Source organism: Somniosus microcephalus, unplaced genomic scaffold (assembly GCF_052327205.1).
Source record: "Somniosus microcephalus isolate GS21.2 unplaced genomic scaffold, FLI_Smic_1.0 unresolved_chr1, whole genome shotgun sequence".
Taxonomy (NCBI): domain Eukaryota; kingdom Metazoa; phylum Chordata; class Chondrichthyes; order Squaliformes; family Somniosidae; genus Somniosus; species Somniosus microcephalus.
The window spans coordinates 55523211-55595299 of NW_028225179.1; the positions used below are offsets into that span (position 1 = coordinate 55523211).

General features: G+C 45.0%; 5 non-coding genes and 1 pseudogene across 5 annotated transcripts; 3 read left to right on the top strand and 3 right to left on the bottom strand.

The window, feature by feature from the left end:
- Positions 1 to 23219: 23219 nt before the first annotated feature.
- On the bottom strand, positions 23220 to 23301 carry trnas-uga (transfer RNA serine (anticodon UGA)). The gene has a single exon. It is a non-coding gene; the product is annotated as a tRNA-Ser (tRNA).
- Positions 23302 to 25248: 1947 nt separating this feature from the next.
- On the top strand, positions 25249 to 25322 carry trnat-agu (transfer RNA threonine (anticodon AGU)). Its single transcript has one exon. It is a non-coding gene; the product is annotated as a tRNA-Thr (tRNA).
- Positions 25323 to 26527: 1205 nt separating this feature from the next.
- Positions 26528 to 26608, bottom strand: trnaa-ugc (transfer RNA alanine (anticodon UGC)). Its single transcript has one exon. It is a non-coding gene; the product is annotated as a tRNA-Ala (tRNA).
- A 1110-nt stretch (positions 26609 to 27718) lies between these two features.
- Positions 27719 to 27792, top strand: trnat-ggu (transfer RNA threonine (anticodon GGU)). Its single transcript has one exon. It is a non-coding gene; the product is annotated as a tRNA-Thr (tRNA).
- Positions 27793 to 36889: 9097 nt separating this feature from the next.
- Positions 36890 to 36962, bottom strand: trnat-cgu (transfer RNA threonine (anticodon CGU)). Its single transcript has one exon. It is a non-coding gene; the product is annotated as a tRNA-Thr (tRNA).
- Positions 36963 to 63368: 26406 nt separating this feature from the next.
- LOC147095262 (uncharacterized) lies at positions 63369 to 64319 on the top strand (annotated as a pseudogene).
- Positions 64320 to 72089: the final 7770 nt, after the last annotated feature.

The window sequence follows — 72089 nt, forward strand, 5'->3', positions numbered from 1 at the left end:
TCACTTCACCAGGTTCTGTTTGAAAGTTCGAATTTCACTTTACTTAATTACTTACTGACGTCTCAGTCACTATTTCTTTCTTAACCGTTTCCTGCTGGTGTGGCAGGTTAGATCAGCCTTGGCAGTTCAAGGAAGCCTGAGACGTCTATCTGTGGAAAACACAGAGAGGCAAGATAGAGAGACGGAAACATTGAGAGATGGTGTCTACCGGTATGATTCTCGCACAGAAAAATCCACTGACTTAAATGCGAGAGACGAGGACCCAAATCGCGGATGAGCCCCGTTCTTTAGACGAAAATCCCCAAATCCCTCAGTTTGGCGACATTGCAGAAGATTTAAAATAATAACTGGCAAAAATGCTGCACCGAGCTTGTGTCCAGTACACGCAAGAAACCCGCGATTTTGTTATTAAAAGCAGGAATTCAGTCTCAGGTGTACAGAAACTGTATAATGTTAACCCGCTTGTTTACAGAAGCCTGCTCCACATTTTCCACACTGTCAATCTGGGAGCGCGAGCAGGACATATCTACAAGTCTGCCGCTCACCCACAAAGCAGCACAAACTCATGGATTCAGAAACAACTCATAGATGGAGAATGAAAGATAAACACAACCAGAGAAAACTGCAATACCTTTAGCTCAGGAAAAATACTTTGGCACAAAAGCAAAAGACTGCGGATGCTGGAAATCTGAAATAAAAACAGGAAATGCTGGAAATACTCAGCAGGTCAGGCAGCATCTGTGGAGAGAGAAAGGGAGTTAACGTTTCAGGTCAATGACCCTTCGTCGACCTGAAAAGTTACCTCTCTTAAAATTCCGTGGCTCAGTTGGTTAAAGTGCCTGTTCAGTAAACACGTGTTTCTGGCTTGGACTCCCAGCTTTGTTTTATAATTAGTGAAATTAAGCAACAAAATAACTCTGTATCTGAAAACCACACAGACCAGAGCGTGGAAATATCAATTTTAATAAAATGACCTGCAATTTTTTCAATGATTGGTGCGAAACATTAGATCGGAGGAGAGCTCATCGACCTGAAACGTTAACCCTGTGTTTCCATCTTCACAGATGATCCCGGACCTGCGGAGTGTTTACAGCATTTTCTGAATAATTTCATTTCCAGACTCTGCAATATTTTGCTTTGTGTTTTATTCTTTCATTAAAAGAATCAGGAGCGTAACAACAGAATTGAATACTAGGCTCTGTTGGTCCAGAGGTAGAATTCTCGCCTGCCATGCGGGTTCCATTTCCGGCCAATGCAAAGTTTAAATTCTGACTGAAGTATGTCGGTAATCCTTTTAAATTAAAGAAGATTAATGAAACGCACTACAAAGTATACAATTTTAAAAATATGTGTCAAACTTTCCGTCATTCTTCAGTTAAAGAAGGTAAATCCATCCTCTCACATCCGTGGGACAAATCTCAGGCAAAGAGCTCCGAGCTTCCTTAAGAATTTCTTCACTCAGAGGGTTGTGAATGTTTGGAATTCTCTGCCCCAGAGGGCTGTGAATGCTGAGTCTTTGAGTATATTCAAGACTGAGATAGATAGGTTTTTGGACACTAGGGGAATCAATGGATATGGAGATCACGCAGGAAAGTGGAGTATAGGTCGATGATCAGCCATGATCTTATTGAATGGCGGAGCTGGCTCGAGGGGCCGAGTGGCCCTCTCCTGCTCCTAATTAGTATGTTCGTACAGATAACCCGTGAGTTTACACATCTTCTCGATTGTGCCAAATTCTTAGTCACTGCGTTGAAATCAAATCTATTTCCTGCACATTATACTTTGCCTGATAGTTGCTGCTTTAAGAGTTAAAACTGGCCCCACTTTCGTCCTGTCAATAAGTAACACTGAAGGGCTCCTTTAAAACTCGCATCCGTTATTGCAACACGGTGGGCCTGAGGAAACTAAGTGCCTACGTGAAACAGCTAATAAGGAGAAAGCTTCCGCAAACACCAATTGTACCATCAGCTCCGGTAGAAATATCACACCGCAAAAGCATTGGCTGCTGCAAGTGAGGCTCGAAATCACAACGCCGGCATTTCCAGAACCTCTACTCTCATAGAAATATGGCACGCTAAACGATTGCACCACTAGAGACGTGCACTGTGGGTTGGAGTTATCCATGCTCATTTACTTAACTTTTCAGATTGCTTAATAGTGCGGGGGGCTGCGGCACTGGTTACTGTTGTTTAATTGAGGAGCATTGGCTGGGGTTATATGACAGAGTGCAGCAGGAGTTACTCTGATGTGTTCGCGAGCTGATGAATTTACCAAAGGCTGCACCAGATTCCTGGCGTCATAAACATAGAACATTTTTACTCAACTCCTAAAAGTGCAGTCTATAAAATGAGAACGGATGTAAATTTATCACATGCATAACACAACATTTATTTTAAAGTTTTGCCTATGACTCGTTAACCATGTGTGTATTTCGATCAGTCCGAAACAGAAAGTTATCGGTTGATTACTGGCGATTACCAGAAACGTTTTGCACAGTTTAATGAGTTTTGCTTAATTAATAAATTAGCAGTTTTCGAAAAGTTAATGGAACCCATGTCGCACGAATAAGAGCATTTATAGATGACAGTTCTCTTCTGAGTTGTGCCTACAATTATTTAGAGAGCAGCGGTTTCCAAATTGCAGCGATTGCAGCCTCAGAGAGCGTAAACTGCCCATCGCTGCGAAACAAGCTATCACTGAAGCGGGCGCTTGGAGGGAACCGGACGGACAGGCGGCCTGAACGTTGCTGCTGTCGCGGCCTCACTCACTCCAGGAGCTGGGGAACAGTAAACCAACACAATGGGTTTGTTGCCGGGCCTCAAATGCGGCTCCGAACTGTTGCTATTGACCGAGGCAGCGGTGCAGGATCCTGTAATGATCTCCCACACTGTCGGTGTCTCTGTAGAGTTTGAGTGTGTACAGAACTGTATAGAGAAAAGGAGAATACTGCGCGGCTGTTCATATATTTTATTGCTCTCTGCCTACAAGTGACGATTGAACCGGGGACCTGTTGTACTTGAGACGAAAGTTACACTTCAGAAACCGCTGCACTCTAAATAATGAGAGGAACAGCCCAGAACAGCAACTGTTCATCTATAAATCTCTTATCCATGCGACGATGGTTCCATTCCACGTCGAAGAATTAACTTTCAGAGAACTGTTTATTTTATTAATTACACAAAACTCAATAAACTGTGTGAAAAGTTTGTTTTAATCGCCATTAATCAACCGCTAACTTTCTGTTTCCGACTCAGCGAAATACTCACATGGTTAACGAGTCACAGGCAAAACTTTAAAAAGATATTGTGTTCTGCACGTGATGTATTTTCATCCGTTCTCATTTTACAGACTATATATTAGGAGTTGGGTAAAAATGTTCAGTGCTTAGGACACCAGGAATCTGGTGCAGCCTTTGGTAAATTCACCAGCTCGTGAATACATGAGAGTAACTCCTGTTGCATTCTAGCATATAACCCCAGCCAATGCTCCTCAATTAAACAACATGGTGGTGCAATAAAGCATGAGAGTTTTAAAGGAGCCCTTCAGTATTGCTTATTGACAGGAGGGAAGGTGGGGTCAGTTTTAACTGTTAAACCAGCAACTATCAGACAAAGAAAAATATACAGGAATTAGATTCGATTTCAACGCAGTGAGTAAGCCATTGACACAAAGGAGAAGATGTGTAAACTCACGGGTTATCTGTACATGTTTCCTACATCATTTTGAACACAAACAACGATTCACCTGAACACGTTGTTCAGGATTATAACGACGCAAGTTGCGTACAGAGAATCGCCCAAACCCCATATCCACAATTATAGATTCATTTAACTGCCGAACTTCAACATTGATGGAGCGAGATCGTCCATACAGGATGTTCAATTACCATTGCCCTGATGGACAGTATCACACACATAATTGGCGTCAAACATCCGACAAAATCTGAGCTCAATTTCAGAGTAGGACCGAGGGGTTTCGTTATCTGGAGAGTACATCGGGCTCTCGGTGGCGCTCAACAACAATAAAAACAACAACTTGTATTTACATAGCGCCTTTAAAGTAGGAAAACGTCCCAAGGCGTTGCACAGGAGTGTTTTAAGTCAAAACATTTGAAACCGATCCACACAAGGATAAATTAGGGCAGTTGGTCAAAGAGATATGTTTCAAGAACCGTCTTAAAGGAGGAAGGTGGGATAGCGAGGCGGAAAGGTTTAGGCAGGGAATTCCAGAGCTTAGGGCGGCAACAGAAGGCTCAGCCAGCAAAGATGGAGCGATTATAATCAGGGATCCTCAAGAGGGCAGAATTAGAGGAGCGCAGATATCTCGGGTGTTGTGGGGCTGGAGGAGATTACAGAGATAGGGAGGGGCGAGGCCTTGGAGAGATTTGAAAAGAAAGATGAGAATTATGAAATCGAGGCACTGCTTAACCGGGAGCCAATGTAGGTCAGCGAGCACAGGACTGATGGGCGAACGGGACTTGGAGCGAGTTTGGACACGGGCAGCCGAGTTTTGGATGATCTCAAGTTTATGTAGGGTGGAATCTTGGAGGCCAGCCAGGAGTGCGTTGGTATACTCAAGTCTAGAGGTAACAAAGACATGGATGAGGGTTTCAGCAGGGCATGAGCAAAACAAGGGGTGTATACAGGCGATGTTACAGAGGTGGAAGTAGGTGGCCATCGTTATACCGCGGATATGTGGTCAGAAGCTCATTTCAATGTCAATTATGAAAGCAAGGTTGCGAACAGTGATGTTCAGCCTCAAAAAATTATTTGGGAGAGGGATGGAGTCAATGGCTAGGGAACAGAGTTCGTGATGGTGACCGAAAACAATGGCTTCATTCTTCGCTCCTGGAGGTTCTTCTGGAGCAAGTTCCAAATAATGTTTCCACCCGGGATCGAACCAGGGACATTTCGCGTGTAGAGGTGAACGTGATAATCACAACACGATGGAAACCTCTGCTCCGTTTATTATCGGCAAGTCAGATGACGTGTTCAGGGACAGGGTGAATCGCTGAATTAGAGGGCGGGGATCCTGCGCTGTTGTTGAGGCGGTCTGGCTGTTGCTGCTTCCACCTCTCGCACTCGGAGAGCCTGAGCCACAGTCCGTACTGATCTCACTCCTATAGATCCCAACTTTACTCCGTTCACTGTGGTGCAATGGTATCGCAGTCTGAAGCCAGTTCATGAAAGCTGCGTGTTCAAAATCATGCGCAGTTACAGAAACCGCTCCTAAATTGATAAAAAGGAACAGTTTGCAAGCTGGGAAACTCAGTGTTTTTCAGAATTGTGCTCTTTTTCTGTTACTTCCCAGTTACACATTCAGTTTTTATTTGCCAATTTTTATTTTATATCGGAACAATGTTTAGGGGATGTGATGTATTCATTGTTGGTACAGTAACTCTGTCACCCAGTGTGAGAAGTGAAACACAGACCGCCCAGCCTGGGGCTCGCACCCATTCGAGGTGAGTCTTTCTGTCCGTCAGCTCAGTTGGTTAGAGGCGGTGTTAATAACGCCTTTACAAAAAAATACAGAATGTCAGGGGAATTTATTTTCAATAACATCCATTGCACCTTTGCACTGGGGTGGAGTAACGCATCTTTTTGTTTATTTGTGTTTCTTCGGTTTGCTGAAAAACGTTTAACTGGCGGCCTGTTCCCGTTAATGGTCACAAGCATTAACAGACAGACAGAGCGTGTCGGACCGCCCGAGATGTGCAAAAGGCATCAGTTTAGGACAAATGCATCAAATCAAATGTTCACCCGGTACCGAGAGAGAAAAAACCAGAGAAAATGGCAGAAGTAGATCGAGAAATAAAAACTAAATACAGAGGATATAAATATGTCCCACTCTAGATGTCACTCAACCATCATAACAAAAACAGATGATCTGGTCATTGCCCCATTGCTGTTTGTGGGAGCTTGCTGTGCGCAATTGGCTGTCGCGTTTCCGACATTACAACAGTGACTCCACTTCTGTAAAGTGCTTTGATTGGTCCGGTGGTCATGAAGTGCAAAATAGAAATGCAAGTCTTTTTTTCTTTATTGATTCCAACCCAGCCCTTCAGTTCCGGATAAAGAATTTCAGAGTAAATCATTCAGTTCGAGATTCAGACCAAAGAAAGTGACAGGAAATACCATAAAACTGCCAAAACCAGAGAATGAATCAGGAACCTTTAGATCTTTTTCAGTCTAACGCTCTCCCAACTGAGCTATTTCGGCCTCACAGCAAATTGCGCTTAGTGTCATTCATTGGAAAAAAATATCTCCCCGGATGGAATTGCCCCGAACCTGCAACACCAGCAGAAAAGAGTAAAGAAAGAAATAATGACTGAGACGGCAAGGAAAGTGATTCAGAAAAGTAAAATTCGCACTTTCCAACCGAACCTGGTGAATTGAGACTAATATTGTTGACTTGGAATATTTAGTGAACCGCTTGATATTGTTGAACATTGTGTAAGAAAGCGGATTGGATGAAACGATGGCTGATCAGCAGTGGGTGGTAGCGAAATCTTACGGCTTCGTTTCCAGCGGCTCGTTGGACTTGGGGTTTGATTCACGCTCGGGGGGTTTCAGTGATTGATATGGGAGAGATTCCCAGGCTCAAATGATGTCTTTGTACCGTTCCAGAAGGTCGGATTGTCTTTTCTCCAGAGAATGTTTGAGCTCCAGAGGACAGAATGCACAGGGTTTGTCCACACAACACACGTGGAGTAAAGAAAATATTGCCAGGAGGTGCGCAGGTTGAAGCTGACATGTTAATTAATCACAATTCAAGCGGCCTCATTGGCGATTCCCAGTTCTTGAAACATAGAAATATAGAAGATAGGAGCAGGAGTAGGCCATTCGGCCCCTCGAGCCTGTTCCGCCATTTAATGAGATCGTGGCAGATCATCCAAATTCAGTACCCTGTCCTTGCTTTCTCCGCATATCCCTTAATCCCTTTGGCCTTAAGAAATATATCTAACTCTTTGAAAATATTTAATGAATTGTCCTCAACTGCCTTCTGTGGTACAGAATTCTACAGGTTCACCACTCTCTGGGTGAAGAAATTCCTCCTCATCTCAGTCCTAAATGGCTTACCCTTTATCCTTAGACTATGACCCCTGTTTCTGGACCCCCGCCATCGGGAACATCATTCCTGCATCTAGTCCTGCTAGAATTTAACACGTTTCAATGAGATCCCCTCTCATTCTTCTAACTTCTAGCGAATATAAGCCTAGTCGACCCAATCTCTCTTCGTACGTCATTCCTGCCTTCCCAGGTATCAGTCTGGTGAATTTTCGCTGCATTCGCTCCATGGCTAGAAGATCCTTCCTCAGATAAAGTGACCAAAACTGCACACAATACTCAAGGTGTGGCCTCATCAAGGCCCTGTACAATTGCAGCAAGACATCCTTGCTCCTGTACTCGAAACCTTTCGCTCTCAAGGCCAACATACCATTTGCCTTCTTAACTGCCAGCTGCACCTGCATGCTTACCTTCAGCGACTGTTGCACAAAGCACCCAGATATCGCTGCACTTCCCCTTGTCCCAATCTATTGCCTTTCAGATTATAACCTGTCTTTCTGTTTTTTCCACCAGAGTGGATGACCTCGCATTTATCCACATTATACTGCAGCTGCCATGCATCTGCCCAATCACCCAACCTGTCCAAATCATACTGGAGTTTCTCTGCATCCTCCTCAGAACACACATGCCCACCTTGCTTTGTGTCGTCTGCAAACTTGGAGATATTACATCTAGTTCACTCATTCTAGATCATTAATATATATTGTGAATAGCTGGGGTCCTAGCACCGATCCCTGCAGTACCCAACTAGTCATTGCCTGCCACTCGGAAAAAGACCCGGTTTTTCCAAATCACAGAAACCTCACAGTGCAGATAGAGGCCATTTCGGCCCATCGAGCCTGCACCGGCACATATCCCACCCGATCCCCGTAACCTCTACAGATATCCCACCCTATCCCCGTAACCCCATGTATTTAATCCCCCTAACACTAAGGGTCAATTTTATCATAGCCAGTCAACCTAACCTGCATATCTTTGGACTGTGGGAGGAAACCGGAGCACCCGGAGGAAACCCACGCAAACACAGGGAGAATGTGCAAACTCCACACAGACAGTCACCCGAGGCTGGATTCGAACCCGGGTCCCTGGCGCTGTGAGGCAGCAGTGCTAACCACTATGCAAATCTTTGCTTACTGTCTGCCAACCAGTTCTCTATCCAAGTCAGTACATTACCCCAATCCCATGTACTTTAACTTTGCACGCTAATCTCTTGAAGGACATCAGTGAACGAGTTGTGGTGTTGCTGCAAAATGTCGTCACCAAAAACCTGAGTAAACAACGACTCTGATGGGACTTGAACCCACCACTTTTGAATGTTTTTTCCAATAATTAACTGGACATCCAAGGCGCTATCCAATGCGCCGTGGAGCCTACTGTATATTACAGTTCTGAATCCGTGAGTTTGTGCTTCTCTGTGGGTTACGCGAGCCTTGAAGGTAAGTTTAAATGATTTCCCTGTAAATTATTTCCAACTCCGTCTTTTCCCGAACATTGTACAAACGCATAAATGAGAGGATCACACACATCGCTCCGAGAATCTCGTCCGCTAAGCTGTGAAAGGTGAGAGTGTTTATTGTGAGGGGATTCCATTTATTGAGACACACATGTGATGTAAAAGTAGCAACAGGAGGCCTTATGATCTGGAGTGAGACTGGTTCCTGAAAGCCAGTTGTGTCTTAAACATTTAGATTTTATTCAATATATGGTCATATTCTGAAGCACCGCTTCACACATTCTGACTTTGTGACACATGAAGATTTTCAACCCCCCACCAGCTCCTGTCGCTTCTGCCGCCTGCTGCCAGTGATCTACAACAAATCAAATTGCAGGGGCAGGGCGCAAAGAATTATCAGGGAAAGAGGCATGGGCTCAAAATCCAAATTAGAGGGACAGGGTCAGAAGGACAGTTAATGTTCTGGAGTGTGGACTTCGGTCAGAACTGCAAACAAATAGGTGCAAGAGAGAGAGAACCTATTTCCTCTGGTAGGAGGGTCCAGCACAATGGGGCAAAGCAGTAAAGTTAGAGCTCCCCCGTTCAGGGATAATGTAAGGAATCTCTTCTTCACACAGAGGGCAGTGGAAATCTGGAATTCTATTCCCAAAACAACTGGTCAGGCTGGGGTCAATTGACAATTTCAAAATGAGATCGATAAATTTATGTTCGGCGAGGATGTGAAGGATTATGGAATCATCGCAGGTAGATGGAGTTAAGATACAGATCTGCCACGATCTAATTGAATAGCGGAGCAGGCTCGAGGTCCTAAATGGCCTCCTCCTATTTCTCTGCTCCTATGACAGTAACAGGACAGAAACCTCAACCGCTGCAAACATACGGCACATTTTATTCATATTTAACAGCAAAAATATCCGTGCCGTGTGCAACTATGCTGTGGTCAGAAAAAATACGCGAAGCTGACGTGTGGTGCTGTGATCATATCATGGTTAGTGCCCTGCATTGTGGCCGCAGTAACCTCGGTTCAAATTTAAATCACATCACAGCTCGCTTTATATCTGCTGTCCTCTGCGGCACCTGCTAATGGAACAGACTGATAAATCAAATCTTACCACATGAAAAATATGTTTTTTTGGAGGTGAAAACCTATTTACTCATTTAAAACCCCGCACTCTCACATGCCTGAGCCTGATACTCCATAATTCAAACCCGCCTCTTCTCCCAGCTTTTTCTTCTTCCACAATCAGTAGCAATTCTTTACTTCACTCCTTACATTTCATTGTCACTTGCCTGCCGTATTACCTTAATCTAACATTCACTTCATGTGCTTACGTGGTTAAGTTCTCTCTGCTACCACCGCTGTTCATTGGGGCACATGCTCCATTTGCACCAGTGTACAACCAGTCGATACATTTAGATCTGTTTGACCGCTTGACAGATAAGCGCTGCAAAAGCATGACTGGACTTTAGAAGAACAGCGGCCGAATTGTTCACGAAATTTCATTGGAGAATCTTGTGATATCTTGTTAACTGAAGAACTGGGTTTTGTTTTGATGCTGGTTGGCACTTTTCCGAAAACTCTTGCAGAGCGTGAGCGACGGGCAGCGCTACCAAGCTGCCAATGGGGGTTTAACTGTGAACTATTGGCCCGCTGTTATGGTGCAGTTAGATCGGAAGTGTTCCGTCTTAATCTTAAGAGTTCTGTTGAAATGTGTGATTGAAACAAATATAGGATACATGGAAAGAGTTGAAATGTCTTTGAATGCCCGTGGCGCAAGGCCCTGTGTTCTTTATGAAGAGCGGCAGCAGGAATAAAATTTTACAGAAATAAAATGTACAGACTTGGTGCGAATGAGTAAACTGCGCTGGTCTAAGATAGATAAAAGTTTGAAATTAAATTCATTTCCAAAGGATAAAGTTAACCCTTTCTGCCAGCTCCCTCGTCATTTGCTTTTTCAGTTAATATTTCAAACGGTGTAAGAACATAAGAACATAAGAAATTGGAGCAGGAGTAGGCCATTCGGCCCTTCGAGCCTGCTCACCCATTCAATGAGATCAGGGCTGATGTTCTGCCTCAACTCCATTCACCGGCCCTATCGCCATATCCCTTGATGCCCTTACTCGTCAGAAATCTATCGACTTCTATTTTGAATATACCCAATGACTGAGCCTCCACAGCCCTCTGGGGTAGAGAATTCCAAATATTCACCACCCTCTGTGTGAAGAAATGTCTTCTCATCTCAGTCCTGAATGGCCTATCCTTTATCCTGAGACGGTGGCCATTGGTTCTAGACTCCCCAGCCTAGGGAATCATCCACCCAGCATCCACTTTATCAAGCTCTGAAATAATTATGTATGCTTCAATGAGATCCCCTCTCATTCTTCTGAATTCAAGAGAATAGAGGTCTAGTTTACTCAATCTCTTCTCATAGGACAGTCCCGCTATCCCAGTAATCAATCTCGTGAACCTTCGTTGCACCCCCTCTATGGCAAGTATATCCTTCCTTCGGAAACGAGACCAAAATTGTACACAGTACTCCATGTGTGGCCTCACCAATGCCCTATATACTTGGAGTAAGACTTCTTTACTCCTATACACAAATCCTCTTGTAATGAAGGCCAGCATACCATTTGCCAACCGAATGGCTTGCTGCACCTACGCATTCACTTTCAGTGACTCATATACAAGGACACCCATGTCCCTTTGAGCATCTGCATTCCCCAATTTTTCACCATTCAGGAAATACTCTGCCTTCCTGTTTTTTCTACCAAAGTGGATAACTTCACATTTATCCACATCATATTCCATCTGCCATGTTCTCGCCCAGTCACTGAGCCTGTCCAGATTCCCTTGAAGCCTCTTCACATCCTCTTCACAACTGACACTGCCACCTAGCATTGTATCTTGAGCAAATTTGGAAATGTTACATTTAGTCCCCTCATCTAAATCATTGATATAGATTGTGAATAGCTGGGGCCCAAGCACGATCATTGAGTGACCACACTAGTTACAGCCTGCCATCCTGAAAAAGACCCGTTCATCCCTACTCTTTGTTGTCTGTCTCTTAACCAGTGTAAAGCCCGTGTAGATTGGAGTTCGCTCTCAGTTTTCCCATCGATGTGAAAATGAAACACGAGGTGGCGAGGATTGCCCCGAACAGCAGAGCTGGGCACTGACTCGATTTCTATTGCTGCAGAAGTTGTTCTGTTCCTGTAAATATTTCCCTCAACATTAAAACGCCTGTTTTAACTCACAGCGTTTAAATGGGCGATTTTATTATATGTTAGAGAGTTTCCATCAAATAGATTTTAATAAATCTGCAGAAAGATGAGGTTAGGACTGGAACTGGTATGATGACGATACACAGAGTTAACATCAAATTCAGGCTCATTTTGCAATGGGGCAGGAAACCGCAAACAGTTGCTGATATGTGGCACCGTGATCGTATAGTTGTTCGTACTCTGCGTTGTGGCCGCAGCAACTTCGCTTCGAATCCGAGTCATAATACAGGTTTTTCTTCCTTCCACAATCAATAGCCCTCCTTTACTTTCCTCCTTCAATTTCGTTGTAACTTTCCTGTGGTATTACCTTAATCTAACATTCACTTTCACCTACTCGTACCGCTAAGTGTGCTCTGCTCCCACCGCTATTCCTGGGGCACATGTCCCATTCGCCCCAAACTCAAGTCGATACCTTTAGACCTGAGGGACCGCTCGACAGACAAGCTGTAGGAATGCAGGTTCGGCCTTTGGAACCAAAGCAGCCCGATTTTACAAGTAAACTCCTTGGGGAATGAAGTGAACTGGGGAGATTAACTGAAGAACTGTTTTTTTTTTAGCTGGTAGTTGGCGCTTTTCCCTGGACAGTTGAGGAGCGTGAGCGATGGGAAGCAGTACATGGCTGCGGATGAAGCATGAAATGTGAAATATGCAATTTTTGCAAACTGGTTATCAAAATGCATAATGCACGCTCAGTAGGGAACAAAGAGAGGAAGGGACGCTCCGGATGTAACAGACAGGGTAAGGGACGCTACGGATGTAACAGACAGGGTAAGGGACGCTCCAAATGTGCCAGACAGTTTAAGGGACTCTCCAGATTTACCAGACTGTGTAAGGGACGCTCCGGATGTACCAAACAGGGTAAAGGACTCTGCGAATGTATCACACAGAGTAAGGACGCTCCGGATAGATCAGACAGTGTAAGGCATGCTCCTGATGTAACAGACAGCGTAAGGGACGCTCCGGATGTATCAGATAGGGTAAGGGACGTTCCGGATGTACCAGCCAGGGTAAAGGACGCTCCGGATGTATCATACAGATTAAGGGACGCTCCCGATGTACCAGAGAGGGCAAGGGACGCTCTTGATGTACCAGACAGGGCAAGGGACGCTCCGGATGTACCAGACATTCTAAAGGACACTGCGGAATTACCAGACAGGGTAAGAGATGCTCAGGGGGTTCTAGAGCGGTTAGGGTGCACTCAGGACCTATCAGACAGAATAAGGGACGGTAAAGAGGTATCAGAGAGGCTGATGGATGCAGAGTTATTACTTTCTAAACCTCACATTTTCTAATTATCAATAAAAGCAAAAGTTGAATCCGAATGTAACAGGTGGTCTGCCGTCTCCCACGTGGGGGCAATAAGACCGTAGAAAGGGGCCGGCCTGGACAATTGTAGCGCTGTGAAATAGATTTATAACTTACACTGATTCCCCCACCCAATACATTAATAAATAATACAGATATGTCTAAATATATTTGTAATGAACAGAGGTGCAAAAGCATTTACATCTAACACAATAGCAACTCACAAATACATTTGTATCTAACATGAACATACACAAATATACTTACATCCATCACAGGTGATTGATTGCTAAAAGTACTGTAATTGTTTGTCTTTATGTGTCCCAGAAATTCGGGTCGGGGGCTTCCCGTGGGTGCAAGCCCCCGACCTACACTTACCTTGCGCGCCGGCAGTTGAGCTTTAGGGCTCCGTGGATTTCCTCTCTGTGGCCCGGTCCAGCTCCTGGCGCGCTGTGCTTGCGTGTTCCAGCGGCATAGTTAGTGCGATGCGTCCCCTTGCCATGGGCAGCCAATCCGAGGAGGGAAAAGCCCATTCATAAGATTGACAGAAAGACCTGTCAAACTTATGAATACTCCGGTCCCCAAAACAGTAGTTAACCTTCAAATAAATTTTAACAAATCATCACACTTTTTAAATAAACTTTAAATTACATTAAATAACTATTTTAAAAATAATTTAAATTTTTGAAAAAAATAATTTTATAAAAAAACGGGGCTAAAAATAACCTTACCTTACTTTAAAGTATTTAAAAATAATAAACCTCTGGAAAAAATGTTTTCATTTCAATTAATTGACCACTTACGTTTAAAAAGCAGGCCTTACGCCTGCTTTTCAAATGTGTGAATCCTACAGGCTTACCCTTGCGTGAAAACCTGTAAAAAAAAACTATGTTCAAAGCGCACGCGCCGCCTCCCCTGCGCGCGCGTTCCACCTCTGAACCACTTCGTTCAGAGGATCGGAAGTGCCGGTTTCCCGCGCATGCGCGGTGCATGCAAGATATCGGCCCTTCCATCGGATCTACGCGTGAGTACCCCGTGCATACTCACGCGTTCGGACCCGAATCTCTGGGCCTACTATGGGCCAGAAATTCGGGTCGGAGGCTTCCCGTGCGTGGAAGCCCCCGACCTGCAGTTACCTAGCGCGCCTGCCGTTGTGCTGTGGGCCCGCGTGGGATTCTGATCCTGGGCCTGCTCCAGCTGCTGGCGCGCAGTGCTTGCATGTCCCAGTGGCGCCATTAGTTCGAAGAGTCCCCTGGGATCACGTGGGCAATGGAGAGCCAATCGTAGCACGGAATCTTTATTATCAGATTTGACAGGAAGACCTGTCAAATCAATGAATAGAGATCTGCCCGAAAACCTAACTAAAACTTCAACATTTTTTTAGAAAACATCACAATTTTAAAATAACTATAAATTACATAAAATAACTATTTAAAAGAAAATTTAAATTTTGAAAAAAATAATTACTGTTTTTAACGCGGCTTAAAATAAACTTACCTTTCATTTAAGTATTTAAAAATAATAAACCTGTGGAAAAAAGTTTTAATTTTATTTAATTCACCACTTACCATGTTAAAAGCAGGCCTGGCACTGATTGTTTAATCTCGGCAATGAGAATTTCACATACATAAAGCAGATATTTTAGATCAGATACAGCGTTAAATCTCATTGCTCTAATGCATCAGTGTGTGAATATGACATTAAATGTGTTTCAATACATAAGAAATAGGAGCAGGAGTAGGCCATACGGCCCCTCGGGCCTGCTCTGCCATTCAATAGGGTCATGGCTGATCTGAATGTAGACTCACGTCCACTTCCCTGCCCTCTCCCCATAACCCCTAATTCCCTTATCTGCTAGGAAAATGTCTATCTCCATTTTAAATTTATTTAATGTTGCAGCTTCCACAGCTCTCTGGGATAGCAAATTCCATAGATTTACTACCCTCTGAGTGAAGAAGTTTCTCCTCATCTCAGTTTTGAAAGGGCAGCAACTTATTCTAAGATTATGCCCCCTAGTTCTAGTCGCACCCATCAGTGGAAACATCCTCACCGCATCCACCCGATCAAGTCCCCTCAGAATCTTATATGTTTCGATAAGATCGCCTCTCATTCTTCTGAACTCCAATGAGTAGAGTCCCAACCTACTCAACCTTTCCTCATACATCAACCTCCTCATCTCTGGAATCAACCAAGTGAATCTTCTCTGAACCGCCTCGAGAGCAAGTATATCTTTTCTTAAATATGGAAACCAAAACTGCACGCAGTATTCCAGGTGTGGCCTCACCAATACCCTGTGTAACTGCAGCAAGACTTCCCTGTTTTTATACTCCATCCCCCTTGCAATAAAAGCCAAGATTTCATTGGCCTTCCTGATCACCTGCTGCACCTGCATACTAACTTTTTATGTTTCATGCACCAGGACCCCCAGATCCCTTGGTACTGTAGCACTTTGCAGTTTCTCTCCATTTAGATAATAACTTGCTCTTTGATTTTTTCGGCCAAAGTGCATAACAGTTTCCAACATTATGTTGCATCTGCCAAATCTCTGCCAACTCACTTAGCCTGTCTACGTCCTTTTGCAGGTTTTTTATGCCCTCCTCACTCAATGCTTTCTATCCCATCTTTGTATCGTCGGCAAACTTGGATATGTTGCACTCGGTCCCTTCCTCCAAATCGTTAATATAGATTGTAAAGAGCTGGGGTCCCAGCACTGACCCCTGCGGAACACCACTAGTTACTGATTGCGAGCCCGAGAACGAACCATTTATACCAACTCTTTGTTTTCTGTTAGATAGCAAATCTTCCACCCATGCCAGTATATTACCCCCAACCCCGTGATTTTTTTATCTTGATCAGTAATCTTTTGTGTGGAACCTTGTCAAGTGCCTTTTGGAAGTCCAAATACACTACATCCACTGGTTCCCCTTTATCCACCCTGTATGTTACATCCTCAAAGAATTCGAGCAAATTGCTCAAACATGACTTCCGCTTCGTAAAACCATGCTGACTCTGTCCTATTAAATTATGTTTATGCAAATGCTCTGTTACTGTTTCCTTAATAACGGACTCCAACATTTTGCCAACCACAGATGTTAGGCTAACTGGTCTATAGTTTCCAGCTTTTTGTCTACTTCCCTTCTTAAATAAGGGTGTTACATTAGCAGTTTTCTAATCTGCTGGGACCTTTCCTGAGTCCAGGGAGATCTGGAAAATAATCACCGATACATCCACAATCCCTACCGCCACTTCTCTCAAGACCCTAGGATGTAGGCCATCAGGTCTGGGGGATTTATCCGCCTTAAGTCCCATTATTTTACTGAGTACCATCTCCTTAGTGATTTTAATCGTGTTTAGCTCCTCCCCCCCCCCCATTGCCCCCTGTTTGTCCAGTGTTGGGATATTTTTAGTGTCCTCTACTGTAAAGACTGATACAAAATACAGTAGGGGGATTTAAAGCAGATTCGGAGCCAATGGTTTCTAAGGTGATCTTACCTGTGGCTCGTTAGTTCAGTATTTCTGTTTCCAAATGGTAGAAACAACCTTTAATAAAGTCCCCTTTACCGCATGTCCTGCCGAGCTCCCAGATTGACAATGTGGAAAATATGGAGCAGGCTTCTGGAAACAAACGGACTTACACATTGACCTCACAGTTTCAGCACTTCTGGGACGGAATTCCTGCTTTAAAGAATAAAATTGCCGTTTTATTGCGATGTACTGAACACAAGCTGTTTTTCTGGCAGTTATTATTTGAAGATTTGTGGAATGTCTCCAGGCCGAGGAAAGTGGTTCTATTAAAATGTTGGGGCGCGTCCAGAATTTGGACCCGGTACCTCTTGCATTTTAATTGATGTGAATTCCCAAAATGACAACCGCACCCCTAGGCCAAAGAACCACTAACCTTGCACTGATTGTTTAATCTCGGCAATGAGAATTTCACATACATAAAGCAGATATTTTAGATCAGAGACAGCGTTAAACCTCAATGCATCAATGTGTGAATATGACATTAAATGTGTTTCAATACAGTAGGGGGATTTAAAGCAGATTCTGAGCCAATGGTTTCTAAGGTGATCTTACCTGTGGCTCGTTATTTCACTCTCCCCTTCCTCCCACACGCTGACGGTTTTTAAACCTTGTTTTATTTCTGCTTCTCTGGGCCAGAGCATTCCACAGTCCCACAAGCCTTTTTACAAATACCCTTTCACTGCTTGACTTCTCTGTTTATTAGTTATGAAGCACCTTGAGGTGCAATGGTGGCGTTTCTGACGTCAAATTAAAAGGCGGCGATTTGGAAACACGTTGGGGTCACAGTTTCTTTTGCACAGAATTGAACCGGAATCTTTCAAGATGGACTATTGTATTTGTTGCATCACAATAAAACATATCTTGTTATAAAGGCTGGCTCATTAGCTCCCCAGTGTCAGAGGAAGGATGGTCTGATCTCCTCATTTATTTCATGTAAGACACAAACACAGGGTAATCATTCAGAATCACCTCACAGATTGACACAGATATAAACAAAGCGGTAGATACAGATAGCAATGAGACACATGGCGAAATGGACAAGAGTTCTGTACACAATTAAACTCTACAGAGATACCGACAGTGTGAGAGATCATTACAGGATCCTGCAACGATGCCTCTGTCAATAGCAACAGTTAGGAGCTGCATTTCAGATGCGGTAACAAACCCATGAGTTTGTTTGCTGTTCCCCAGCTCCCAGAGTGAGTGTGGCCGCGACAGCAGCAACATTCAGGCCGCCTGTCCGGCCCCGCTCTCTCCAAGCGCCCTCTGCTGGTGGAAAGCAGCAATTGCAACCTCAGAGAGCGTAAACTGCCCATCGCTGCGTAACAAGATATCATTGAAGCAGAGGAGCGCAGAGGTTTACATCTGTAGCCTGTAGGTAATATGACCGACTCATTGTTTTGGAACAGCTGAACCTGAATCGTTCTCTGGCAGATGTTGCAGATTTACGTATGAAAAGTGCCCTCGAGGTACAATCGACAAATTTGGAGATGACGTGCAGTGGGACAAGTTAAAGGATCAGCACAGTTAATGCCGAGAACAAATTAAACAGTAGCTCAAGCTGATGAATCTTACACTGGTGAAAATCATCAGCGGAAACTTAGAGGAAGCGACATTGAGAAGGGCTGTACTGCGATTCTAACACTTCTCCAAGCACATTCCGGGCAAATCATTGACAGTAAAAAGACGGTTTGGAATGGAAATGGAACTGCGGGCACGCGTGACAGAGCATTGGTATTGGGAATGCAAAACTGCTGTCTCCAATACTCTGCTTACCTGAATCAGTCAAAATGCAATGGACAATACATGACAAACCTATTTGAATATACATTTGATAATCAGTTGATTCGGTCTGTATTCCAGACAGAGTGACACTTCAGTGAATGGGTATGAATCTCGCTTGAGGGATTGTAGATTGAAATTTGCGAAAGGTCCCTCGTGAGCCCCTTTTTAACGTTGGCGTCGCACTTCTGCTCCCACATGACACAGATCAGCCACAGCCTCTGCTCCCTGCCCGCCGGCTGCAGAAACATTGTCTCCAGATTACAAACTGATTCTAGGTCGGAGATCAATATTCAGGGTAGAGCCTAAACGCAGCGGGTGGGATCAAATAATAAAGCATTTATTTTAGACCAGAGGCAGCGATAAATGTCCTATATTGCTCACATGCATCAATGTGTGAATCTGACATTAAATGGGTTTAAATACAGTGGGGGTATTTACAGTAGATTCGAGGCCAATAGTTTCCAAGTTGATCTTTCCTGTGTCTCGCTTGCCTCTCTGCCGCCTTCCTCCCACAGGCTGCCGGTTTTTAAATCTTGTTTTAAATCTGCTGCTTGCTCGGCCAATGCATTCCACAGTCTCACAACCCTTTCTACAAATACCCTTTCAGTGCTTGACTTCTCTGTTTATAAGTTATGAATCACCTTGAGGTGCAATGGTGGCATTTGTGACGTCAGATTAAAAGGCAGCCGATTGGAAACACGTTGGAGTCACAGTTTCTTTTGCACAGAATTGAAACTGAAACTTTTCAGATGGAATATTGTATTTGCTGCAGCACAATAAACAAAATCGTGTTATAACTGTTGGCTTATTTGTTCCCCAGTGTCAGAGGAAGAGTTGTCTGATCCCCCCATTTATTTCATATAAGACACAAACATTCAGAATCACCTCACAGATTGACACTGAGATAAATTAAGCGGGAGATACAGACAGCAATGGGACACATGGCGAAATGGAAAAGAGAGCTGGAGAAATAAGAAACGGCCTGAGAGTCCGGAAGACAGTGACCGGAAACTGATCGACATCAGTGAGTGGTGGCGAGAAGTTGTGTCAGCAGTCTACCCCGTGTCTTAGCTGGTCAAAGCGTCTGTCTAATTGAAGAGGAGATCCTGGGTTCGATTCCCAGCGCGGCCTTTCTTTAATGAATCTCCAGGGGTGAGTTTCTTCTCGTGTGAAAAGGCTACAATTCTTTTAAATGTAACTGTGTCTGCACCAGTTCCCGTTCTGGATGAAGGCTCCAGTCGCTGCGAGGCCTGGGTCGAATTTCACCGCTTCAGTATTTCTGGCGGAGCTGATTTTGGACTCTTCACCAAAAATCCATGTTTCCCAAGCAGTGCCATGCGATACTTTGTAGAGCTCCAGTTGTTGATGTGTGGTGCCGTGCTCGTATAGTGATTAATGCTCTGCATTCTGGCCGCAGCAACTTCGGCTCCAAACCGAAACATAACGCAGACTTTTCTTCCTTCCACAATTAATAGCCCTGCTTTAATTACCCCCTTCAACTTGATTGTAATTTTCCTGCGGTATTTCCTAAATCTAACATTCACTTTCAGCCACTTAAACTGCTAAGTGTGCTCTGCTGCCACCGCTCTTCCTGGGCCACATGTCCCATACGCCCCAATCTGAGTAGGTGTTTTGATACCAGTCGATACATTTAGAGCTGCGGGACCTCTCGACAGTCAAGCTCTGCGAAAGCAGGGCCGGCCTTCGGAACCAATGCAGCCCGATGATACAAGAAAATTCCTCGGGAAATGAAGCTTCAAACTTTTCAAACAAATCGTTTTATTGACATAATAATACAAGTTTTACAGAGAGAAACTTGTACAACCTCAGTTGTGCAACTCAAAACTAAGAATGTTCAATTCTTCTGATTCAGGAGAGGGAGAGATGAGTTATGTGTAAGTGTCCTCCTTGTTGTTTTTCTGGTCAGTCTTCCAGATCTCCACTCCGTTTGTCTGTCTCCTGGCCTGTCTCCTGGAATGTGTTCTGCTTTTCACTTTAGAATGGCTGCTCTTGTACCATTGCTGCTGACAGAAACAAGCCTTCCAGTGACTTTCCATTCTCTCTCTCCCATGGTTACACAGACTGATGCTACCGGACAGCAGCGAGTGTATGGGAAGGTACCTCAGAGACTGTCGAGGCCTCCTTATCTGGAGCTTCCAGACAATCTGCAGAAAACTTTTGGAATTCGGTCAGCAAACCTTCTTGAAGTAAGTGATCCAGTTGTCTCGGCAATCCTTTAGTTTCCTTAAAACCGGCATTGAAAATTCCAAAATCCTCCCAGAGGGAGCAGATTGAAGAAAATAATTTATTCGAAGTAATTAATTATCATAATGAGAAAACCCGCTGCGAGCAGGGCTCGAACCTGCGCGTGGAAACTCCATTGGATTCCAAATCCAACCGGCCATCGCAGCCGCTTCAACGTCGGTTCCAAGATAGTAAATTCTCAAATCGCTGACCCTGTTTATTGTTGGCGATGACGGTTTCGTGATATTTAATTTGCTGCAAATTCAGCAAGTCCAGAAGAATCGCAGCGATCATTACAATAAAAGAAAACTTCCGATATTTAACGGTATGTAAGATGTTGAGAACAGTATGGAATATTCTGCAGGGTAATGAAAATAAACAGCAGAAACATTGTGTTCTGCTCCCACATGACACAGATCAGCCACAGCCTGTGCTTCCTGCCCGCCGGCTGCAGAAACCTTGCCTCCAGATTACAAACTGATTCGAGGTCGGAGATAAATATTCAGGGCAGGGCCTAAACACACCGGGTGGGATCAAATAATAAAGCAGTTATTTTAGGCCAGAGACAGCGATAAATATCCTATATTGCTCACATGCATCAATTTGTGAATCTGACATTAAATGGGTTGAAATACAGTGGGGGGATTTAAAGTAGATTCGGGGCCAATAGTTTCCAAGTTGATCTTTCCTGTGTCTCTCTTGCCTCTCTGCCCCCTTCCTCCCACAGGCTGCCGGTTTTTAAACCTTGTTTTAAATCTGCTGCTTGCTGGGCCAGTGCATTCCACAGTCTCACAGCCCTTTCTACAAATACCCTTTCAGTGTTTGACTTCTCTGTTTATTAGTTATGAATCACCTTGAGGTGCAATGGTGGCGTTTGTGACGTCAGATTAAAAGGCAGGCTGTTGGAAACACGTTGGAGTCACAGTTTCTTTTGCACAGAATTGAAACTGAAACTTTTGAGATGGAATATTGTATTTGCTGCATCACAGTAAACAATATCGTGTTATAACTGTTGGCTTATTTGTTCCCCAGTGTCAGAGGAAGAGTTGTCTGATCCCCCCATTTATTTCATATAAGACACAAACATAGGGTCATCATTCAGAATCACCTCACAGATTGACACTGAGATAAATTAAGCGGGAGATACAGAGAGCAATGGGACATATGGCGGAATGGACAAGAGAGCTGGAGAAATAAGAAACGGCCTGAGAGTCCAGAAGACAGTGACCGGAAGCTGATAGACATCAGTGAGTGGGGGCGAGAAATTGCGCCAGCATACGGTACCGTGGCTTAGCTGGTTAAAGCGTCTGCTCAGTAAACAGGAGATCCTGAGTTCGATTCCCAGCGGGGCCAATTTTTATAGAATCTCCAGGGGTGAGTTTCTTCTCGTGTGAAAAGGCTACAATTCTTTTAAATGTGACTGTGCCTGCACCAGTTCCCATTCTGGATGAAGGCTCCAGTGGCTGCGAGGCCTGCGTTGAATTTCACCGCTTCTGTATTTCTGGCGGTGCTGATTTTGGACTCTTCACCAAAAATCCATGTTTCCTAAGCAGTGCCATGCGATACTTTGCAGAGCTCCAGTTGTTGATGTGTGGTGCCGTGCTCGTATAGTGATTAATAATCTGCATTCTGGCCGCAGCAACTTCGGATCCAAACCGAAACATAACGCAGACTTTTCTTCCTTCCACAATCAATAGCTCTCCTTTACTTTCCCCCTTCAATTTCATTATAATTTTCCTGCGGTATTTCCTTAATCTAACATTCACTTTCAGCCACTTAAACTGCTAAGTGTGCTCTGCTACCACCACTCTTCCTGGGCCACATGTCCCATACGCCCCAATCTGAGTTGGTGCTTTGAAACCAGTCGATACATTTCGACCTGCGGGACCTCCCGACAGTCAAGCTCTGCGAAAGCAGAGCCGGCCTTCGGAACCAATGCAGCCCGATTCAGAAAATTCCTTGGGAAATGAAGCTTCAAACTTTTCAAACAAATCGTTTTATTGACATAATAACACAAGTTTTACAGAGAGAGACTTGTACAACCTCAGTGGTGCAACTCAGAACTCAGAATGTTCAATTCTTCTGCTTCGGGAGAGGGAGAGATGAATTATGAGTTGGTGTCCTCCTTGTTTTTTTTCTGGTCAGTGTTCCAGATCTCCACTCCGTTTGTCTGTCTCCTGGCCTGTCTCCTCGAATGTGTTCTGCTTTTCACTTTAGAATGGCTGCTCTTGTAACATTGCTGCTGACAGAAACATGCCTTCCAGTGACTTTCCATTCTCTCTCTCCCATGGTTACACAGGCTGATGCTACCGGACAGCAGCGAGTGTATGGGAAGGTACCTCAGAGACTGTCGAGGCCTCCTTATCTGGAGCTTCCAGACAATCTGCAGATAACTTTTGGAATTCGGTCAGCAAACCTTCTTGAAGTAAGTGATCCAGTTGTCTCGGCAATCCTTTGTTTCCTTAAAACTGGCATTGAAAATTCCAAAATCCTCCAAGAGGGAGCAGATTGAAGAAAATAAATTATTTGAAGTAGTTAATTATCATAATGAGAGAGCCCGCTGCGAGCAGAGCTCGAACTTGCGCTGGGAAACCCCATTGGATTTCAAGTCCAACGCCTTAACCACTCGGCCATCGCAGCCGCGAAAATGTCGGCTCCAAGATACTAAATTCTCAAATCGCTGACCCTGTTTATTGTTGGCGATGACGGTTTCGTGATATTTAATTTGCTGCAAATTCAGCAAGTCCAGAAGAATCGCAGCGATCATTACAATAAAAGAAAACTTCCGATATTTAACGGTATGTAAGATGTTGAGAACAGTATGGAAAATTCTGCAGGGTAATGAAAATAAACAGCAGAAACATTGTGTGCTGCTCCCACATGACACAGATCAGCCACAGCCTCTGCTCCCTGCCCGCCGGCTGCAGAAACCTTGTCTCCAGATTACAAACTGATTCTAGGTCGGAGATAAATATTCAGGGTAGACCCTAAACGCAGCGGGTGGGATCAAATAATAAAGCAGTTATTTTAGACCAGAGACAGCGATAAATGTCCTATATTGCTCACATGCATCAATTTGTGAATCTGACATTAAATGGGTTGAAATACAGTGGGGGGTTTAAAGTAGATTCGGGGTCAATAGTTTCCAAGTAGATCTTTCCTGTGTCTCTCTTGCGTCTCTGCCCCCTTCCTCCCACAGGCTGCCGGTTTTTAAACCTTGTTTTAAATCTGCTGCTTGCTGGGCCAGTGCATTCCACAGTCTCACAACCCTTTCTACAAATACCCTTTCAGTGCTTGACTTCTCTGCTTATTAGTTATGAATCACCTTGAGGTGCAATGGTGGCGATTGTGACGTCAGATTAAAAGGCAGGCTATTGGAAACACGTTGGAGTCACAGTTTCTTTTGCACAGAATTGAAACTGAAACTCTTAAGCTGGAATATTGTATTTGCTGCATCACAGTAAACAATATCGTGGTGTAACTGTTGGCTTATTTGTTCCCTAGTGTCAGAGGAAGAGTTGTCTGATCCCCCCATTTATTTCATACTAGCTGGGGAGCCCGGCGTTGCCGGGGCTGTTTTGGGGCAGACGGTTTAAATCGAGTGCCAGGCTTTGGGGCCCTGTCTGTGTCCCTTTGTGAATCTGGTGCTGGGCAACATTTTAAATCGAGTGGCAGGCTTTAGGGCCCTGTGTTTGTCCCTGTCTGTCTACCTTTTAAAAGCTTGCAAAATGAAAGTGAAACTACTTATGGCTTTGGGGCCCTGTCTGTGTCCCTTTGTGAATCTGGTGCTGGGCAACATTTTAAATCGAGTGGCAGGCTTAGGGCCCTGTCTGTGTCCCTGTATGTCTAGCTTTTAAAAGGTTGAAAAATGAAAGTGAAAGTACTTATAAAACGTTTTTGGTAAATCTTATGTTATTTTTAAAAGAGATACTAAGTTTGAAAGTCGTTATAGCTGGAAGCTGAAGTCATTTGAGCTGGAAGCTTAGTGAAAGAATGGTTGCCACATCCCCGAGATGAAAACGAATAGTCCCGCACACACACACACCGATTGGCCAACCATCAGGGGACCGTACTGTAGGATTGGTCAATCGTGACGGAAAAGGATTGGTGGAACCTTGATGTCAGTCAATCAATGCTAGCAGATAATGAGTTTAATTTTGAAGGTTTTTTGCTGAAGGTTTTTTGCATAAGGCGCGAACACTTTTCGTCCGACTGAAAAGTAAATACGCTTAAAACCATCTCTGAAGCGTAAACTTTCTTTGGAGGTAACGCGTGCGTAGGTACGCCCTGTAACTTTCGTGCGCATAGCCTGACAGACGCACAGGCGATGACAGAATGACAGACAGAATGACAGACAGAAGCACCGATTTATATATATAGATAAGACACAAACATAGGGTAATCATTCAGAATCACCTCACAGATTGACACTGCGATAAATTAAGAGGGAGATACAGAGAGCAATGGGACATATGGCGGAATGGACAAGAGTGCTGGAGAAATAAGAAACGGCCTGAGAGTCCAGAAGACAGTGACCGCAAGCTGATAGACATCAGTGAGTGCGGGCGAGAAATTGCGCCAGCATTCGGTCCCGTGGCTTAGCTGGTCAAAGCGTCTGTCTAGTAAACAGGAGATTCTGGGTTCGATTCCCAGCGGGGCCTATTTTTGTAGAATCTCCAGGGGTGAGTTTCTTCTCGTGTGAAAAGGCTACAATTCTTTTAAATGTAACTGTGCCTGCACCAGTTCCCATTCTGGATGAAGGCTCCAGTGGCTGCGAGGCCTGCGTTGAATTTCACCGCTTCTGTATTTCTGGCGGTGCTGATTTTGGAATCTTCACCAAAAATCCATGTTTCCTAAGGAGAGCCATGCGATACTTTGCAGAGCTCCAGTTGTTGATGTGTGGTGCCGTGCTCGTATAGTGATTAATAATCTGCATACTGGCCGCAGCAACTTCGACTCCAAACCGAACCATAACGCAGAGTTTTCTTCCTTCCACAATCAATAGCTCTCCTTTACTTTCCCCCTTCAATTTCATTATAATTTTCCTGCGGTATTTCCTTAATCTAACATTCACTTTCAGCCACTTAAACTGCTAAGTGTGCTCTGCTACCACCACTCTTCCTGGGCCACATGTCCCATACGCCCCAATCTGAGTTGGTGCTTTGAAACCAGTCGATACATTTCGACCTGCGGGACCTCCCGACAGTCAAGCTCTGCGAAAGCAGAGCCGGCCTTCGGAACCAATGCAGCCCGATTCAGAAAATTCCTTGGGAAATGAAGCTTCAAACTTTTCAAACAAATCGTTTTTTGACATAATAATACAAGTTTTACAGAGAGAGACTTGTACAACCTCAGTGGTGCAACACAAAACTCAGAATGTTCAATTCTTCTGCTTCGGGAGAGGGAGAGATGAATTTTGATTTGGTGTCTTCCTTGTTTTTATTCTGGTCAGTCTTCCAGATCTCCACTCCGTTTGTCTGTCTCCTGGACTGTCTCCTGGAATGTGTTCTGCTTTTCACTTTAGAATGGCTGCTCTTGTAACATTGCTGCTGACAGAAACAAGCCTTCCAGTGACTTTCGGTTCTCTCTCTCCCACGGTTACACAGACTGATGCTACCGGACAGCACCGAGTGTATGTGAAGGTACCTCAGAGACTGTCGAGGCCTCCTTATCTGGAGCTTCCAGACAATCTGCAGAAAACTTTTGGAATTCGGTCAGCAAACCTTCTTGAAGTAAGTGATCCAGTTGTCTCGGCAATCCTTTAGTTTCCTTAAAACCGGCATTGAAAAATCCAAAATCCTCCCAGAGGGAGCAGATTGAAGAAAATAATTTATTTGAAGTAGTTAATTGTCATAATGAGAAAACCCGCTGCGAGCAAGGCTCGAATTGCGCGGGAAAACCTCATTGGATTGCAAGTCCAACGCCTTAACCACTCGGCCATCGCAGCCGCGAAAATATTGGCTCCAAGATACTAAATTCTCAAATCGCTGACCCTGTTTATTGTTGGCGATGATGGTTTCGTGATATTTAATTTGCTGCAAATTCAGCAAGTCCAGAAGAATCGCAGCGATCATTACAATAAAAGAAATCTTCCGATATTTAACGGTATGTAAGATGTTGAGAACAGTATGGAATATTCTGCAGGGTAATGAAAATAAACAGCAGAAACATTGTGTTCTGCTCCCACATGACTCAGATCAGTCACAGCCTCTGCTCCCTGCCCGCCGCCTGCAGAAACCTTGTCTCCAGATTACAAACTGATTCTAGGTCGGAGATAAATATTCAGGGTAGAGCCTAAACACAGCGAGTGGGAGCAAATAATAAAGCAGTTATTTTAGACCAGAGACAGCGATAAATGTCCTATATTGCTCACATGCATCAATTTGTGAATCTGACATTAAATGGGTTGAAATGCAGTGGGGGGATTTAAAGTAGATTCGGGGTCAATAGTTTCCAAGTTGATCTTTCCTGTGTCTCTCTTGCCTCTCTGCCCCCTTCCTCCCACAGGCTGCCGGTTTATAAACCTTGTTTTAAATCTGCTGCTTGCTGGGCCAGTGCATTCCACAGACTCACAACCCTTTCTTCAAATACCCTTTCAGTGCTTGACTTCTCTGTTTATTAGTTATGAATCACCTTGAGGTGCAATGGTGGCGTTTGTGACGTCAGATTAAAAGGCAGGCTATTGGAAACACGTTGGAGTCAGTTTCTTTTGCCCAGAATTGAAACTGAAACTTTTAAGATGGAATATTGTATTTGCTGCATCACAGTAAACAATATCGTGTTATAACTGTTGGCTTATTTGTTCCCCAGTGTCAGAGGAAGAGTTGTCTGATCCCCCCATTTATTTCATATAAGACACAAACATAAGGTAATCATTCAGAATCACCTCACAGATTGACACTGAGATAAATTAAGCGGGAGTTACAGAGAGCAATGGGACATATGGCGGAATAGACACGAGAGCTGGAGAAATAAGAAACGGCCTGAGAGTCCAGAAGACTGCGACCGGAAGCTGATAGACATCAGTGAGTGGGGGCGAGCAATTGCGCCAGCATTGGGTCCCGTGGCTTAGCTGGTCAAAGCGTCTGTTTGGTAAACAGGAGATTCTGGGTTCGATTCCCAGCGCGGCCTATTTTTATAGAATCTCCAGGGGTGAGTTTCTTCTCGTGTGAAAAGGCTCCAATTCTTTTAAAAGTAACTGTGCCTGCACCAGTTCCCATTCTGGATGAAGGCTCCAGTGGCTGCGAGGCCTGCGTTGAATTTCACCACCACCTTCTCAAGGCCAATGAGGGATGGGCAATAATTGCTTGCCTTGTCAGCGATGCTCACATTCCAGGAGGGAATAAAAAGAATAGCATTGCCACGCACGATACCGCTTAATAAAGGGATTGTTGATGAAGAGTATGACTCACTAGATGCTGCTTGACCCAATCAATGCTTCCTATATCATATATTTTTATTTTGAACTTTGCAGCGAGCATTTCTTTGGTAAAACCCGAAAATAAATAAAATTGTGGCAGCGGTGGGATTTGAATCCACTCCCCTGAAAAGACTGAAAATTAAATCCAGCGCTTCTGAACGCTCAGCCAGGCTTGCACGTCATTGCTATCTCACTTCTGATGCTGGGAACTGGCAACTGAAAGCTGACTTTCCTGTTGCTTTTGCTTTGGGTCCAGGGATTTGCATTCAGAAAGAAGGAAAGAAAAGATCTCTCTGTGCTGTGTTTACGGGGCGCGGTGGTTGAGAGGTTAAGGAGGTGGACCGTTAATCGACTCCGCTCTACACGCAGGGTTTCGAATTCTAGCGTTGTTGCATTTCAGACTAGATTTTTTTTCATTACTTCAACACATCCAAGGCATCTGAGTGCCGTCTTTGCCCAATCCGCAGTGGGGAGTTTTGTTTTGCTGCCTCGCTCTATTTTCTCAAATCAGCAAGGACCTCATTTCGGCCCAAACTGTTCCTTGCACGGAGGTGTTGAAATTGTAAGTTATGACCCACGTGAAGTATCAGTCACAGTGGGCAGTGATGCCCTGGTAAAATGAATATTTCTTCACAGATGCTGCCTGAGCTGCTGAATATTTCCAGCTTTTTCTGTTTTTAATTTTGTGCTTTCACTGTAGCAGTTTACCTGACAACACAAAACTTGCCTCAAGGGCGGAGCTCCAAGCAAAACGTTTCGGTGGTCTTCTCACACACAAAGTCCACTTAACCTTCCTACACACACTGTGAAGTCAGCCGGTTCCGCCCATATTGGCCTGAGCCACGGCATTCAAAACACTCTTTGCACCTGGTATCAGGGAGTCTAAAAGTTTCTCAGAGGGGATTGCGAGAGCAAAGGTCAGCTCAGAGGATGTGAGGGAATTGAAGAGTTCCTGAGATAGTATCAAGGGGGTATGAGGGCTTTGAGTGGATACCAGAGAGAGTAGTGGACTCTGTGGCGGTATCAGGGAGGTTAGAGACTCTCAGGATGTATCAGAGCGCGTAAGGGACGCTTCGGATGTTTCAAAGAGTGTAAGAGACACTGAGGATCTATCAGCGAGGGTGAGCAATGCTATGGAGATATCAGAGTGGGTAATGAACACTCAGGTTGTATCAGAAAGATTGAGGGACACTTGGGAGGTAGCAGAGAGATTATGTGACGCGGAAGTGGTGTCAGAGAGGCTGGTGGAACAAGAGTTGTTTTTTTTATAATTATCACATTTCTAAATGTCAACATAGTTACTAAAAACAAATGTTGAATCCGAATGGAACAGATAGTCTACCGTACGCCACGTGGGGCAATGAGAAGGTAGAATCGCGCCGGACTGGACATTTTCAGACCTCAGAAATACATTTATAACTGACACAGATCACCCACCAATACATTAATAACTAGCTGAAGTGCCCGGCGGTGCCGAGGCGTTTTCGAGGGAATGTTGTTGTTGGAAGAGAGAGAGAGAGCGACTGGGGGGAAGAGAGAGAGTGACTGGGGGGAAGAGAGAGAGCGACTGCGGGAAGAGAGAGAGCGACTGGGGGGAAGAGGGAGAGCGACTGGGGGGAAGAGAGAGCGACTGGGGGGAAAAGGGGGGAAAAGAGAGGGGGGAAGGGGAGGGGGAAAGGGGAGGGGGGAAGGGGAAGGGGGAAGGGGAGGGGGAAGGGGAGGGGGGAAGGGGAGGGGGGAAGGGGAGGGGAAGGGGGGAGGGGGGAAGGTGGGGAAGTGGAGGGGGGGAAGGGGAGGGGGAAGGGGGGGAGGGGGGAAGGGGAGGGGGGAAGGGAAGGGGGAAGGGGAAGGACGGGAAGGGGAAGGGGGAAGGGGAGGGGGAAGGGGAGGGGGAAGGGGGAAGGGGAGGTGGAAGGGGAGGGGGGGAAGGGGAAGGGGAGGGGGGAGGGGGAAGGGGGAGGGAGGGAGGGGAGGGAGGGAGAGGGAGGGGAGAGGGAGGGGGGAGAGGGAGGGGAAGGGGAGGATAAGGGGGAGAATCCCCGTGTCCCCTGATCCCCGAGGCTCGCCCCCCGCGAACTCCCGAGCCCCCTGATCCCCGAGGCTCGCCCCCCCCCGAACTCCCGAGCCCCCTGATCCCTGCCCCCCCGAGGCTCACCCTGGCACCCCCCACCAACCCCACCACCGATCTCCGGATACCCGATCTTCCGAACACCGGTCCCCCGCCCTCCGGAGCCCCGCCCTCCCGAGCTGGCTTCAAGACCGCCGATTGCGGCTGTGAGAGACTGCCGGCGGACCCGGTTGCCGGGGTAACCGTTCCCGCTCACCAAGCCCCGGCCGAGATCCGCACTCCCGTGAGCCCCGCCGACCCCCCCGCCCGAGCCGAGCGGGGAACAGAGAGACGCCATGTCTCAGCTGCTCCTGCTGTGCGCGCACCCTGACCCTCGTGGCTGACGCCGTTGCCCCGGGTAACGTGACACCGGGGGGGGGGGGGCGCGGGGCGGGGGTGGCTGGTGAGGAGCTTTGCAGAAACCGTGGGACAATTACCTAGCTCGGGCCTGGCTGGGCAAGAAAGGCCCAGGCTTTCAGGCCTAACAAAAACGGGGAAAGGTAGGAAAAAGAATCTTCAGGTTAGAGAAAATACTTACAAATGAGTCTAGTTTTTTTAAATCAATTTAATAAAAACAGTTTTATTTTGCTGGAAATGTATATTTGAAAAGAAAGAAGCAGAAAGCAGGAAAAAGAATGGAAGCAAGATGGCGGCTACTCACCTCAGTTCAGAACGATAAGGCCCGCCCACACACGCACTGATTGGTCGACCGTCAGGTCACCAAACCTCGAGGTCACTCTGTCGCTAATGAGCGGATAATGAGATGCTAATGAGCGGAATGTTGAAGGTTTTTCGGATACCGCGGGCGCGATTTTTGCCCTGCTGAAACATAAATACGCTTAAGACCGTTTTGGAAGAGGTAAGCTTTCTTTTGACGTAACGCACGCGTAGGTACGCTCTATAACTTTCGAGCGCATACCAGGCAGACGCACACGTGAGGACAGACAGAAGGACAGACAGACAGAATGACAGACAGACAGAAGGACAGACAGATCGACCGCTTTATATATATATAGATAATACAGACACATCTAAGTATATCAGCAAACTACAGAGACGCAAAATGACTTACATTCAGCACAACAGCAACTCACAAATACATCTTTATCTAACATGGACACATCCGATTATATTTACAAGGACCACAGGTAATTGATTGCTAAGAAAGACATTAATTGATGTCTTTAAAGGCTTGATATCAATATCGTGGTTTGCAGTGACCTTCTTCCAGAACCGCTGGAGATTGTTGTGGACTGATTTCGGTCCTGTCCGATAACTTCTTGCGTGGATTACTGCAAATTTGAGCATAATGGATTGATTCCACGGGCCCTGTTCTGTTTACTCCCAACACAATACACACTTACAACCAATAAAACAAATCTGCCGTGGATGGAAGTCGGCTTCGTTTTCTGGAAGCAATAATCAAAAGGGCCGAAAAATGACCTCTTGCAAAATCGTACTATATAAACAAAGGATTAAACGTCAGAAGTGGGATGCGAGCCCACACCTCCAGGAGCAACCCCGACCTAAACACCTGAGACCGACTGGTCATCCTGACTTACTGTTCCAATCCTACTCACGTCCCCTCCCTCACCTCTTTTTCTGGAACATTGATGACTGTATCGGTGCTGTTTCCTGCTCTCGCCCTGAACGAGAAAATTTCCTTCACTTTGTTTCCAATTTCCACCCGTCCATCACCTTCACATGATCCATCTCTGACTCTTCCCTTCCCTTCCTCGACTTCTAAGTCAACATCTCTGTGGATAGGTTATTGACAAACATTCACTATAAGCCCACTTCCTCCCACAGCTACCTGGACTACACTCCCTCACACCCTGCTTCCTGTAAGGACTCTCTTCCATTCTCCCAGTTTCTCCATCTGCGCCACATCTACTCTGACGATTCCCCCTTCCACACTAGTTCCTCTGACATGTCTTCATTTTTCCTCAACTGAGGATTCCCCTCTACTGTGGTTGACATGGCCCTTAGCCATGCCCGTTCTATCTCCCGAACTTCTGCCCTCACCTCTGCCCCTCCCTCCTGCAACCACCATAGGGTTCCCCTACGCTTTCACCCCAACAGCCTCCACATTCAACGGATCATCCTCCACCATTTCTGCCACCTCCAGCGTGATCTCACCACCAAACAAATCTTCCCCTCACCTCCCCTTTCACCATTCTGAAGGGACCGCTCCCTCCGCGATAACCTGGTCCACTCCCCTATCACCCCAATCACCTCTTCCCCTTCACCCGTCACCTTCCCGTGCAAGCGCAGGAGATGCAATGCATGCCCTTATACCACCTGCTTCCCACTGTCAGGGGCCCCAAACATCACTTCCAGGTGAAACAGCGATTTACTTGTACTTCTTGCAATTTACTATAGTGTACTCGGTGCTCACGATGGGGTCTTCTGTACACTGGGGAGACCAAACGCAGATTGGGTGGCCTTTTGCAGAACACCTCCATTCAGTCCGTAAGGGTGACCCGGAGCTTCGGTCGCCTGTCACTGTCATTCTCCGCTGCACTCCCGCTCAGACCTCACCGTCCTAGGCCTCTTACATTGTTCCACTGAAATTCAAAGTAAGCTCGAAGAACAGCACTTCGTCTTTTGATTAGGCACTTTAGAGACTTCTGGACTCAACATAGAGTTCAACAATTTCACACCAAAACATCGGCACCTAGCATGTATATTTTTTTCCACACTTCTTTTTTGTTTATTTGTGTTTTATTTTCTTCGCTCCCACATGGCAGCTGCCTTTCCTTCTGTCAGGGCAATTTACACTTCATCTAGAGCCATCTTTTGTTTCTTAAGCTGCCCCATTACCAGCTCCTTTTGCCTTGAATATCGGTTAATGTCTCTTACCCTCTACTGCCTCCTATCCTATCACAGACCATCCTTGTTGTTCTTTCATTCCCTCCCCCTTTCCCAGCACCTACACTTGCTTTAAAATCTGTTCTTTCTCCTGCTTTTTTCCAGTTCTGACGAAACGTTAACTCTGATTCTCTCTTCACAGATGCTGGCTGACCTGCTGAGTATTTCCAGCATTTTCTGTTTTTTTCCTGTAACATTATCCAGTGATTTCCTCACTGAGGCAAGTAAAACGTTTCATTTCATTTGGTCCTCGCCAACTGTTGCTGGAAGGCCGATTGACCTGGATTCAATCTCCACGGATTTTATGTCGCTGTGCTCGGTGTATGAGGAGGCTTCGCCAGGCCATATTGTATCTTGCTTCCCAAGGATGGACAGCAATGCGCTGCCTTCGCTGCAGTAGGGTCCCCCAGGGGTGGGTATTAGCACCATCACTTTTCCTGTTATATATAAATGACCTGGACTTGGGTATCGGGAGCAAATTTCAAAGTTTGCTGATGGGTTGGCAACATTTTAAATATTCAGCAGGACAGCATTCGGCATTCGGGATCCTTGATATTATAAGCAGGGAAATAGAGAACAAAAGCAAGGAATCTATGCTCAAACTTCATAAAACATCATTTAGGCATAAGGTTGAGTAGTGTGGCAAATTCTGGGCACCACAGTGAGGAAGGATGTAAAGGCCTCAGAGAGTCTGCAGTAGAGATTTACTAGAATGGCACAAGGGATGAAAGACTTCTGTTATGTTTAGAGATGAGGAAACATTAATACGCAGCGATATTTAAGATCTGTAATGCACTGCCTGAAAGGGTAGTGGAAGCAGATTCAATCGTAACTTTGAAAATGTAATATGATAACTACTTGAAAAAAAATACTGGGCTATGGTGAAATTGCAGGGGAGTGGGATTAATTGTTTCGCTCTTTCAAAGAGCCGGCACAGGCACGATGGGCCGAATGCCCACTTCTGTGCTGTAATATTCTACCATTCTATAATATCGACCTCCACAACGTCACCTATAGGCGAGAGATGCAAAGTTGTGCACAACTCTGCTTCAGTGGTATCGTGTTCACCAGAGATGGGCTGTAATGCGCTGACTGAGGCCACATTCGCGGCTTCTTGCCAGCAGCGGGTGATTGAAGAGAGCTGCTTTTCGCGGCCTCACTCATTCGGGGTTCTGGAAAACGGCAACAAAACGATGGATTTGATGGCATGTCTGAAATGCAGCTTCGGACAGTTGTTATTAACCGAGGCAGCCCTGCAGGATCTTATAATGATCTCTCAAATATCAACTGAAACCAGTCAGGATGTAAGTATCATTTTGCTTTTCCAAAATAAACGGTGTGACTTTCATTGTGGAAACCTGGATAGAGTCTGGTCTGGCTCACTGCGGAAATATGCATGTCACAGCTAACCAGCTCTCCTGCAACCAGTACAGCCTCCCATTGGCCTTTCGGAGACTTGTCTGCTAAGATGAAATCTGATTTCCGTGAAGCCAATCTCAGGCTTTTATATATTTTTGATGTGCCTGCTTCCGATCGCAGGGTTAATGGTGGGAATGTCAGCTCTGCCCAGCTGGCAATGTTTGTAGCACATTTCCTTTCAGTCAAAACACACGTTGAAATCTGAAACTGTGAGCCAATAATGTAAAGATTACCCGATCGTTCGTAGAACCATTAATTTTTGAGCTCACGGCCGACCGTGTTAACTGATTGTCCCACAGAGGCAAAACCCTTTCCATATTGAAACAATGATTCACCGAGCTACAGCATCAGGTTACAGCAACCAATAAGGATCGAACATATATTACGAATTACGTTCGGTCTGCTGCAGATAAGCGGAGCATTGGGGACTGTATTTTGTACATTCCGAATACCAACGCCCTTTCACGCCAGCCCAAAGTTCGATTCCCATTCTGAGCCCTCTTTCACAGTTCGATGACTTCCATCGTATGTCCAAGTTTGCTGACGGCACCAGGTTAGGCAGCACAGTAAGTAGTGTAGATGGAAGCAGAAATTTGCAAGGGAACATTTATACTTTAAGTGAATGGGCAAAACTGTGGCTGACTGGGTTCAATGTGGGGAACTGTGAGATCATCCACTTTCGAAATAAGAAAGGTGGATTAGAGTAATTTCAGAATGGCAAATAGTTAGGAACTGTGGAGGAGCAGAGAGATTTAATAGTTCACGTAGAGTAATTACTTCAAACTACCGGACACGTACAAAAAAATGCTAGGTTCATGGAATATTAGCCTTAATCTCAAGATGGCGGGAATACAAAGGGGCGGAGGTGCTGCTGGAGGACTACAGGAAAGACAGGGAAATGGTGCAGGGGGAGGAGTAGCCTTAGTGATTCAGGATGAAATCAATTCAATGTTAAGGAGGATATAACGAGAGGTAAACAGACAGTGGAGAATTTATGGATAGAATTAAGAAATAGGAAAGATTTAAGACTGAGCGATTAAGACAGTGGGATTTGTGTATAGGCTCCCTGGTCGCTGGTCTGAAGTGCTAGATTGTATAAATGCAGCAATTAGACAAGCGCGTCATAAAGGCAGTGTTGTATTAATGGGGGATATTAACTTTCACAGAGATTGGGGTAAGCAGACTAGCACTTATCAGAAAGGTTTTTTAAGTGTGTCCGGGATAGTTTTCTACAACGATATGTCCTAGAACCAAGAAGGGGGCATGCCATATTAGATTTAGTAATGAGTAACAAGCCAGATTTATTCATCAGATTTAGCGTACGTGAAACTGTATTTAATAGTGATCATAACATGTTCGAGTTCACCGCAATGTTTGAGAGGGAGAAATGCAAAGCAGCTACAAAGATTCTACGTTTTGGCAAGGCCGTCTTCAACAAGACAGAGCCTGTCCACAATAAACTGGGCAAATCTGTTCACAAGTAAAACGACAGAAGTGGGAGGTGTTCTGAAATAATTTAAGATGAAATTGAATCAGTTTAAACATCTGAGGGGCAAGAACTTTACTGGCCAAAAAATAGGCATGGGCGGCTAGAGGTAAGAGACCGCATTAAAATAAAAGGAGAAGCAAACACAAATGCAAAACATTGCAGCGATCCTGGTGAATGGGAAAGTTACAAAGAACAGCAAAGGGTCACAAAGCAGATAGTAAGAGCTACAAAGGGGGAGTATGAAGAGAAAGAGACTGGTGAAATGGGCAGACACATGGCAGATAAAGTTAACGTAGAGAAGTGCAAAGTGATATATTTTGGTCGGAAGAATGAGGAGAGGCAATGTCAACTAAATGGTAGAACTTTAATGGGGCCGATTATTTCGTTTAATCGGCCCCCTCTGCAGACTACTGGCCCCGAAACCACTCAGAATGCTCTCCCCTGCAATTAATTAACCAGCTCTAAATGGTACAATTTGAAAGAGGGTGCACGAACTGGAACACATGGGGTGTGCGCACACAAATCATTGAAGGTGGCAGGATAAGTTGAGAAAGCTGTGTAAACGGATTTGAGATCCTGTCTTTTATTAATAGCTGAATAGAGTATAAAAGCAAGGAAATTATGCTTAACATTTATAAAGCACTGGTGAGGCCTCACCTGGAGTATTGCGTTCAATTCTGGGCACCACACTTTACGAAAGAAGGCAAGGCCTTGGAGGGAGTGCAGAATCGATTTATTGGAATGGTACCAGGGATGCGGGACCTCATTTATGCAAAGAGACTGGAGAAGCAGGGATTTTTCTCTTTAGAGCAAAGAATGTCAAGAGGAGAGTTGAAAGAAATGTTCAAAGTTATGAATGTATTTGATAGAGATAAAAAGGAGAAACATTAAAAATGTCAAATTAAATGCGATAAATGTCCCGAGGCGTAGATGGGGGTCGAACCCATAGCTCTTCGGTTTACGAGACCGACGCCTTACCACTTGGCCACTACGCCGTATGTCAGAGTTTAACTTGAGCTTCATTAGTACCGAACCCCGAATCATTTCAATGAGGTTGAAACAGAACAGGCACTTGTGCACAGAAATAAACTGAGATAGTGGAGCAGGCAAATAACAGCCTCATTTACATGAATCCTTTAATAAAACCTTTCAGATAATTAGAGAATCATACATCACAGAAGGAGGCCATTTGCCCCGTCGTGCTCTTGAAAGAGCAATCCAATTATTCCCAGCTCTTTCCCCATACCCCTGCAAAATTTTCCAATTCAAGTATTTATCCAATTCCCTTTTGAAAGTTACTATTGAATCTGCTTCCAGCACCATTTCAGGCAGAGCATTATAGATTATAATAACTCGCAATGTAAAAAAATGTTTCCTCATCTGCCCTCTGGTGCTCTTTCCAATTACATTCAGTTTGAGTCCTCTGTTGTCCTTTGGGTGTTGCCAGGACTGGAGAATGTTGGCGTTGAGGAAAGATTGGACAGACTGGAGTTGTTTTCTTTGGAACAGGGGAGGCGGAGGGGAGACTTAATTGAGGTGTATAAAATTATGAGGGGCCGAGCTAGAGTGGATAGGAAGCACCTATTTCAGTTAGCAGAGGTCAATAACAAGGAGCCATAGATTTAAAGTAATTGGTAGAATGATTAGAGGGGTGTTCAGGAGAACTTTTATCACCCAAAGGGTGGTGGAGGTCTGGAACGCACTACCTGAAATGGTGGTAGAGGCAGAAACCCTCATCATATTTGAAAAGTACTTGGATATGCACTTGATGTGCCGTAAACTGCAAGGCTACGGACCAATAGCTGGAAAGTGGGATTAGGCTGGATAGGTCTTTCGTCCAGAGCCGACGGCCCTCCTTCTGTGCCGCAAATTTCTAGGGTTCTATGATTCTAACAGGTAGTGAGTTCTCCTAGGTGTCCTGGGCATATCTGTGTCCGAGAGCCAACATCACCAGTGGGATCTTGCTGTGTAGAAATTGGCACCCGTGTTTTCATACATTACAAGCAGTGACCACGCTTCAAAAAGTACTTCATTTTCTGTAAAGCAATTTTTTTTTAAAACATTCGCCATTCATGCGATGTGGGGGTCGCTGGCATTACTAGCATTTATTGACCATCCCCAATTGCCCTTGAGAAGGTGGTGATGAGTGCCTTTTTGAACCACTGCAGTCCGTGAGGTGAAGATACCCAGAGTGCTGTTAGGGAAGGAGTTCCCGGATTTTGACCCAGCGACAATGAAGGAACGACAATATATTTCCAAGTCAGGATGGTGCATGCCTTGGAGGGGAACTTGCAGGTGTTGGTGTTCCCATGCACTAACTGCTCTTGTCCTTCTAGGAGGTACAGGCATCGGTTTTGGGAGGTGCTGTGGAAGAAGCTTTGGCACTTGTGTAGCGCGATTGTTACTTTCTACGTATCAACTCAAGCCTGAATGTTGTCCAGTTCTTGCTGCATGCAGGCCAGAATTGCTTCATTATCTGATGGGATGAGAATGGAACTGAACACTGTGCAATCATCGCTGAACATCCCCACTTCTGACCTTATGATAGAGGGAAGGTCTTTGATGAAGCAGGTGAAGATTAACTCCTGCAGTGATGTCCCGGTGCTGATATGATTGGCCTCCAACAACCACAAGCATCTTCCTTTATGTTAGGCATGTGTCCAGCAGAGGAGTTTCCCCCTACCCCACGTCCCCCGAAAGATTCCATTGACTTCAATTTTACTCGGGCTCCTTGATGCAACATTCGGCCTAATGCTATTTTGATGCCAAGAGCAATCACTCTCACCTCGCCTTTGGCCATGTTAGGATCAAGGGTGTAATGAGGTCTGGATCCTAGTGGTCCTGTCGGGACTCAGACTGAGCATTCGTGAGCAATCCGGACGTCCCATGGTCGTGAAAGCTGCTATAGGAGAGCGAGTTTTCTTTTTCACTATTTAAAAACTACTAACAATTGCGTGATGTTTATTTGTAGTAACAGATGGTCATCGGGCTGAAACCTTAACTCCAACTTCCTCTCCCCACAGACCCTGCCAGGTTGTCCCAGCAAGGCCCATTCATAAATGTTGGTATTAAATAAATTGTTCCTTCTATCGTCATTAATGACTTAGAAAACACAATATAGAGCCATATATCCAAGTTTGCCGATGATACAAAGGTTGGTGCTACGGTAAGTCGTGTAGCCAGCAGCATATAATTACAAAGATATATTGATAGCTTAAGTGAATGGGCGAAACCGTGCCTGATGGATTTCAATGCAGGTAATTATGTCGTCATTCATTTTAGACCAAAAATGTAGATCGGAGTATTGATTACATGGTGCACAGATCGGAACAGTGCAGTTCCGAAGTTATTTCGGGTTCATGCACACAGACCACTAAAAGGTAGCAGTAAGGTACAGAAATAATCAAGAAATCGCACAGCATATAAGGCTTTATAACGAGAGGCTAGAATATAAAGGAGAGGAAGTTATTCTACAGCTAACAGACACCTGGTTCTATGTACAGTTCTGGGCACCGGCCGTTAGAAAGTATAGATTGACAATGGAGGGGTTGCAGTGCACATTCACCAAAACGTTACCAGCGCTCCAAGGGTTAAAATATGAGGAGAGATTACATAAACTGGGCTTCTACTTCCTGCAATTTAGAAGGTTGTAGCATTTGATTGAGGTTTTTAAGATTTTGAAACGAATTGATAAGGTAGATAGAGAGAAATCATGTTTAGCCGTTGGTGGCGGAGTCTAGGACAAGGGGACATAATTGTAAAATCAGAGGCTGGCCATTCGGGGAAGAAGTTAGGAAGCATTTCTGCACGTGAATGTTGGCAGCAGTGTGGAACTCTCTCCCACAAAATAGCAGTATATGCCAGCTCAACTAATAATGTTAACCTGAGATCGGTACGTCTTTGCTAGACATGCGTTGAAATGATGTGTTGCCAAAGCAGATGGATGGAGTTAAGACACAGCTCAGACAGGAATTCAGTGAATGGCGAAAAGGCTCAAGGGGCTGAATGGCCTCCTCCTGTTCCTATGTTCAGAACACCAATTGTAAATGAAGAAACGCTGTCTTGAAGGGTGAATTATAAATATGGCACCATCCCTTGCAGAGATCAAATGACTTTTAATCCATTTCATACCAAAATTGGCTGGATGTTTTATTTTCAACCCCCGTTGCCTGAGCATCTACCAGAAGTGGGGTTCGAGCACACGCAAACATACTTCTATTAGAATTTAATCTAACGCCTTAAAAACTCGGCCATCCTGGTGATAGAGACCGTGCCGCGCAGTGCTTGAAAATTCGACAAATCCCTTGCAGACTCTAAATTTAGTTTTCAGCGCCGAGCAAACTACACGTCAGCATAATCTAAAAATGTGAGAGGATAAAGACATTTTCTAAAGCTACGGACGGTGAAAAGCTGAACTGCAAAAGCACAGCAGCTGGGCAAGTGATGCATTGAACTGATCGTGCGTAACTAAACAAGAACTCCCTCGGCTTTTAGCCCATAGACCATGTAACCCTCCCGTTCAACACCGAACACCTATGAAGGAATAATGTTAAAATGCACGTGAAACACTCAGGATCAGCAAGCTGTAAACTGAACCAGCGCTTAAAGGGTTAACACGTGAGGTGCAGAGTAAAATGATGTGGGGGGGGCGATGGAGAGAGTGACGGAGAGAAGGTAATAGTTGGACGGATAAACAGTGACCCAATTAGAAAAGCTTACAGAAAGTGACTGAGGCTGAGTGAGGCATACAGAGAGACTGACACCAGGAAATAAATACAGCAACAGAGAGAAATAGAGCGAATCATAGAGCGAGAAAAAGAGAAACATCACATTAAAGGTGAGAAAGTCGCTGCCGGCACGGGCGTGAATTGGAGACGTGACCATCGGTTTACCGGTGAAAACACAAGGTCACTGAGGTAGAGGATTGTCGCATCATAGAACCATAGAATGGCGCACTTTCCCCACAGCCCTGCACATTGTTCGTCATCAAGTATTTATCCAATACCCTCCTGACTATTGCATCAGCGATCCGATCTGCTTCCACCAACAGTTCAGACAATGAATTCCAGACCATAACTACCCTCTGAGTAATAAAAAAAACTCAACGCCTCAGTAATAAAACAATCTCATCCCCTCAGTAATAAAACAATCTAATCTCACCTCGCGTTCTTTTGCCAATTAAATTAATAATTTAAACCTGAGATCGATAGTTTTCTTTTAGACAAGGGTACGAATGGATTAGACGTTCAAAGCAGGTGGGTAAAGTTAAGATCCAGGTCAGCCATGATCTCACTGAATGGTGGAATATGCTCGAAGAGTTGAGTGGCCCACTCATTTTCCTATTTTCTGTCAATCGGCGGAGCACCTGCTGTAAATGTAGCAACGCTGCCTGGAAATGTGAAATATAAATATTGAAATTTCCTTTCCAATGATTACAATACTTCGATGAGTTATCACAATCGATAACATCCAACATTGGGGGGCTCAGAATTCACACGTAATGACGTACATTCAATCTTCACTCAGATCCCTTAACCACTCGGCCATCCTGGTAATATAAACAGCGACGCGCAGTTGTACACAATTCAACAAATTCCTTTCACGTCAAAATACAAATCCATTGATAATGCCAGTGATTTGAAAGCTGCTGTGGGAAAAATAACATCACTTACATTCTTGTTTCCTGGTCCTCACCGTCTCCCTTTCACTGTGGGCGTCCAATCCCGCTACACCTCCATCCCCCACCAGGACGGCTGGATGACCCTCCGCTTCTTCCTTGAACGGAGGCCATCACAGTCACCATCCACTACCAACCTCCACCGCCTGGCTGAACTTGTATTGAACTTACATTGAACTACTTCTCCTTTGAATCTACTCACTTCAACCAAAGAAGCCCAGCTGCTCCCAAAACTAACTTGACGCCACGTCCTCCCACCTTGCTTCCTGTAAGGGCTCTATTCCTTTTTCTAAGTTCCTCCCTCTCCATCGCATCTCTTCTGACGATGCCAACATACAGTTGGGCCAGTAATTCCGGTCCCAACGCGTGAGTACGGACGGGGTACTCACGTGTGGGCCCGTTGGAAATGCCGGATATCAGCGTGCACAGCGCATGAGCAGGAAACCAGCATTTCCTCCAAGGGGTTCAGAGGTCCTGCGCGCACGCGTTGAACTTCCTTCTTTTTGACAGGTTTGCCCGTGTGCAAGGGCCTGAACTTTTTAGACATATAAAAAGGAGGCGTAAGGACTTGGTTCTTTAAGGTAAGTGGTCTATTATTTAGAATTATAACATTTTTTCCACAGCTTTATTGTTCTTAAGGACTTTACAGTAAGGTAAGTTTATTTTTAGACCCGATTTCTTAAAAAATTATTTTTTTCAAAAATTTGATTAATTGTTTAAAATGGTTTTTTAAAGTTATTTATAGTTTATATAATTATTGGGAAGCTTTTTTAAATTTTATTTAAAGTTAAACTAGTCTTTTGGGCGCACTACTTTTCATGAGTTTGACAGATCTTACTATAAACTCATGAATGAAGTTTCCCCTCCCCTGATTGGCTGCATAGTGCTCACCTGATCCCAGCCGGCACATCGCACTAACTACGCCGCTGGATCAGGCAAGCACAGCGCGCTGACATCTGAACCGGGCCAGTGACAGGAATTGCAAGCAGGCCCAGGCTTCAGATGTCGGCGTGCCGGGTGAGTGCACATCGGGGGCTTGCACGCGCGGCAAGCCCCCGAACCTAATTTCTGGGCCAACCACCTGGATCTGTGTAAGGGCAGTCTGTGTCAGGGTAGCATCTGTCTAGTTCTGCATATTATATCTGGATCTGAGTAAGCGCTGTCTGTGTCAGGGTCGGAGCTGTCAGGGTCGGTACGTTATATCTGGATCTGTGTAAGGGCAGTCTGTGTCAGGTAGGAATTGTTTGGCTCTGTATGTTATATCTGAGTCAGTGTAGGTTCTTTCTAGGTTTGTGTAGGAGCAACCAGGGTTTATGAAGAAGCTAAGGAAAGGCAATCAACCTGCAACATTAACTGTTTCTCTCTCCACAGATGCTGCCAGACCTGCTCAGTATATCCAGCATTTACTGTTTTTATTTCAGATTTCCAGCATCAGCAGCATTTTGCTTTGGTTTCTATGATGCAGATGTCTGGGTCTGTGTAGGAATATCTGGGTCTGTGCAGGATCTGTTTGGATTTGTGTATGAGTGCCTGGGTCTTTGTAGGAGCTGTCTGTGTCTGTGTAGGAAGGTCTGGGTCTGAGCAGGAACTGTCTGGGTCTGTGTAGGAATGTCTGTGTAGGAGCGGCCTGGGTCTGCGTAGGAGCTGTCTAGTTTTGAATAGGAATATCTGGGTCTGTGTATGTGCTGTCTGGTTCTGCGTAGGAATGCCTGGGTCCGTGTAGGCATATTCTGTGCCTTTCTTGGAACTGTCCATGCCCGTGTAGGAAGTTCCCATGTCAGTGTAGTGGCTCATGCATAGGTGCTGGCTGAGTCATTGTAGGAATTGTCTGGGTCTATGTAGGAGCGAATGGGTCGGAGCAGGAGCTCTTGGGTCAGCACATGTGTTCCATGGATCAGGGTTGGAGCTATCTGGTTTTCTGTAGGATAGTCTGTGCCTGTGACGGTGCTCCCTGTGTCAGGGTAGGAGCACCCTGTGTCTGTGTAGGACAGTCTGTGCCTGTGATGGTGCTCCCTGGTTCGGGGTAGGAGCTCCCTGGGTCTGTGTAGGACAGTCGGTGCCTGTGGTGACGCTCCCTGTGTCAGTATAGGAGCTCCCTGGGTCTGTGTAGTTAAGTCTGTGTCTGTGATGGTGCTACCTGTGTCAGGGCAGGAGCTGACTGGGTCTGTGTATGAAAGTCTGTGCTTGTGATGGTGCTCCCTGTGTCAGGGTAGGAGCTACCTAGGTCTGTGTAGGAAAGCCTGTGCTTGTGGTGGTGCTCCCTGTGTTAGGGTAGGAGCTGACTGGCTCCGTCTATAAAGTCTGTGCCTGTGATGGTGCTCCCACTGTCAGGGTAGGTACCTTGTAGGTCTAAATATGCTTACGGGTCTGAACCGAAGTTTTCTGGGACTAAATAGGAACTGCTTTGATCTTTATAGACAAAAACATCTGTCTGATGGGGCTGAGATTTCGTCAAAAGGTCACAGCGTCTCCGTCCTCACCTGTGCTTTGTAAAGCAGCTTTATTTACGTTTTAATTTACAGATGGGTGAAATGATAATCAGGGGCGGTTGGAGCCTCAGCGCCCCCGGGTGAGACAGGGATGAATCTGCCGGGCCTGGTCCTGAATGTGCAAATGTGGCAGAAATCACGATGGGCATGGGAGGAGATGGGTGGGGCTATGAACTGAGATTAAACCCCCTGCCCAAACAAAACTTGCCTCAGTCACAGAAACGAATGGTCACTTCCTGGGCGGTTGTTGCATCACTCACTGCCTCCATATCTTCTCACTGCCTTTGCTGAGATATTGTGCAAATCTGAGGCCTCGCACCAAACTAATGCAGAAACGCTGCTGCTGCTCTCGGGATGGGTACCTGCTGCCTCTATACATTACCGTCCTAACAATTCATTAACTGTCTGAGTGGAGCAGTGCGGCACTTCAGAAGACTGGCAGACAAGGCAATGTCAGAGCTGTCCCGGGCTCAAGTGCTCTGCTTCTCAAGAACAGCCAACACATGGCTTACTTATGGAAACGCTCTAAGTGCTGCTTTTTATATCAATGGCTCGTTGGTCTAGGGGTATGATTCTCGCTTCGGGTTAATTAGCATAGAATATGTAAGAGATCCCGGACGAGCCCTCATTTTGCTCTCGACTTTTGACCTTGAATTCCCTTTGAAACATTTGGAAAGATAAAAGAGCAGTTTCCAAATCAATCCACGTGAAGCTCAAGCGCTTTGGTAAGAGGGTCAGTGCAAATATGCCGGATCAAAGGTAATCTCTACGGCCTACTATTTGTATAAACGAGTTTTTTCTGGAAGTTGAATGCGATATTCAACCAGTTCTGGATTTTCATCGCATTAAAGTAGATAAATGAACAAAAGATTTGCATTTATTGTGCGCCTTTTACCACAAACGGACGTCCCAAAGCACTTTACAGCCAATGAAGTACTGTTGTACATCACTGTTGTAATGTAGGAAACATGGTTACCAATTTGCGCACAGCAAGCTGCCACAAACAGCAATCAGATAATGACCAGATGATCTGTTATTTTTTGTTATGTTGATTGAGGAATAAAAATTGGCCAGAATGATTGATGTCCCAGTTTTATTCAGTATACAGGCAGTCATTAAGATAAATAATGATTGGGACTGGGAAGGACACAGTTTTCACACCTACCCGCAATGATCACAAGATCCTTACCTCTGAGGAAGGCCATTCAGCCCATTCTAATACAGCCCTCCAGGGCATCCATAGTCTTCACCTCATTGTTTAATCCAGTTTATTCCTATAAATCATTCCGAGGAGTCCATTCTAAGTGTTGATCATTCTCCTGATATCAGCCCTAAAGAGCTCACTTTTACTTTTGAGGCTGTTTCTTCTTGTAATCTGGTATTCCACATGAGCTACTTTCTTGTAGATCTCTCCATTGCCGCAGCTGCCTCCATACTAGGCTGAAAATTTCGATTTTAACCCCGAGCGGGTAGGGGTAAAATCCCTCCACGTGTGTATGTTTGTTCAACAGTATCCAGGTGTGTCTGGTACTGTTGCTCCCTCCTCTGGCCGCTGTGTAGTATTGCACCACCTGGCACTGCTGCAGCCTCCTCTGGCCGCTGTGCAGTATTGCACCACTTGGTACTTCTGCTCCCTCCTCTGGCCGCTGTGCAGTATTGCACCACCTGGTTCTGCTGCTCCCTCTGCTGGCTGCTGCGCAGTACTGCTGTGTATGGTTGAACCTGGTCCAACTTCGACCTCCTCTGCTTCTAGCTGTGCCAGAACTGGAAAAGGAGAATGAAGGGTGGAGTTGCTTCGGGGGAAGCGACCTTCCAGAATAGAAGGAGTGAAAGGACGATTTCTTGATCCAGTCTGCAGACAACTAATATAGGGTAAACTTATCTGAGAAGGAAGAGAACAGAATTCCCGAACTTAGAGCGGGTGTAGTGCTTTCAACCTTCTACCTGCTCCGACATTACATTAGTTCATGGCTGATCTGCACCTCACCTACATTTGTCTGGCGTTGCTCCATATAGCTTGATCCCCTTACCTAACAACAACTTGCCGATCTCAGTCTTGGAAGCAACAATTGACCCCCACGGAATTATTGGGGAGAGAGTTCCAGATTCCTACAAACCTTTATGTGAAAAGATGCTTTCGGATTTGACTTTTGAATGCAGCGGCTGTAGTTTTAAGTTTTTCCCCATCGTACTTGATTCCCCAGTCAGAGGAAGGAGTTTAACTCTATCTACACTATTAAACCTTTTAACACTTAAAACACCATGATCAGCTCACCCATCAACCTACTAAATTCAAGAGAACAGAAACCAAATTTATACAATTAATCCTCATAATTTAACCCTGTAAGCCACGGTATTAATCTGGTAAATCTGCACTGCACCACTCCAAGGACAATATATTCTTCCTGCGTGCGGTGACCAGAACAGAAAACAACAGGCTTGACTATTCCAAAGCACGCCTGGCCGGCCTGCTACGTTCCATCCTTCAGAAAACTGAGGTAATCCTGCCTGCCCATGTCCTTACTCGCACCAAGTCCCATCCAGCCATCACTCCTGTGCTTACTGACCTGGATTGGCAGGGCAGCAATTTCTGTGTGAATAACTGGGAGAATCGGACATTATAGGGACGTGGGAGGCTATAGAAACGCGGAGCAAACGAGGACTTTTTCATTTTGAGTCTCAATTTAGACAAACCAGAATCGCTGAATGGCAGCTTATGATCAATTATGATTATGGAGCCTGACATTGCTCGGAACTCGAATCACAATAATGATGCATTGAAGGCGTGCGTCATTATTGTTACATAAATGTTGCAGCAAGCGCGAGGCAAGATGGTTTGTGCTGCGCAAGAAACTGATGGTTATTCACTACAAATGGGAACATATTGTGCTTGTTCGGGATTTGTACATGTGACCTCACATATCAATCAGTGAAACCCTTTAGCGAGAATCACACCACCAAAACAACGAGCCGTTGGCAACATAGCCGTTCAGCCAGTGTAGAATTTAACTGCCACCAAAACCCCATCAGCCCGCCTTTCAAACAGCGTGTGTCCATTCCATCTCGGTTTCTATTCGGGGAAAATCCTCTCTGACACATCTAGGTGAGTGCAATTAGCCCAGGAAATCACCCTGGCCCTGTATCCCTCACAGTACCGAGCTGTTGCAAGAGGTGAATCTGCCCCAGCCAGAAACAGGTCCAGCTCTCGCTTGAAGAAATTCAGCGAATCGGCGTCCACTGCCCGAACCAGCAGATTGTTCCAGAGTTAAAAATAGAAACATAGAAGTTAGGAGCAGGGGTAGGCCATTCGGCCCCTCGTGCCTACTCCGCCATTCAGTGCGATCATGGCTGATCATCTAAATTCAGTACCCTGTCCCTGCTTTCTCCCCATACCCCTTGATCCCTTTAGCCTTAAAAAATAATTGCTTCTCCTTCTTGAATATATTTAATGAATTGGCCTCTACTGCCTTCTGTGGTAGAGAATTCCACAGGTTCACCACTCTCTGGGTGAAGAAATTCCTCCACATTTCTGTCCTAAATGGCTTACCCCTTATCCTTAGACTGTGACCCCTAGTTCTGGACTCCCCGACCATCGGGAACATCCTTCCTGCATCTAGTCTGTCCAGTCCTTCAGAATTTTATAAGTTTCAATGAGATCCCCTCTCATTCTTCTAAACTCCAGCGAGTATACGCCCAATCGAACCAATCTCTCCTCATACATCATTCCTGCCATCCCAGGTATCAGCCTGGTGAATGTTCGCTGAACTCCTTCCATGGCAAGAACATCCTTCCTCAGATAAGGCGACCAAAACAGCAAACAATACTCAAGATGTGGTCTCACCCAGCCCCTGTACAACTGTAGCAGGACATCCTTGTTCCTGTACTCAAACCCTTTCGCTACGAAGGCCAACATACCATTTGCCTTCTTAACCGCCTGCTGCACCTGCATGCTTACCTTCAGCGACTGGTGCACAAGGACACCCTGGTCTCGTTGCCCTTCCCCTTCTCCCAATCTATTACCATTCAGATAATAATCTGCCTTCCTGTTTTTGCCACCAAAGTGGATACCCTCGCATTTATCCACGTTATATTGCATCTGCCATGCTTTTTGCCCAATCACCCAACCTGTCCAAATGATCCTGGAATTTCTCAGCATCCTCTTCACAGCACACAAGCCCACCCAGCTTTGTTTCGTCTGCAAATTTGGAGATATTACTTCAAGTTCCCTTGTCTGGATCATTAATATATATTTTGAATAGCTTGGGCCGAAGGACCGATCCGTGCGGTACCCCACTAGTCACTGCCTGCCACTCAGAAAAAGACCCGTTTATTCCAACTCTTTGCTTTCTGTCTGCCAACCAGTTCTCTATCCAAGTCAATACCTTGCCACCAATCCCACGTGCCTTAACTTTACACGCCAATCTCTTTTGCGGGACCTTATCGACAGCCTTCTGGAAGTCGAAATACACCACATCCACTCGTTCTCCCTTATCTATTTTATCAGTTACAACCTCAAAAAACTCCAGTGGATTAGTCAAGCACGAATTACGTTTTGTAAATCCACGTTGATTTTGTCCGATCCTGTCACTGCTTTCCAAGTGCTCTGCTATTACATCTTTTATAATGGAGTCTAGCATTTTCCCCACTACCAATGTCAGGCTTACCAGTCTGTAATTCCCCGTTTTCTCTCTACCAACTTTTTTGAATAGTGGGTTAACATTAGCTACCTTCCAATCCATGGGAACTGTTCCAGATTCCATCAAATGTTGGAAGATGATCAGCAATGCATCTATTATTTCTAGGGCCACTTCCTTAAGTATCCTAGGATGTAAGTTATCAGGCCCTGGGGATTTATCGGCCTTCAATCCCATCAATTTCCCTAACACCATTTCCCGACATATACTGATTTCTTTCAGTTCCTCACTTTCATCAGACTCTATGTTCCCCGACATCTCTAGGAGGTTATTTATGTCCTCCTTTGTGAAGACAGGACCAAAACATGTATTTAATTGGTCAGCCATTTCTTTGTTCCCCATTATAAATTCCGCTGATTCTGACTGCAAGGGATCTACACTTGACTTCACCAATCTTTTTCTCTTCATATATCTATAAGAGCTTTTACAGTCAGTTTTTATGTTCCCTGAAAGCATACTCTCATATTCTAATTTCCCTTTCTGAATTAATCTCTTTGTCCTTATTTGTTGAATCCTAAACTGCTCCCAATCCTCAGGTTTACTGCTTTTTCTGGCCAATTTATATGTCCTCTCCTTGGATCTTATGCTATCCCTAATTTCCCTTGTCAGCCACGGTTGCATCACCTTTTTTGTTTTATTTTTATGCCAAACTGGGATGAACAAATTCTGTAGGTTTTCCATGCGGTCTTTGAATGTGTGCCATTGCCTATCCACCGTCAACCCTTTGAGTGACTTTCCCCAATCTATCCTACCCAACTCGCACCTCAGACCATCATAGATTCCTTTATTTACATTTAGGACCCTAGTCTCTGGGTCGACTACTTCATTCTCCATCTTAATGAAGAATTCGATCATTTTATGATCGCTCCGACCCAAGGGGCCTCGTACAACAAGATTGCTAATTAATCCTTTCTCGTTACATAATACCTAGTCTAAGATGGCCTGCTCTCTGGTTGGTTCCTCAACGTATTGGTCCAGGAAACCATCCCGTAAACGCTCCAGGAATTCCTCCTCCACAGTATTGTTACTAATTTGGTTAGCCCAATCTATATGTAGATTAAAGTCACCCATGATGACTGCTGTGCACTTATTGTCCTCTTCTCTAATTTCCCTTTTAATGCCATCCCCAACCTCCACATTACTGTTTGGAGGTCTATATACCACTCCCACTAACGTTTTCTGCCCCTTGGTTTTTCTCAGTTCCATCCATACAGATTCCACATAATCAGAGCCAATATCTTTCCTTACAATTGTGTTAATCCCTTCTTTAACCAGCAAAGCTACCCCACCTCCCTTTCCTTTTTGCCTATCTTTCCTGAATATTGAATACCCCTGCATGTTGAGTTACCAGCCTTGGCCACCCTGGAGCCATGTTTCCGTAATCCCAATCAAATCATATTCGATTACCTCTATTTGCGCAGCTAATTCATCCACCTTATTACGAATGCTCCTCGCATTAAGACACAAAGCCTCCAGGCTTGTTTTTTTAACGGTCTTCGGCCTATTAGAATTATTATTTACTGTCAGCAGCAATTTTATGAGAGCTGCAATACTAAAGTGAAAAGCAAAACACATTCCAGGAGACAGATATAGAAACATAGAAACTTAGGAAATAGGAGCAGGAGTAGGCCATTCGGCCCCTCGAGCCTGCTCCGCCATTCAATGATATCATGGCTGATCATCCGAATTCAGTACCCTCTCCCTGCATTCTCCCCATATCCCTTGACCCATTTAGCCTTAAGAAATATATCTAACTCCTTCTTGAATATATTTAATGAATTGGCCTCAACTGTCTTTTGTGGTAGAGAATTCCACAGGTTCACCACTCTCTGGGTGAAGAAATTCCTCCTCATCTCAGTCCTAAATGGCTTTCCCCTTATGCTTAACTTATGACCCCTGGTTCTGGACTCCCCGCCATCGGGAACAGCCTTCCTGCATCTAGTCTGTCTGTTCTGTCAGAATTTTATAAGTTTCAATGAGATCCCCTCTCATTCTTGTAAACTCCAGAGAGTACAATCCCAATCGACCAAATCTCTCCTCATACATTATTCCTGCCATCCCAGGTGTCAGCCTGGTGAATCTTCGCTGAACTCCTTCCATGGCAAGAACATCCTTCCTCAGATAAGTCGACTAAAACTGCACACAATACTCAAGATGTGGTTTCACCAAGGCCCTGTATAACTGCAGCAAGACATCCTTGTTCCTGTACTCAAACCCTTTCGCTATGAAGGCCAACATACCATTTGCCTTCTTAACCGCCTGCTGCAGCTGCATGCTAACCTTGAGCGATTGGTGCACAGGACACCCAGGTCTCTTTGCACTTCCCCTTCACCCAATCTATTGCCATTCAGATAGTAATCTGCCTTCCTACTTTTGCCACCAAAGTGGATAACTTCACATTTATTCACGTTATATTGCATCTGCCATGCTTTTTGCACAATCCCCCAACCTGTCCAAATCATCCTGGAGTTTCTCGGCATCCTCCTCACAGCACACACGCCCACTCAGCTTTGTTTCATCTGCAAATTTGGAGATATTACATCTACTTCCCTTGTCTAGATCATTAACATATATTTTAAATAGCTTGGGTCGAAGGACCGATCCCTGCGTTACCCCACTAGTCACTGCCTGCCACTTGGAAAAAGACCCGTTTATTCCAACTCTTTGCTTTCTGTCTGCCAACCAGTTCTCTATCCAAGTCAATACCTTGCCCCCAATCCCATGTGCCTTAACTTTACACGCTAATCTCTTATGTGGGACCTTATCGACAGCTTTCTGGAAGTCCAAATACATCACATCCACTGGTTCTACCTTATCTATTTTACCAGTTACATCCTCAAAAAATTCCAGTGGATTAGTCAAGCACGATTTACCTTTTGTAAATCCATGTTGATTTTGTCCAACCTTGTCACTGCTTTCCAAGTGCTCTGCTGTTACATCTTTTATAATGGACTCCAGCATTTTCCCCACTACCAATGTCAGGCTTACCAGTCTGTAATTCCCCGTTTTCTCTCCACCAAATTTTGAATAGTGCGGTAACATTAGCTACCTTCCAATCCATGGGAACTGTTCCAGATTCCATCGAATGTTGGAAGATGATCAGCGATGCATCTATTATTTCTAGGGCCACTTCCTTAATATCCGAGGGTGTAGGTTATCAGGCCCTGGGGATTTATCGGTCTTCAATCCCATGAATTTCCCTAACACCATTTCCGGCATATACTGATTTCTTTCAGTTCCTCCACTTCATCAGACTTTATGTTCCCCGACATCTCTAGGAGGTTATTTGTTTCCTCCTTTTTGAAGACAGAACCAAAATATGTATTTAATTGGTCTGCCATTTCTTTACTCCCCATTATAAATTCCCCTGATTCTGACTGCAAGGGACCTACGCTTGACTTCGCCAATCTTTTTCTCTTCAGAAATCTATAAAATCTTTTACAGTCAGTTTTTATGTTCCCTGAAAACTTACTCTCATATTCTAATTTCCCTTTCTTCATTAATCCCTTTGTCCTCCTTTGTTGAATCCTAAATTGCTCCCAATCCTCAGGATTACTGCTTTTTCTGGTCAATTTATATGTCCTCTCCTTGGATCTTATGCTATCCCTAATTTCCCTTGTTAGCTACGGTTGCGTCACCTTTTTTGCTTTATTTTTATGCCAAACTGGGATGTACAAATTCTGTAGTTTATCCATGTGGCCTTTGAATGTGTGCCATTGCCTATCCACCGTCAACACTTTGAGTGCTATTCCCCAATCAATCCTACCCAACTCGCACCTCAGACCATCATAGTTTTCTTTATTTACATTTAGGACACTAGTCTATAGGTCGACTATTTCATTCTCCATCTTAATGAAGAATTCGATCATTTTATAATCGCTCCGACCCAAGGGGCCTCGTACAACAAGATTGCTAATTAATCCTTTCTCGTTACATCTAGTCTGTCTGTCCTGTTAGAATTGTATAAGTTTCAATGAGATCCCCTCTCAATCTTCTAAACTCTAGCGAATATGAGCCTAATCGACCCAATCTCTCTTCATACATCATTACTTCCATTCCAGGTATCAGGCTAGTGAATCTTCGCTGCACTCCCTGCATGGCAAGAACATCCTTCCTCAGATAAGGCGACCAAAACTGCACACAATACTCAAGGTGTGGTCTCACCAAGGCGTCTAGAACTGCAGCAAGAGATCTTTGCTCCTGTACTCGAATCCTCTCACTATGAAGGACAGCATACAATTTGCCTTCTTAACCGCCTGCTCCAACTGCATGCTGACCTTCAGCAATTGGTGCAAAACGACACACAGTTCTCGCTGGACTTCCCATTTTTCCAATCTATTGCTGTTCAGATAATGATCTGCCTTCCGGTTTTTGCCACCAAAGTGGAGAACCTCGCATTTATCCACATTATACTGCATCTGCCATGCATCAGCTCCAATAGCCCAACCTGTCCAAATCATACTGGAGTTTCTCTGCATCCTCCTCATAGCACACACGCCCACCCAACTTTGTGCCTTCTGCCAACTTGAAGATATTACATCTAGTTTCCTCGTCTAGATCATTAATATATATTGTGAATAACTGGGATCCTAGCACCGATCCCTGCGGTACCCCATTGGACACTGCCTGCCACTTGGAAAAAGACCTGTTTATTCCAATTAATTGCTTCCCGTCTGCCAACCAGTTTTCTATTCAAGTCAGTACCTTACCCCCAGTCCCATGTGCGTTAACTTTGCATGTTAGTCTCTTATGCGGGTCCATATCAAAAGCCTTCTGAAAGTCCAAATGCACCACATCCACGGGTTGCGCTTATCGATTCTACCAGTTACGTCCTGAAAACATTCCAGTAGATTAGTCAAGCATGATTTACCTTTTGTAAATCGATTTTGACTTTGTCCGATCTTGTCACTGTTTTCCACGTGCTCTGCTATTACATTTTTATAATGGAATCTAGCATTTTCCCCACTACATATTTAAGGCTTACCGGTCTATACTTCCCCGTTTTTCTCTACCACCTTTTTTAAATAGTGGGGATAGATCAGCTAACCTCCAGTCCACGGGAACTGTTCCAGGGTCGATCGAATTTTGGAAGATGACCAGCATTGCATCTATTGTTTCTTGAGCCTCTTCCTTAAGTACCCTAGGATGTAGACTATCACACCCTGGGGATTTATCAGCCTTCAATCCCATCAATTTCCCTAACACCATTTCCCTACAAATACTGATATCATTCTGTTCCTCACTCTCATTAGACCCTTTGTTACCTGACATCTCTGAGAGTTTATTTGTGTCCTCCTTTGTGAAGACAGAACCAAAGTATAAATTTAATTGGTCTTCCATGTCTTTGTTCCCCATTATAAATTCCCCTGATTCTGATTGCAAGGGACCTACGCTTGAATTTACCAATCGTTTTCTCTTCTCATATCTATAGAAGCTTTTACAGTCAGTTTTTATGTTCCCCGAAAGCTTACTCTCATACTCTATTTCCCCTTCTTAATTAATCCCATTGTCCTCCTTTGCTGAATCCTAAACTACTCCCAATCCTCAGGGTTGCTGCTTTTTCTGGCCAATGTATGTGGCCTCTCCTTGGATCTTATGCTATCCCTAATTTCCCTTGTTAGCCAATGTTGAGTCACCTTTTTTGTATTATTTTTATGCCAAACAGGGATGAACAAATTCTGTACTTCATCCATGTGATCTTTCAATGTTTGCCATTGCCTATTCACCGTCAACCCTTTAAGTAACCTTCCCCAATCCATCCTCGCCAACTCACGCCTCATACAATCGTAGTTTCCTTTATTTAAATTCATTACACATGTTTCTGAATCAAATACATCACTCTCCATCTTAATGAAGAATTATATCATATTATGATCGCTCCTCCCGAAGGGGCCTCGCACAACAAGATTGCTAATTAATCGTTTCTCATTACATAATACCCAGTCTAGAATGTCCCGATCTCTAGTTCGTTCCTCGACATATTGGTCCAGGAAACCATCCCGCATACACTAGGAATTCCTGTTCCACAGTATTGTTACTAAGTTAGTTAGACCAATCTATATGTAGATTAAAGTCACCCATGATAACTGCTGTGACCTTATTGCACGCATCTCTAATTTCCCGTTTAATGCCATCCCCAACCTCAGCATTACTGTTTCGGGGTCTGTATCTAACTCCCACTAACTTTTTCCGCCCCTTGGTATTTCTCAGCTTTACCCATACAGATTCCACATCATCAGAGCAAATACCCTTCCGGACTATTGTGATAATCTCCTCTTTAACCAGCAATGCTACCCCATCACCTTTTACTTTCTGCCTGTCCTTCCTGAATATTGAATACCCCTGGATGCTGAATTCCCAGCCTTGGTCACCCTGGAGCCTTGTCGCTATACTCCCAATTATATCATACCTGTTTACATCTATTTGCGCAGCTAATTCTTCCACCTTATTACGAATGTTCCTTGCATTAAGACACAAAGGCTTAAGGCTTGTTTTTTTAACCATCTTAGACCTTTTAGAATTTTTGTTTACTGCAGCCATGTTTGATTTACACCCTTGACCTCTCTGACTTCCACTTTTGCTTTTCTCCTTCCTGTCTTTTGCTTCCATCCTTGCTTCTGTTTCCTCTGTCTCCCTGCACAGGTTCCCAACCCCCTGCCATTTTAGTTTAAAACCTCCCCAACTGCACTAGCAAACACTCCCCCTAGCACATCGGTCCTGCTCCTGCCCAGGTGCAAATCATCTAGTTTATACTGGTCCCACCTCCCCCAGAACCGGTTCCAATGTCCCAGGAATTTGAATCGCTCCCCCTTGCACCATTCCTCTAGCCACATGTTCATCTGACATATCCTTCTATTTCTACTCTGATTAGCACGTGGCACTGGTAGCAATCCTGAGATTACTACCTTTGAGGTCCTAGCTTGTAATTTACCTCCTAACTCCCTATATTAAGCTTTTAGGACCTCGTCCCGTTTTGTACCTATATCGTTTGTACCTATATGTACCACGGCAACTGGCTGTTCACCCTTCCCCTCCAAAATGCCCTGCAGCCGCTCCAAGACATCCTTCACCCTTGCACCAGGGAGGAAACATACCATCCTGGAGCCTCGTTTGCGGCCGCAGAAACGCCTATCTACTCCCCTTACAATAGAATCCCCTATCACAATAGCTATCTCACTCTTTTTCCTCCCGTCCCGTGCAGCAGAACCACTCATGGTGCCAGGAAGTTGGTTGCTGCTGCCTTCCCCCGATAAGCCATCCTCCCCTACAATATCCCAAGCGGTATATCTCTTTGAGAGGGGGATGGCCACAGGGGATCACTGCACTACCTGACTGCGCCTACTACTCTGCCTGGTGGTCACCCACTCCCTTCCTGCCTTTGCACCCTTTACCTGCGGTGTGACCAACTGATTAAACGTGATATCCATGACGCCCTCAGCATCACGAATGCTCCAGTATGTATCCATTCACAGCTCCAGCGCCGCAATGTGGTCTGTCAGTAGCTGCAGCTGGATACACGTCTTGCACATATGGTCATCAGGGACAAAGGACGTGTCGCTGATTTCCCACATAGTGCAGGAGGAGCATGCCACAGGGCCGAGCTGTGCTGCCATGACTTATCTTTTAATTAATTTAAATTAAATCAATACCAACATTAAACTACAATTAAATGATATACTCAAGGGCCCTTGTTTCCTAGCACTCCTCGCTACACAACAGAGACCACAGCAAATATAATCACAAAATTAAGACTTTCTAAACTTTATGAACCTTAACTGTCCAGCTATAGAGTAGTATAAGTACTCACGCAATCAGCTGCTTCCTCCTACCTGCGTCACGTTCAGAATCATGACATGGCTCTGGAGCACCGCCACCAGTCTGTGAGATTGGTAAGCCTCTTTGAAAAAGCCCGGGAAAGTGAGCTTATATACCCACTGAAACTCCGCTCTCACCACTCCCGACAAAGGCCTCTGTAAAAAGCCCACAAAAGTGAGTTTAAATATTCACTGAGTCTCCGCTCTCACTGTTCCTGACAAATGGAGTGGAGATGTGGAAGACCGACCAGAAAAACACCAAGGAGGACACCAATACATAATTCATCTCTCCATCTCCCGAAGCAGCATAATTGACCAATCTGAGTTTTGAGTTACACCACTGAGTTAAAGGTTGTACAAATCTCTCTGTGAAAACTTGTATTATTAGGTTAATAAAACGATTTGTTTGGAAAGTTTAAAGGTTTGGTTGATCTTAGCTCTGATTACCCTAAAGAGTGAAGAGAGGTAAAATAAAAACCCGACAGATCCTTCCGGCAAAATCACATTTTCCTCCCAAGCATGCTACACTTAGCTCATGGCAAGGCTCAAATTACTAATATATAGGTGGAATGGAATACCTTGTCGGACTATGGGGGAGAGCAGCAGAGTGATGCACGGTCTGTTAACTCACTGGGCGAAACTTTTTCTTCTCTGCTCTGAATCAAGCTTAAAACCGACCATTAAAACCGATGGTCATTCGTACTAATCCATTGTGCTCTGGCCGCATGGGTGTGAATCGCTATCCTCATTATTGCTGGCCACACGGGGCTTTTGAGTCTGTGCCTCTGCGCTCTTCATGCGACTACAAAAATAAACATGGACTCATTGCATAAACGTAGAACAGAGATCGCGAATCGCAGATACACTTTTTCCTCTCTCTTCCTTCCTCTGAGATTGAAACCCACTGAAAGACTAGCGGGAAAACAAATGATTAGAGAGCCGAAACATAACATTAACTTTTAGGAACAAATGTAATTTCCAAAGATTTTATCCACATCAATGTCCAGGTTATCTGTTTTTGTTGTCTTTCGTCGAGAGATAAATAATGGGCAGTGCACTGGGGAGAAATCCTCGTTCTTTTCAAAATAGTGCAATGGTACCTGAGGCTTCGGTGTAATGTCTTTTCAGAAGACGGTACCGTCGACAGTGCAGCACACCATCAGTACTGCAATTGAGTGTCAGCCTGGATTATGAGCTCAAGTCTCTGGAGTTTGGTTTGAGTTTGCTACCGCTGAGCCACGGCTGACACCTAAACTCAGTTCATTCGGCTCGAGTGAAATGGCAAAGGCAAAAAAATGACAGTGGACTAAATCTTCAACTTGGAGCCCACGAATAAACTGTTTAAAAGGGATGTGCTGTCAGTCCCGGATCATACTGTGTCTGTTTAAAAGGAATGTGCTGCCAGTCCCGGATCATTCTGTGTCTGTTTAAAAGGGATGTGCTGTCAGGCCCGGATCATTCTGTGTCTGTTTAAAAGGGATGTGCTGTCAGTCCCCGATAATTCTGTCTCTGTTTAAAAAGGATGTGCTGCCAGTCTCGTGTCATTCTGTGTCTGTGTAAAAGGGATAAGGGATGTCCTGTCAGTCCCCGATCATTCTGTGGCTGTTTAAACGGGATGTGCTGTCAGTCTCGGATCATTCAGTGTCTGTTTAGGGATGTGCTGTCAGACCCGGATCATTCTCTGTCTGTTTAAAAGGGATGTGCTGCCAGTCTCGTGTCATTCTGTGTCTGTTTAAAAGGGGTGTGCTGTCAGTCACGGATCATTCTGTATCTATTTAAAAGGGATGTGCTGTCAGTCCCGAATCATTCTGTGTCTGTTTAAAAGGGATGTGCTGTCATTCCTGGATCATTCTTTATCTGTTGAAAGAGTTTGTTTACCTGACATGCATCATACAACCTCTTTTCTGTTTAAACAAGAACGAGGTTGTATGATGCGTGTCAGGTGAATTCTTCAAGGCAGAATCAGACCAAGTATAATAAGTTGAGAGGGGATGTGAAGATAAAAATAAGAATAGCAAAGAGAGAATATGAGAGTAGAATGGCGTGAAACATAAAAGTGAACCCAAAAATCTACTACCGGCATGTAAACATTAAGTGGGTCGTAAGAGGCGGGGTGCGGCCTATTAGAGACAAAGAAGGTGATATATAACTACAAGCGCGGGGCAAGGCTAGAATACATAATGAATACTTTGTATCGGTGTTTACCAAAAAGTTGGATGCCGACAAATTATCGGTCGAAGTGGAAAATATAGAAGCAATGGAAGGGGTGAAAATTGATCGACAGGATGTCCTGGAAAGGCTGTGTCTGCTTAGAGTGGACAAGTCACCTGGTCCAGATGGTTTCCATCCCAGGTTGCTAAGAGAGTTATGGGAGAAGACAGTGGAAGGCTTGCCATAATTTTCCAATCTTCCCCAGATGCGGGGGGTGGGGGGAGGAGGTGCCTGAGGATTTGAAAGTGGCAAATGTGACAGAATTGTTCAAGAAAGGATGTAAGGATGCTCCTAGTAACTACAGGCCGGTCAGTTTAACATCAGTGGTGGCTAAAGTTTTAGAAACAATAATCAAGGAGAAAATTAACGGGCTTTTGGAGAAGTTTCAGCTAATTAAGTAGAGCCAACACAGATGTGTAAAATGCCGAACTTGCTTGACTAATCTAATTGAGTTGTTGATGCAGTAACAGAGAGCGTTGATGAAGTGGATGCAGTGGGTGTTGGCGACATGGATTCTCCGATGGCCTTTTACAAAGTACCGCATAAAAGGCTGGTTAAAAAAATTGATGCTCATGGAATATGTGAGTATGTGGCAGCTTGGATAAGGAATTGGCATAAGGACAGAAAACAGCGAGTTGTGGTAAATGGCTGTATTTCAGATTGGAGGATGGTAGTTAGTGGTTTTCCCCAAGGTTCAGTGCTGTGCCCACTGCATTTTTTGATATATATAAATGACCTGTATATTGGAATACAGAGTAGAGTTTGCACATTTGCCGATGACATCAAACCTGGGGGTGTGGCAAACAGTGATAATGATGCCAATCGACTACAGGACATAAAAAGGACATAAAAAGGCTAGCAGAATGGGCAGACAAGTTACAGATGGGATCTAATACGGAGAAGTGTGAGGTGATGCATTTTGGCAGAAGGAACAGGGAAAGGCAATTTACACTTAAAGGCACAGTTTAAAATAGTGTGCAGGGACAGAGGGACCTGGGAGTTAATGTCCACAGGTCCCTGGAGGTGGCAGGACATATTGAGAGAGTGGTTAACAAAGCATTTGTGATCTTGGTCTTCATAAGTAGAGGTATTGAGTACATAACTGGAGAAGGTATGCTGTGTCTTTATAGAGCACTGGTTAGGCCACAACTGTAGTATTGCGTCATATCTGGTCACCACACTTTAGGAAGGATGTGAAGGCCCTTGAGAGGGTGCAGAGGAGATTTACCAGAATGGTTCCGGGGATGAGGGATCTTAGCTACAACGACAGGTTGGAGACGCTGGATTTGTTTTCATTAGAGTAAAGGAGGTGGAGGAGTGATTTGATAGAAGTGTACAAGATTATGACGGGTTTCGATAGGCGAGACGAGGAACGGCTGTTCCCACTGGTTGATGGTACAAGAACTAGGGGATTTAAGACTTTAGGCAAGAGGTACAGGGGGGATGTGAGGGGAAAAAAATTACGCATTGGCGATGACCAGGAATTCGCTGCCGTCGGAAGTGGTGGAATCGGAGACACTCAATGTTTTCAAGGGGAGACTGGATAGGCACTTTAGGGAAATAAACTTGCAGGAATACATCGATAGTGCGAAGGAATGGTGCTGAATTGATCAGTCTACAGAGAACCGGCACTGGCTCGATGGGCTAAAGTGCCTCCGCCTGTGGCATTATGCCTCTATGATTAGACCAAGTGAGCGCACAGTCACAGATCATCAATTTTATAAGTCTTTTTAACAGGAGTGCGATTTTAGCTGTGATGACCCAATTGTTAAGGTTGGCTGGGTTTCATCCGGGTTTTAAACCCGGGACCTCTCGCATTTTTAAGCAGTGAAATTGCTTGAGCGAGAATCAGATCTCTAGACCAACGAGCCGCCGATTTTGGGCTCGAAGTTGCATTGGGTTTCCCTGCGCTGTTGCAAACCCAGTTCGCAGAGGACCTGTTCATTCATTTGAAATAAGTTTATATTTTCCTAAATCCACTTCTTTATATGAGCCGTTTCCCTGAATCTGCTCACAATTCTCCCCATAACAAGATGGTCGGCGACAACCTAATTGTGGTTTTGGTGTTTGGGCGACTATCTGTACGTGACTTCCGTCCTTGTAATTCTCAACATCATGTTCAGGTGAATCATTGTCTGTGTTCAACATGATGTCAGAAACATGTACAGAGTACCCGTGAGTTTACACAACTTCTCGTTTGTGCCAAAGGCTTAGTCACTGATTTGAAATCGAATCTATTTTCTGCACATTAGTCTTTGCCTGATAGTTGCTGGTTTAACAGTTAAAACTGGCCCCACCTTCCCTCCTCTCAATAAGTAACACTGAAGGGCTCCTTTAAAATTCCCATCCGTTATTGCAACACGGTGGGCCCGAGGAAACTAAGAGCAAAAACGCTGGTTGCTGTAGGTGAGACACGAACACTCAACTTCGGCATTTCCCCGAAGCTATACGGATATATAAGTACTATGCACTAACCGATTGCGCCACTAGCATGCTACTTATCTGCGTTCATTTACTAGCACATTTCAGGTTGTCTAATCGTGCGGGGGCGCAATGTTGTTTAATTGAGGTGCATTGGCTGGGTTTTTATGAAAGAGTGAAGCAGGTGTTTTCTCATGTGTTAGCGAGCTGGTGAATTTACCAACGGCTGCACCAAATCCTTGTGCCATAAACACTGAACATTTTTACCCAACTCCTAAAATACGGGCTGCAAAATGAGAACCGATGAAAATTCATCGCATGCAAAACGCAAGAAACGTTTTAAACTTTTGCCCATGATTCGGTAACCATGTGAGTTATCCGGTGATTAATGACGATTACAACTAACTTTTCACACAGTCTAATGAGTTTTACTCATTAAAATAAAGAGTTTTCTTAACGTTCACTCCTTGACATGCAATGGAACCCGTTTCGCAGGGTAAGAGTATTTCTAGCTGACAATTGCTGTTCTGAGCTGCTTCTCTAATTATTTAAAGAGCAGCAGTTTCCGAAATGTAGCGGTTATCACTTCCATCTAAAGTACAACAGGGCCCTGGTTCAATCATCTCTTGTAGGTAGTGATCCCGGGACCTGTCGCATTTTTAAGTAGCAAAATTCTTTGAGCGAGAATCAGATCTCTAGACCAAAGAGCCGCCGATTTTGGGCTCGAAGTTGCATTGGGTTTCCCTGCGCTGGTGCGAACCCAGTTCGCAGAGGACCTGTTCATTCATTTGAAGTATGTTTATATTTTCCTAAATCCACTTCTTTATATGAGCCGTTTCCCTGAATCTGCTCACAATTCTCCCCATAACAAGAAGGTCGGCGACAACCTAATTGTGGATATGGTTTTTGGGCGATTGTCTGTACGTGACTTCCATCCTTGTAATCCTCAACATCATGGTCAGGTGAATCGTTGTTTGTGTTCAACATGATGTCGGAAACATGTACAGATTACCCGTGAGTTTACACAGCTTCTCGTTTGTTCCAAAGGCTTAGTCACTGATTTGAAATCGAATCTATTTCCTGCATATTATTCTTTGCCTGATATTTGCTGGTTTAACAGTTGAAATTGGCCCACCATCCTTCCTGTCAATAAGTAACACTGAAGGGCTCCTTTTAAACTCCCATCCGTTATTGCAACACGGTGGCCCTGAGGAAACTAAGAGCAAAAACATTGGCTGCTATAGATGAGGCTCGAACTCACAACCTAAACATTTCCCCGAAGCTATACTGGTATACGGAGAGGCAGCGGACCTGCGAGGGAGCACCAGAGGCGGCGGAGCTACTTAAAGAGCAGCCAGAGGCAGCGAGGCCCAGAGCCCAGAGACCGGAGAGGCAGCGGACCTGCGAGGGAGCACCAGAGGCGGAGGAGCTACTTAAACAGCAGCCCGAGGCAGCGAGGCCCAGAGCCCCGGGACTGGAGAGGCAGCGGACCTGCGAGGTAGCACCAGAGGCGGTGGAGCTACTTAAATAGCAGCCCGAGGCAGCGAGGCCCGGAGCCCCGAGACCGGAGAGGCAGCGGACCTGCGAGGGAGCACCAGAGGCGGCAGAGCTACTTAAACAGCAGCCCGAGGCAGCGAGGCCCAGAGCCCCGAGACCGGAGAGGCAGCGGGCCTGCGAGGGATCACCAGAGGCGGCGGAGCTAATTAAAGAGCAGCTCGAGGCAGCGACGCCCAGAGCCCCGAGACCGGAGAGGCAGCGGACCTGCGAGGGAGCACCAGAGGCGTCGGAGCTACTTAAACAGCAGCCCAAAGCAGCGAGACCCAGAGCCCCGAGACCGGAGAGGCAGCGGTCCTGCGAGGGATCACCGGAGGCGTACCAATCCAGGTTCTGGGATAGAGGTAAAAAGTAATCCAAGTGTGACGTCAGCAGGATGCAGGTAAGTGATTGGTTGGTGATAATTTATCTCTTTTTTAAACTTTAACTCTGTTTTATAGTTTCTAAGGTCTCTCTGGTGTAGCGGGGAATGTTGGTAAACTATTTAACTTTAGTGGGATTGATTGATTTAATTTAAACTCAATTAATTAAAGGGTAAGTCATGGCAGGACAGCCCGGCCCCGTGATCTGCTCCTCCTGCGAGATGTGGGAACTCAGGGACACTTCCTGTGTCCCTGACAACTACATGTGCAGGAAGTGCACCGAGCTGCAGCTACTGACAGACCTCATTGCGGCACTGGAGCTGCGATTGGATGCATACTGGAGCGCTCACGATGCTCGGGACATCGTAAATAGCACGTTTATGGAGTTGGACACACTGCAGGTAGTGGTTGGACAGGAAGAAAGGGAACGGGTGACCAAGAGGCAGAGTACTAGGTACAGGCAGGTAGTGCAGGGGTCCCCTGTGGCCATCCCCCTCTCCAACAGATATACCACTTTGAGTACTGTTGGGGGGGATGGCTTATCAGAGGAAGGCAGCAGCAGCCAACTTCCTGGCACCAGGGGTGGCTCTGCTGCACAGAATGGGAGGAAAAAGAGTGGTAGAGATATAGTAATAGGGGATTCAATTGTAAGGGGAATAGATAGGCTTTTCTGCGGCCACATACGAGACACCAGGATGGTGTGTTGCCTCCCTGGTGCAAGGGTCAAGGATGTCTCCGAGCGCCTGCAGAACATCTTGGAAGGGGAGGGTGAACAGCCAGTTGTCGTAGTGCATATAGGCACCAACGATATAGGTAAAAAGAGGGATGAGGTCCTAAAGGCGCAATATAGGGAGTTAGGAGGTAAATTACAAAACAGGACCTCAAAGGTAGTAATCTCAGGATTGCTACCAGTGCCACGTGCTAGTCAGAGTAGAAATAGAAGGATACTCCAGATGAATACATGGCTAGAGGAATGGTGCCAGGGGGAGGGATTCAAGTTCCTGGGACATTGGAACCGGTTCTGAGGGAGGTTGGACGAGTTCAAACCGGACCATCTGCACCTGGGCAGGCCTGGAACCGATGTCCTCGGGGGAGTGTTTGCTAGTGCTTTGGGGGAGGGTTTAAAATAAAATGGAAGGGGGTTGGGAATCTGAGCAGGGAGACAGAGGAAAGGGAAACAAGGATAAAAGCAAAAGATAGGAAGGAGAAAAACAAAAGTGGCAGTCAGAGAAATCGCAGGCTTAAATCAAATGTGGCCACAGTAAATAACAATTCTAATAGGTCTAAGAGCGTTAAAAAACAACCTGAAAGCTTTGCGTCTTAATGCGAGGAGCATTTGTACTAAGGTGGACGAATTGGCTGTGCAAATAGAGGTAAACGAATATGATTTGGTTGGGATTATGGAAACGTGGCTCAAGGACGGCCAAGACTGGGAACTCAACATCCAGGGGTATTCGATATTCAGGGAAGATAGGCAAAAAGGAAAGGGAGGAGGGGTAGCATTACTGGTTAAAGAAGGGATTAACACAATTGTAATGAAGGATATTAGCTCTGATGAGGTGGAATCTGTATGGGTATAATTGAGAAATACTAAGGGGGAAAAGACATTAGTGGGAGTGGTATATAGACCTCCAAACAGTAAGGCGGAGGTTGGGGATGGCATTAAAAGGGAAATTAAAGAATCGTGCAATAAGGGCACAGCAGCCAACATGGGTGACATTAATCTACATATAGATTGGGCTAACCAAATTAGTAACAATATTGTGGAGGAGGAATTCCTGGAGTGGTTACGGGATGGTTTCCTGGACCAATATGTCGAGGAACCAACCAGAGATCAGGCCATCTTAGACTGGGTTTTATATAACGAGAAAGGATTAATTAGCAATCTTGTTGTACGAGGCCCCTTGGGTCAGAGCGATCATAATATGATCGAATTCTTCATTAAGATGGAGAATGAAGCAGTTGACTCAGAAACTAGGGTCCTCAACTTAATTAAGGAAACTACGATGGTCTGAGGAGCGAGTTGGGTAGGATTGATTGGGGAATGGCACTCAAAGTGTTGACGGTGGATAGGCAATGGGAAACATTCCAAGACCGAAAGGATGAACTACAGAAGTTGTTCATCCCAGTTTGGCATAAAAATAAAACAAAAAATGTGACTCAAGTGTGGCTAACAAGGGAAATTAGGGATAGCATAAGATCCAAGGAGACGACATACAAATTGGCCAGAAAAAGCAATAATCCTGAGGATTTGGAGCAGTTTAGGATTCAACAAAGGAGGACAAATGGATTAATTAAGAAAAGGAAAATAGAATATGAGAGTAAGCTTACAGGGAACATAAAAACTAACTGTAAAAGCTTTTATAGATATGTAAAGAGAAAAAGATTGGTGAAGTCAAGCGTAGGTACCTTGCAGCCAGAATCGGGGGAATTTATAATGGGGAGCAAAGAAATGGCAGACCAACTACATACATATTTTGGTTCCGTCTTCAAAAAGGAGGACACAAATAACCTCCCAGAAATACCGTGGAACATAGGGTCTGATGAAAGGCTGGAACTGAAAGAAATCAGTATTTGTAGGGAAATGGTGTTAGGAAAATTGATGGGTCTGAAGGCCGATAAATCCCCAGGGCCTGATAATCTACATCCCAGGGCACTTAAGGAAGTGGCCCTAGAAATAGTGCATGCATTGCTGGTCACCTTCCAGAACTCGATAGGCTCTGGAACAGTACCCAAGGATTGGAGGGTAGCTAATGTTACCCCACTATTCAAAAAAGGTGGCAGAGAAAAAGCAGGGAATTATAGACCGGTAAGCCTGACATCAGTAGTGGGGAAAATGCTAGAGTCCATTATAAAAGATGTAATAGCAGAGCACTTGGAAAGCAGTGACAGGATCGGACAAAGTCAACATGGATTTACAAAAGATAAATCATGCTTGACTAATCTACTGGAATTTTTTGAGGATGTAACTGGTAAAATAGATAAGGGAGAACCAGTGGAAGTGGTGTATTTGGACTTTCAGAAGGCTTTCGATAAGGTCCCGCATAAGAGGTTAGCGTGCAAAATTAAGGCACGTGGGATTGGGGGCAAGGTATTGACTTGGATAGAGAACTGGTTGGCGGACAGAAAGCAAAGAGTTGGAATAAACGGGTCATTTTCCGAGTGGCAGGCAGTGACTAGTGGGGTACCTCAAGGATCGGTCCTATGACCCCAGCTGTTCACAATATATATTAATGATCTGGACGAGGGAATTGAATGTAATATCTCCAAATTTGCAGACGACACAAAGCTGGGTGGGAGGGTATGCTGTGAGGAGGATGTCATGAAACTCCAGTACGATTTGGACAGGTTGGGTGATTGGGCAGAAACATGGCAAATGCACTATAATGTGGATAAATGTGAGGTTATTCACTTTGGTGGCAAAGGCAGGAAGGCAGATTATTATTCGAATGGCAATAGATTGGGAGAAGGGGAATTGCAAAGAGACCTGGGTGTTCTTGTGCACCAGTCGCTGAAGGTAAGCATGCAGGTGCAGCAGGCGGTTTAGAAGGCAAATGGTATGTTGGCCTTCGTAGCAAGAGGGTTCGAGTAGAAGAACAAGGATGTCTTGCGGCAGTTGCACAGGGCCTTGGTGAGACCGCACCTTGAGTATTGTGTGCAGGTTTGGTCACCTTACCTGAGGAAGGACGTTCTTGCCATGGAGGGATTGCAGCGAAGATTCACCAGGCTGATACCTGGGATGGCAGGAATGACGTACGAGGAGAGATTGTGTCAATTGGGCTTATACTCACTGGAGTTTAGAAGATTGAGAGGGGATCTCATCGAAACCTATAAAATTCTGTCAGGTCTGTACAGACTAGATGCAGAAAGGATGTTTCTGATGGCCGGGGATTCCAGAATCAGGGGTCATAGTCTAAGGATAAGGGGTAAGCCATTTAGGACTGAAATGAGGAGGAATTTCTTCACCCAGAGAGTGCTGAACCTATGGAATTCTCTGCCACAGAGGGCGGTGGAGGCCAGTTCATTAAATATACTCAAGAAAGAGTTGGATATATTTCTTGAGGCTAAAGCGATCAAGGGATATGGGGAGAAGGCAGGACAGGGTACTTAATTTGGATGATCAGCCATGATCTCATTGAATGGCGCAGCAGGCTCGAAGGGCCGAATGGCCTACTCCTGCTCCTATCTACTATGTTTCTATATAAGTACCACGCGCTAACTGATTGCGCCACTACAGCTGCGCTTGATGTGTGCCAGTTATCCGTGCTCATTTGCTTGCACATTTCAGGTTGTCTAATCGTGCGGGGGCGCAATGTTGTTTAATAGAGGTGCATTGGCTGGGTTTATACGAAAGAGTGAAGCAGGTGTTTTCTCATGTGTTAGTGAGCTGGTGAATTTACCAACAGCTGCACCAGATCATGGTGCCATAAACACTGAACATTTTTACCCAACTCGTACAATACGGTCTGCAAAATTAGAACCGATGAAAATTCATCACATGCAAAACGGAAGAAACGTTTTAAACTTTTGCCCATGATTCGGTAACCATGTGAATTACCCGGTGATTAATGACGATTACAACAATCTTTTCACACAGTCTAATGAGTTTTACTTAATGGAATAAACAGTTTTCTTAAAGTTCACTCCTTGACATGCAATGGAACCCTATCGCAGGGTAAGAGTATTTGTAGCTGACAATTGCTGTTCTGAGCTGCTTCTCTAATTATTTAAAGAGCAGCAGTTTCCGAAGTGTAGCGGTTATCACTTCCGTCTAAAGTACAACAGGTCCCTAATTCAATCATCTCTTGTAGGTAGAGATCCCTGGACCTCTCGCCTTTTTAAGTAGCGAAATCCCTTGAGCGAGAATCAGATCTCTCGACCAACCAGCCGCCGATCTTGGGCTCGAAGTTGCATTGGGTTTCCCTGCGCTGGTGCGAACCCAGTTCGCAGAGGACCTGTTCATTCATTTGAAATATGTTTATATTTTCCTAAATCCACTTCCTTATATGAGCCGTTTCCCGGAATATGCTCACAATTCTCCCCAAAACAAGAAGGTCGGCGACAGCCTAATTGTGAATATGGTGTTTGGGCAATTGGCTGTACGTAACTTCCGTCCTTGTAATTCTCAACATCATTTTCAGGTGAATCGTTGTTTGTGTTCAACATGATGTCGGAAACATGTACAGATTACCCGTGAGTTTACGCAACTTCTCGTTTGTGCCAAAGGCTGAGTCACTGATTTGAAATCGAATCTGTTTCCTGCACATTATTCTTTGCCTGATAGTTGCTGGTTTAACAGTTAAAACTGGCCCCACCTTCCCTCCTGTCAATAAGTAACACTGAAGGACTCCTTTAAAACTCCCATCCGTTATTGCAACACGGTGGGCCTCAGGAAACTAAGAGCAAAAACATTGGCTGTTCTAGGTGAGGCTCGAGCTGACAACCTCGGCATTTCCCCGAAGCTACACTGTTATATAAGTACCAACGCGCTAACCGATTGCGCCACTAGAGCTGCGCTGGATGCATTTTAGTTATCCGTATTCATTTACTTGCACATTTCAGGTTGTCTAATCGTGCGGGGGCGCAATGTTGTTTAATTGAGGTGCATTGGCTGGGTTCATAGGAAAGAGTGAAGCAGGTGATTTCTCATGTGTTTGCGAGCTGGTGAATTTACCAACGGCTGCACCAGATCCTGGTGTCATAAACACTGAACATTTTTACCCAACTCCTGTAATACTGTCTGCAAAATGAGAAACGATGAAAATTCATCACATGCAAAACGCAAGAAACGTTTTAAACTTTTGCCCATGATTCGGTAACCATGTGAGTTACCCGGTGATTAATGACGATTACAACAAACTTTTGACACAGTCTAATGAGTTTTACTTAATAGTATAAACAGTTTTCTTAAAGTTCACTCGTTGACATGCAATGGAACCCGTATCGCAGGGTAAGAGTATTTGCAGCTGACAATTGCTGTTCTGAGCTGCTTCTCTAATTATTTAAGGAACAGCATTTTCCGAAGTGTAGCGGTTATCACTTCCGTCTAAAGTACAACAGGTCCCTAATTCAATCATCTCTTGTAGGTAGAGATCAATAAAATGCATTAACAGCCGTGCGGTATTCTCCTTTTCTCCATACAGTTCTGTACACACTCAAACTGTACAGAAATACCGACAGTGTGAGATAACATTACAGGATCCTGCAGCGCTGCCTCGGTCAATAGCAACAGTTCGGAGCTGCATTTGAGACCCGGCAACAAACCCATGAGTTTGTTTGCTGTTACCCAGCTCCCGGAGTGAGAGATGCCGCGACAGCAGCGAAGTTCAGGCTGCCTGTCCGGCCCCGCTCTCTTCAAGCGCCTACTGCCGGCGGAAAAAAGCGATTGCAGCCTCAGAGAGTGTAAACTGCCCATCGCTGCGAAACAAAATGTCACTGAAGCAGAGGAGCGCAGAGATTTCCATCTGCAGCGTGTAGGTGAGGATGTCGAGGTTGATATCGGTCGACTCGTTGTTGGAAACGCTGAAATTGAATCTTTCTCTGGCAGATGTTGCAGGTTTACCTATGAAAAGTGCCCTCGAGGTGCAATCGACAAATTTGGAGATGCCGTGTAGTGGAACAAGTTAAAGGATCAGCACAGTTAATGCCGAGAACAAATTAAACAGTAGCTCAAGCTGATGGACCTTGCACTGGTGATAAATCCTGGACGGGGATTTAGAGGAAGCGACAGTGGGAAGGGCTGTGCCTCGATTCCAACACTTCTCCAAGCACATTCAGGGGAAGTAATCGACAGCAAAAAGAGGGCTTGGAACCAGAATGGAACTGCGGGCCCACTTTTCAGACAAAATGCAATGGACAATACATGACAAATCCATTTGATTTTCCGTTTGATAACCAGTTGACTGGGCCTGTATTCCAGACAGAGTGACTCTTTAGTCTAGGCGTATGAATAGGGTTGCAAAATTCTGGGAATTTTTAAAAGAGGAAACTTGCCATGGGAATTTTCGGGAATTTATGGGAATTTTGGGAATTGATGGGAATTTATGGGAATTTTGAGTTTTCTTGCACACTGATGGTTTTTGTCTCTGACCCTTATATTATCTTTGTCGTCAAAATAGACATACTGTTCCATTCAAATAAAAACAGGCTTTCAAAACTTTATTTAGGTTATAATTTTGAACTTTATTGAACCCCCACAAAAAAGACCCATCTAAAATAAAATAAAAAGAGCGTCAGCTTATTTAGCCTGTAATTTGTCCTTATTTTGTCCCTTTGAGTCTTCTACTCATGAGTCTTCTGAGTCTTCTACTCCCCATTGCTCCTCCTGATTCTCTGACTCTGGCTCTGACGTGTCCATTTCCTCCACTGTGTCAGTGTCTAGCTGTGTGGTGGACACTTCTGTATCTGGCTCAATAAGTTGTAGGTTCGCCCGGATAGCCACCAGTTTCTCCACTCTCTTGTTAGTCAGCCTGTTGCGCACCTTTGTATGCGTATTCCCAAAAAGTGACCAGTTTCATTCAGAGGCCACTGATGAAGGTGGGATTTGGAGTAACACCGATGCAATAGGTGACAGGGCCTCAGATGCACAAAGTCCCTTCCACCAGGTATGTGCACTGATATGCTTGCATGATTCCCATATCCCATCCCCATTCCAAAGACCTTGCTTGGTAGAAAACTTTGCCAGACTTCCCAGAACTTTGCCCACATCCAGATTGAGATGGTGTGAGAGGGTAGAAATCACACTATAAGCGCTGTTGATCTGTTCTCCAGAAAGTATTGGTCTCCCAACATGCTTTGGGTCCAGCATGTATGCTGCAGCATGAATCGGCTTGATACAAAATTCTTGACGCGTCTGTATGAATTGAACAATTGCCTTCTCCTCTGCTTTGAGCAGCAGGGATGTGGGTAGGGCAATGCTGATTTGTTCTTTTAAATCAGTAAAAAGCCTGAGAACATCTGACAAGACAGCGTCATCTCCTTCAATCTGAGCAATTGCAGATGCTACTGGTGAGAGTAGTTTAAGGCTGCTAACCACTCTCTCCCAAAACATATCATCCAGCAGTATTTTCTTGATGGTGGTTTCCATATCCCCAGACTGGGATATTGCCATTTATTGCAGCGACTCCTTACCCTCCAGAAGGCTGTTGTACATTATGACAACACCACCCCATCTAGTGTTGTTGGGCAGCTTCAGTGTGGTGTTCTTGTTCTTTGTCATTTGCTTGGAGTTGTAGGTTGCTGCAACTACCTGTTTTCCCCTGACATACTTAACAACTTGCTTGGCTCTCTTGTACAGTGCTTCCATGGTTCTCAAACCCATGATGTCCTTGAGGAGCAGGTTAAGCCCATGAGCTGTGCACCCAATAGACGTAATATGAGGGTAGGCCTCCTCCACTTGAGCCCAAGCAGCCTTCATATTCGCAGCATTGTCAGTAACTACTGCAAAGACCTTTCGTGATCCAAGATCGTTGATGACCGCTTTCAGCTCATCAGCAATGTATGTGCCTGTGTGTCTGTTGTCCTTCGTGTCTGTGCTCGCTATCGTTTCTTTGAGCTTTCTTTGGGCTCTGTTATACTCAGCCTCCAGCAAATAAGTAGACAAAGCATGTCTGGTGGGAGGACAGTATGCAGGGCGAATAACATTGAAAAATCTCTTCCAGTACACATTGGCTGTGAGCATGAGGGGTGAGCCTGTTGCATATACAGCTCGAGCAAGGCACTCATCTGCATTCTTCTGGCTATGGTTATCCATTGTATCAAAGAACCTTCCAAGTGGGCCAGGAGTTGCTGATGATAAGGAGCCTGATGCTGAATGAGAACCATCATCTTCTTGAATGGAAGCAGAGGAACTCTGGGCTGACTGCTGTGAGCTTTGAGTGAAGTTGTTGCATTTGGATAAA